Source organism: Gymnodraco acuticeps, unplaced genomic scaffold (assembly GCF_902827175.1).
Source record: "Gymnodraco acuticeps unplaced genomic scaffold, fGymAcu1.1, whole genome shotgun sequence".
NCBI lineage: Eukaryota > Metazoa > Chordata > Actinopteri > Perciformes > Bathydraconidae > Gymnodraco > Gymnodraco acuticeps.
This window is the reverse complement of record NW_022990313.1, coordinates 5386801-5458889: the sequence shown is the minus strand read 5'-3', so window position 1 is coordinate 5458889 and position 72089 is coordinate 5386801. Positions and strand designations below refer to the sequence as shown.

Below are 72089 nucleotides of genomic sequence, written 5' to 3'. Positions count from 1 at the left end.
TATTTGCACATTGTTAATCATGGGCAATGCATCCTTAAATTGTTTAACTGTGAGGTGTTATAAAATGGTACTGTACTCTGGAGACAGAGAACACTACTGCACTTGTGAAAAGGCCTGTAGGCCTATGTGAAAGGACTAAGTGTTTTGTTTTTTTAAGGACGCAGCCTCGGTGGAATTCCAAGTATGCTGGAGATTGGAACAGTCCTTCGGCGGCACTCGATGACGTAGTATCCTTGAAATATTGGCTTGGAAGCCAGTATCCTCGAGATTGAGAAACGGACAGGCTTTCCATGGGTCCTTCTCAGGTCGATTAAATGAAATCCTTGCTTCCCTCGCTTGCGTCGTTTCCCTGCGTTTAGTCCCTCCCACCAGGGAAGCATGGAGAGACGCAAGGAAACCACGAGAAGCAGGGAAATGAGTTTTAAGAGCAATGGGACGTCCTTTCCTCCGGAGCGTCACGTGAAGCGACGTCCGTTTGTGATAACGCTGCACAGCTGTTCGTCTGACAGCAGCTCTGTCCCCGTTATTTTCACAAACACCCCCACCTCTGTTAGTACACATTTACTGACACACACATTTGGTTTTTGACTCTGCAGACCGGTTACATGCATACAAACCCTCATAACACACAAGGGGATGGGTAATAACCGTAAAAGCATTACATGGGACCTTTAAGGTAAAAAAGAAACAGCATAATGGATTGTGCAGTACTAGAGAGAACCAAATATGTAAAGCACTTTTTTGTTAATTTATGATTTGCTGCACATGTATAAGGGATAAAGCAAAATCCTCTGTCGTACCATATTGAATTGTATCATTATTTTGCATTGTGTTGAATCGCATCGTACCGCCCCGAATCGCATAATGTTGATTCAAATCGTATCGAACTGTATCCCAACAGGGGTGAATCGTATTGTATCGCATCGCCTGGTTCTTCAAATGTATCGTTAATGTATCGTATCGTTGGCAATGTATCGAGATGTGCATCGAATCAGCCTCAGTGATGGAGATGCACATCACCACGTGCACGCCGCGGCGCAGCCGTTACGCGGTGCAGACGGACCCGGTGGAATAAGGGGGTCAGGGTTGCTGGACTGCAGGCTGCAGACTGGCAATCAGGATTAAAAAAATGTATATCTCACTCAAGCAATATGATCCTGAACCAGGGCTCCCTTCCACTCTCATTCAAATAAGAGAGTAGGACCAGTCATAACGATGTTCTTCAAACATAATTGCTGGTCCATCCTTGGTTGGTCCATTAGGGTTTACTTCAACTGCTTGTCCGATGTTTGCATAGCTCTGGAACGTTTTTGTTCTGTGGTGATAAACATAGAGCAGAAGGCTCGCCTACAGTCATGTGCTATAGTACAAATGTCCTATTTATAAGCAGTGTAATTATCAGTTGAAGGTACTGAGATTTAAATGTAGTCATGTAATTTTGCACAAGCCAAAGCACGGCTCACCGGCTAAATAAAGCAAATGTTGAAGACAGCAACATCATCACCATTGATAAATATGGACAATCCATTACAATAATTGCATTGAAATGATTGCAGATGATTGCATCCTTTGTGTCAGTGGTTACTTTGTTATACTGTGAATATTAGCCGGGCAACATACATGCCAAGGTTGTTGTTCCAGAGACTACACAGGCCATTAGCATGAGCTAACCCTGGCACATTTACCCTGATTACTCTGATTGGATTGCAGCAGAAACTTTTGTTAAAGACTAGACAGCGTACTTTGTGTCAGGAAACTTAAATTGAAATAACATTTTGAATTGAGAAATGTTTCCACTCAGTCAGTTTTACTTAAGCTCAGGAGGGGATGCACAATTCAAATTCACTCAACAAGCTTTGTCACACCCTTTTTTCCTGTTTTACCTAGGAAGAGCAAACAAAAAAGATGTACGAAAACAACGGATGGATGACCAAATATATAGGTACTGTGTGGCAATGTGCCAAGTTTAATTTTCTTAAATCATGAGGAACGTTTACACATTCTGTAGCCAAATTGTGCAACACTTTCAACCAAAAGAAGCAATAGTTTTATTAGATGTATTAAAGACTATAATTAACCAAAAAAAACATCATGGTGTGATAGCATAGCACTAAAGAACCTTGGAGCAAAATAGGCTTTTTGGCCCAGATTAATCCCCCTTTCTGTTACCACTCTCCGAGCAACATCTTCCATGAATACTACATGGTGCCGGATAACACTACAGGAATTGGATATATAACTAATCATCACATTTCTGTAAACATGAATTGGTAAACTCAACTTTTCTTCCCACAGAAAAAATCTTAAATAATGTATTTCAATAAATGTAATCAATAGTATTATGCAAATGCTGTTTGATAATACAATGTCTTGGTGACCTGTCCGAAGCCTTTGACATAGCTGACTAATCACTTGAGTAGATAGACCAGATTCTGCTGGCGTGGATCAGAACAGCTGCTAGTGCTTTACAAGCCATTTAGTAAATAAATAAACAATGTATTTTCTCAAACTACCCACTTCTTGTTATTAGGTTCACTAAAGGTGTACCACAGGGTTCAACCTGAGGTCCTTTACTTTTTTGACGTGTATCCATCCATACATCCATCTTCTCCCACTTATCCGTGGTCGGGTCACGGGGGTAGCAGTTCCAGCAGAGAGCCCCAAACTTTCTTTTCCCTGGCCACATCAACCAGCTCTGACTGGGGGATCCCAAGGCGCTCCCAGGCCAGCGAAGATATATAATCCCTCCACCTGGTCCTAGGTCTACCCCTTGGTCTCTTCCCAGCTGGACGTGCCTGGAACACCTCCCTAGGGAGGCGGCCAGGTGGCATCCTTACTAGGTGCCCGAACCACCTCAACTGGCTCCTTTCGACGCGAAGGAGGAGCGGCTCAACTCCGAGTCCCTCCCTGATGACCAAACTTCTCACCTTATCCCTAAGGGAGACACCAGCCACCCTGCGGAGAAAACCCATCTCGGCCACTTGTATCCGCGATCTCGTTCTTTCGCTCATGACCCATCCTTCATGAAAATGGCCCGGTAGACAGAGAGCTTTGCCTTCTGGCTCAGCTCTCTTTTCGTCACAACGGTGCGGTAAAGCGACTGCAGTACCGCTCCCGATGCTCCGATTCTCCGGCCCATCTCACGCTCCATTGTTCCCTCACTCAAGAACAAGACCCCGAGATACTTGAACTCCTTCACTTGGGGTAATGACACACCCTCTGATCCCCATTTTTGAAAAGGGGAACCACCACCCCGGTCTGCCACTCCTTCGGTACTGTTTCAGACTTCCACGCAATGTTGATAAGACGTGTCTATCATGACAGTCCCTCAACACCCAGAGCCTTCAGCATTTCTGGGCGGATCTCATCCACCCCCGGGGCTTTGCCACTGTGGAGTTGTTTGACGACCTCAGTGACCTCCCCCCGGGAGATTGGTGTTGATCCCCCGTCATACTCCAGCTCTGCCTTTAACATAGAGGGCGGAGTTGTCGGGTTCAGGAGTTCCTCATAGTGTTCCTTCCAACGCCCTAACACTCCATCAGTTGAGGTCAACAACGTCCCATCCTTACTGTACACAGCTTGGATGGTTCCCTGCTTCCCCCTCCTGAGGTGTCGGACAGTTTTCCAGAACAACTTTGGTGCCGCCCGACCAAGTCCTTCTCCATATGTCTTCTCCGAACTTCTCCCACAACCGCTGCTTTGCCTCTGCCACGGCTGAGGCTGCTGCCCTTCGGGCCTGTCGGTACCTTGCAACTGCCTCGGGAGTCCCCCGGGATAAAAAATCCCTGAAGGCCTCCTTCTTCAGTCGGACGGCTTCCCTGACCACTGGTGTCCACCAGGAGGTTCGAGGGTTACCGCCCCTTGAGACACCTAAGACCTTGAGACCACAGCTCCCCGCCGTTGCTTCGGCAATAGAGGCTTTGAACACCGACCACTCAGGTTCAATGTCCCCAACCTCCACAGGAATGCCCGAAAGGCTCCGCCGGAGGTGTGAGTTGAAGGCCTCCTTAACTTGAGCCTCCTCCAGACGTTCCCAGTTCACCCGAACTACACGTTTGGGCTTACCAGGTCTATCCAGAGGCTTTCCCCTCGACCCAACTCACCACCAGATGGTGATCAGTTGACAACTCCGCCCCTCTCTTTACCCGAGTGTCCAAAACATACGGCTTCCGGTCCGATGATACGATAACGAAATCGATCATGGACCTTCTGCCTAGGGTGCTCTGGTACCACGTACACTTATGAGCATCCTTATGTTTGAACATGGTGTTTGTTATGGCCAATCCATGACTAGCACAGAAGTCCAGTAACAAACCACCACTCCGGTTCAGATCAGGGGGGCCGTTCCTCCCAATCACGCCCCTCCAAGTGTCTCCATAATTTCCCACATGTGCGTTGAAGTCTCCCAGCAAGATTAAAGAGTCTCCTTCAGGAGCCCCATACAGGACTCTTTCCAGGGTCTCCAAGAAGGCTGTATGCTCTGAACTGCTGTTTGGTGCATAAGCACACACAACAGTCAGAGTTCCCCCCCCCCATAACACGCAGGCGTAGGGAGGCAACCCTCTCGTCCACTGGGGTAAACTCCAACAACGAAGCACCCAACCGGGGACTTGTGAGTATCCCCACACCCGCCCGGCGCCTCACACCTTGAGCAACTCCGGAGAAGAATAGAGTCCAACCCCTATCCAGAAGTAAGGTTCCAGAGCCGACGCTGTGCGTAGAGGTGAGCCCAACCAGATCCAACTGGTAACGCTCCACCTCCCGCACAAGCTCCGGCTCTTTCCCCCCCAGAGAGGTGACGTTCCACGTCCCCAAAGCCAGCTTCTGTCGCCCGGGTCTGGTCCGTCGAGACCCTCTGCTTTCACTGCCACCCTTCTGGCAGCGCACCCGACCCCATCGCTGTTTCCCGTAGGTGATGGGCCCGTGGGACGGAGAAGTGGAGGTGTTGCCCACGTTGCCTTTTCGGGCTGTGCCCGGCCGGGCTCCAGAAGGGGACCCCGGGTTTCCTCCGGGCCGGGTATCCTCACTTCCTGTGTCGTCTTTCATGAGGTCTTTTGAACAAATCTTAGTCTGGCCCCTTGCCTGAGACCAATTTGCCATGGGAGACCCTACCAGGAACACCAGGTTCCAGACAACTGTAGTGGACATTTTTATTATATTCCTTATATGTTCAAAGTAACCTGAGCTGTTTGCCTCTTGTTACTCTACTTCAAGGCCACAGCTGCTATTATGACTCACACATAGTCACAGGAGAACTTGCCTTTCCTGAGATCTACAGCTCAAGGACATGTGTCTAATAACAATGTGACCGTGTGAAGACAGATTTCTTCACCTTCCCACCCTTTCCTCAATATAAGCTTTGCTATCATATTGAACTGCGCACACTCGCGCATACTATCCTATACTCTGTGAGACCTGTGTCTATATTTTATTGTATCTGATGTTTGTTCGAATAAACATCACCAGAAAGACAACTCTGTCTGGTTCACCATTTATTTGTTTTCTGACTTGTACTCTACAGTATTGGGGTTTTTAGATTTCCAACACAACACAGCCTCTAGATTCATCAGGGCACACAAACCTCTCTACCACGGTAAGGTGTTGGTTCTTCAGAGTGTTCACACACTGAAGTTGTATAAATGTAGCCGGCCAATCAGGGCGAGCCTACCTGAATGTGCGCGCAGCTCACAGTATATAATGCGGCTACGCCTCCTGACTGTCATCCTACACCCTCTTCAGCGAGCGGCATAGGAAAGATAGGCCCCTAGCTCCGCCTGTGCTTATAGAACTAGGGTTACAATACGTAACCCACCGTTCTATCTCACACATGCTCCACCCTCTACTGGACTCTATGGGTACAGTGGGTGGAGCCCCGATGGATAAACGCCCTGTTGTCCCACAATATCGACCCACCACACTGCCCCTGATCGGCCTTTGGCTAACAGCCACCACACCCCAACTTCCGATCACCCGGTTGAGACCGTGGAGAAGTCGGGCCGCAGCTTTATTGGCTGGGTAGAGCCTAATTGGTCTGAATAAGCCCTTAGCTCCACCCTGCAGGTGCAAGTGACTACACACTGCGCACCACGTTTCCCAGGTCCCTAATGAGCATGGGACAACGTAAGTGCATTAGTCCAAGGGGGCCAGCTTACTGACCCACAGTCCTCCTCTTTCATCAGTCCTGTGTTGCCCCAGCAAGCACCAACGATAAAAAAGAAGCCAGACATATCTAAGATATACTTACCTTATGAACGGGCCTGGCGTAGACCAAAACTCCGCCATGCATAGGTGGACGACTAAAGCCATCTAGCTGTATAACCCTCAAGCTGGAAGAACTCCTTAGGTTCTTGGGAACAGAGGCAGTGGCGTTTTCTCCTGGAGGCCAAGGTGTGAAGTTAAAACTTCTTTGCAGCAATGTTGAGCCAATCATGAAATGAGTGAAACTGGATTCGCCTGTCAATACACTGATATTTATTGAGAGCCTGAGCGGCCGGAGAGTTCACAGCATATTACAGTTCCCTGCAAGATACCAGCCAACTCTCCCCAAAAGCGCCAAGCACCCATCTATACATGAAGAAGAGGAGGGCCCTAAAACACGCGGGTTTTCCTTTAATGCATGCCAGATGTCGAGACAAAGACTCGTTGCATTGTAAACCCACATGAGCCAAGCTTCTCCCCCACAAGACATCAGATGACCTCTTGACCTGTGTCTTCCTGAGAAGCTATGGATCACATTACAGGCAGGAATACACTTCAACCATATTAAACAGATTCCCGAGGACAAATCACTAAACTCTATATACTTTAACAAGACTAAAATATTCCTTTACACAAGGGAAGCCAGGCTTCCCCTGTTTTTTCGGATTTTAGTTATAATTGTAATAAATAAATAAAAACACTTTGTTTAGTTTCGGAAATTCTTTGTTGTGTGTTGCTGTTCCGTCTCTCCCCCATTCTCATTGAGTATTTTACAAAGAGTTTAACAGCGCCCCTGTAAATGTTATGGTGAAACAGTAGATTGCACTCTCTGTTGCGAGAGGAGGCCAGCCGAAATTGGCTTCCCTTGGTGAAACAAATTGAGAGATTGACCAATCAGACAAGGCTCACGTCATGCCCCTGCCAACCTGTGATTAGTCAGGGGCATGCCAAGGGAAGGCAGAGGCGGCTGGCTTCCCTTGCCTCACAATCAAATCGCATCAACTTAGTGTTGCAGTGACGCATCCTAAAACCCGGAAGTATGTTGCGCTCGGTTTCCCTCATGTTTCCCTCAACAAAAAAGCAATGGGATTTCTCCATAGGATTTTGGAAAATAGCTCGAAATAAGGTCAGTGGAAAACGAACCTGTTAGATAAATGCACGTTTTGTTCAGTCGGATAATATCCACATGTCTACCCTACTTTTATAATTTTCGAACCATAAATCTAATCGATAGAAGATAGATAGCGTCACTGCACCACTCTCACCGTCGTTAGAAAGTAGCAAGCAACTGAAGCAAGTGCAATTATGGAGGGTGGAGATTTGGAGTATTTAATCAAAAATAATTGTACTAAACTTCCGCTACAGCAGCAACAACAAATACAATCTGATGACAGGCCAATGCCCAAACTGGAGCTGTGTACAGCGAGGAACAAAGGAGCGAATCGGACGTAAAACGTTATTGGCTTCCCCTAATTTTTTCCCCACGCCACGCTACTGAACAGAGGAGGGGTTCGGTCTGAGTGTCGCCCTGCTACGGTCACCACGAACCAGAAGGCAACTCGGGTGCACCGATAGAGCGGTCAGTTTGCATACTCTCTTGGCAGAGGTCAAAGCAAGCAGCAAAGCTGTTTCCTTTTGCTTCTCTCTCTCTCAATGATAGCGCCTACAGGGAGGAGAGCTCCAGAGGCTCAACGGTTCTGTAACCAAAGCCTCAAGCACCAATGGCAGTTCCCATTGCGGGGTGGAGACATGCACCACTGGGCGCTGTCTCCTAATCCCCTGCAAAAAACGCTTCATAAGCGGTTGGCTAAAGACTGGTCTGCCGCCAAATCCCGCATGACAGGACAAGATGGCTGCTGCATACACCTTGACTGCGGCATGAGCAAGCTCCTTTTTCACCAGTAGCTATAGCCAGGATAGAATAGAGCCCAATGTACCGGAGAGAGGCTCTAGATTCCCTTCCTCGCACCACGTCTGTCTGTCCTCTGACAGAGTGGCACGTAGCCAGCCCTCCTTCTCGATGGGGCGTACACCTAGCTCTCGATGGGGGCTGCATTGAGCAAAATCCCCAGATACTCCACCTGCTGGTGAGGTATGGGACTGCTCTTCTTCCAATTGACCACAAATCCCAACTTGGTTATGTGATGGATCAATTGGGCTGTGTGGAACATTGTCTATTCCCTGGACCTGGCCATGACTATGAGGTCGTTGAGATAAAATAAAACCCTCATGCCATCGTCGCAAAGCGGCTGAAGCGCTGAGGTCACACATTTGCTGAACGTGCGTGGGGACAGGGAATAGCCGAACGGTAGTCTGTTGTACTCGTAAGCTATCCCCTGGAAGGCAAAACGCAAATTCTTTCTGTGCTTTGGAGCAATTTTGAAATGAAATAAGCGTCCCTCAGGTCGATGGTTTGTGAACCAATCACCCGGCTGCACCAGTTCCAGTAATTGTTTTATGGTTAACATATGGAACTATTTGCAGACAATGTGCTGATTCAGGATGCGAAGATCCAGAATAGTCTGAATTCTCCTGTCTTCTTGGAAACCAGGAAGTATATGGAGTAAAGGTCCCCTTTTCCCTGAGAGTGCACAACAGACAGAGCCTGTTTTTTAAAGGAAACCTATCTCCTCCTGGGATGAAAGATTTGCCTCTCTTATGCCCATGAATGGAGGAGGGACGCTGCAGAACTGGAGTGAGTAACCTAGTCTCAGTGTTCTGTCCATCCACTCTGTCAGTACACAGCTGAGCTTCCATTCTCACATGCGCGCGCCCACCGGCTGCCTCCTTTACTGGAGTTACAACCGTCTCATAATGGGTGCCCAGTTAACATAGCATGAAACGGATCTTGCCGAATTCAACGAGACATTATGGGGAAATGTTGAATTGTGGAGAGAAATTACTCTTACTCTGGGATAAATACAATTGTTTTTATTCAATGCATTCGTCACACACACATCACTTTTCATGACTTTACAGTGGGAGGAGGCGGAAGGACTCGCCCTCGCGTCTTGGGTGGTGAGGCACACAGCTCTCGCCGCCGGGACGCTTCCTCCCACACCCCGTCATTTCCGGGAGGACGGCCCATCCCATCCCGAAGCTCTCTGTCGGTGCGGAGCTGGAGTGCTCTCCTCTTTGAGGAAGAGCCAGCGGCAGCATACGGTTAAGCTGCGACTTTTCTTACTCCAAGCGACTGAAACGCTGTGTGACCGATGAGATCGATCCAAAGAGCCCTTCCGTGGAGATCATCACGGTCCTTCCTGGAGAGAACCTTGAGTCCCAGGCTGCATCTCAGGTCGATTATTTTCATTTCCTCGCTCGTCGGTCCTCTGTATCACCGGAAGTTGATTTGTCTGCGCCATCTTGAGTAGCGTCCCATGGCGCTTATTTCTGCAGGAGGACCGAGGATCGAGGAGCGATAATGGAGGAGCGATAATGGAGGAACCACCAAACCATCCTCCGATGAAATCCTCAGATACTCGCCCCACCCCCTTACTGTGTATCGCTCACCGATTGGACGTTGCAGTGCATGCACTGATCTGATGCTTCTTGACATGAGAGCAGTTTCCCAGCGGAGTGAAGAAAATACATGAAACTCACGAGTCACTCCTCAGTTTATACTGTTTTTTGTTTCAATTAATGCATAATTTAGTTACAAATACGTCGTAGTTCCTCTTCTGCCTCGCCCCTGCACTCTGTAGCTGGCGCCTGGCGAAGCCGTGAGCAGACTGCAACCATATTGCAACCATATTCAAACCCTGGGGGGTCCACAGGAGCGTCGGGGGGCAAGCCCATCATCATTTCGCCCGGCGTGCGCATCTCCCTTCCTAACATGAGGAGGGCAGGGGAGCAGGAAGTGGAATCTTGGGTCGCAGACCGGTACGCCATCAGCACGAGGGGGACATGGGCGTCCCAGTCTCTTTGGTGTTTTGCCGTCACTATGGCAAGCTGTTGAGCCAGTGTGCGGTTGAACCTTTCTACGAGGCCATTGCTCTGTGGGTGAAGGGGTGTGGTGCGGGTCTTATGGGATCCCAGTTTTTCCGCCCATAGCCTTAAACACTCGGGACTCAAAGTTCCGGCCCTGGTCTGTGTGTATGACTTCAGGCGCCCCGAACCTGCTAAACATTCCCTCCATCAAAGAGTCCACAATAGTCTCTGCCTCTTAATCTGGTAGGCTGTATGCCTCAGGCCACTTAGTGAAGTAGTCCATGGCTGTGAGGATGTAGCGGTTCCCTTTTTCTGTGCGGGGAAACGGCCCAAGAACGTCAATCCCGATCCTCTCCATTGTGCACCCTACCGGAAACTGCTGGAGCTGGGCATGAGATCTGTCGGTAGGGCCCTTACGTGCAGTGCAGCTGTCGCAGCGGCGACAGTAATCTTCCACATCTCGTCTGTGTTGGCCCCAGTAGAATCTCTGTCGCAGGCGGCGGAGAGTCTTAGAGACCCCAAAGAGACCAGATCCTGGAGTTCCATGCACCGACCGAAGTACCGTCTCCCGCAGGGTCCTCGGCACCACCATCTGCCATCATGTCTCTCCTGCAGCCGGTTCCTTCCACCCCCTCTGCAGCACTCCATCACACAGGCGCAGGGCTTCAAACATTGACCATAGCCCTTTAGTGGCACGAGAAAACTCAGAGACCTGTTCCCACCGGGGTTTGTGTTGTGCAGCCACCGAAGCGGTTACCGGCCTGATGTCGACATCCCCCTCCTGATTCTTCCTCCATTCGGCAGCATCTACAGCTAAAAGTCCATGGTCAGTTGATGCCCCGACTGGTCCCACTGCTGCACATATCACCTCAGCCTGTAGACATTCCCTCTCCTGTGTCTCTCTCTTCAAACAGTAGCGGCAGTCATCACTGTAGCAGGGGCGGCGGGAGAGTGCATCAGCGTTGCCGTGCTGCACGCCAGGTCTGTGAATTATGGTGAAGTCATATGCTTGTAACTCTTCAATCCAGCATGCCAGCTGGCCTTCTGGTTCTTTGAAGGACATGAGCCACTGTAAGGCAGAGTGATCAGTCCGGACTGTGAAGTGGAGGCCCCCTAGGTAGTACTTGAAGTGCCGGATGGCGCTGACCACAGCAAGCAGTTCCTGTCTGGTGACACAGTAGCGGCGTTCAGCTTTGTTAAATGTTCTGCTATAGTAGGCCACTACTCTCTCTCCTTCTGGTGTCACCTGGGCCAGCACGGCTCCACTGTTGCTGGCATCGGTGTTGAGAATGAAGGGAAGGGTGGGGTCAGGGGGGAAGAGGATCGGTGCCTCCACTAGGGCTTCCTGTAGTAAAGCAAATGCCTGACACTCCGCTGTCCATGAAAACACCTCTCCTTTCTGTAACAGGCGGAACAGCGGCACAGCTATGCAGGAGAACCCTTTCACAAACCTCCTGTGGTAGGAGGACAGGCCCAGGAAGCTTTTCAGGTCCTGCACAGAGCTGGGGGTGGGCCAGTCCTTCACAGCCTGCACCTTCTTTCCCATGGTGCCGACGCCGCCCTCCGTTAGCCTGTGACCGAGAAAAGCTTCACGAAAATAGCACTTCTGGGGGTGCAATTTCAGTCCTGCTCCAGCCAATCTCACCAGCACACATTTGAGGGCCCCGAGAGCTGATTCGAAGGATTTCCCATGGACGAGGATGTCGTCCAGGTAAACAACACACTCATGGCGGGGGATGTCTGCCAGCACCTGGTCCATAAGCCTCTCAAACGTGGCAGGGGCATTACAGAGGCCGAATGGGAGAACTTTAAACTGCCATAAACCCCCGTTGGTGATGAAGGCTGTTTTCTGTCTGGCCTCAGGGGCAAGGGGGACCTGCCAATATCCGCTGTACAGGTCCAGGGAGGAGCACTAGGTAGACCCTGCCACTGTATCGAGTGCCTCATCGATGCGAGGAAGGGGGTATAGGTCCTTCTTGGTCACTCTATTGAGCGGTCTGAAGTCTACGCAGAACCGAAATTCCTCCTTCTTTTTCTTGGGAACCATGACTACTGGAGCGGCCCAGGGGCTGTTGGAGGGTTCGATGAGTTCAGCCCGTTGCATCTCCCCCCGTGCTTTATCTGCTGCAGCTTGTCTGGCCAGAGGGAGGCGTTGTGGTCTCATTCTAATGGGCTGTGCATCTCCAGTGTCGATGTTGTGTTCGATGAGATCTGTCCGGCCAACATCGGCATCAGACAGTGAAAAACAATCTTTGAATTCCAGCAAGAGCTGCAGCAGCAGGTTCTGCTCATTGGGAGTTAGTCCATCAGAGTTTCTCTGTCTGTCACTGCCGAAACTCTCTCATCTGCGACAGGTTCTGCAGCAATGACTGGGTGAAGGCAAGGGTCCAGGGTCGGCAGGGTGGGGGTTTGTGCAGGCGCCGTCATCTGGGGGTCGCAACAAGCAACAGCGTCGGTCACTGTCTCGGTTGTCTGTGTTATAATGGTGTGGGTCACACGACAGCCTGTCTGGGGTGGCCGCCTACACATCTGAACGACCTGTCCATCTGGAAAAGTGAGTGTACCCCTCTTTGTATCAATGATACAGTCTAATGTCCCAAGAACATCCAGCCCCAGGATGCAATCTTCCAGGTTTGCGACCCACACTGGGCAGCGAACAGACTTCTTTCCCACCCCCATTGTCACAATTGTCTCTCCCACCATCGTTTTATTTCTCACCGTTTTAGGCTTCACCAGGTTTGCTGAAGAACCTGTGTCGATCAGCGCAAAACAGTCTGTTCCCGCAATAGTCACTGGGGCATACCAGCAGTCCTCAACCCAGGTTCGGCCCAGCCTGATGATTCGCTCAGAATGGCCGCCAGCCTCTTCTGTTGGTTGTAACACTTCTGCTTGGTTAATGCGCTGCAACGTTTCCTCATTTGAAGAGGGACGGGACACATCAGGGGTCCGCATTGTCCCGGTTATGCAGACCCGGCTCCGTTTCCCTGGTTAGCTGTGCTGCGAGGGCAATCTCAAACCAGATGGCCAGGCTGTCCACACCCCCAGCAGATCCTCTGGCGGGGTCTCGGAGACTGCTCTTCTCTCAGCGTGGTGGCGCACAAGCTGTGTACATTTTTCCACCCAGGCCGGCTCTGCTCTATTCAGCTCAATACCACATGCGGCGCTCACCTTCGGTGTGTGGTCATCCGCACTCCATGAAGCAGTACATAGCATCTCTCTCTCTGTGGCTAGCTCCAAAGCCTCCTGTAGAGACTTGGGGTGGGCGAGCAAAGTCTGTGTATGCAGGTCAGCTGGTAGTAGGCCCTGGAGGAAGTAGTCCCGGGCTAACTCACTCTGGATAACAGGAGGCATGTGAGCATATGTGCGGTGAACCAGCCCATCAATGTCATTGGCGAGCTCCCTCAGCGGCTCCCCAGGCCGACGCTTGCGGCTACACAGTTCAGAGCGGAGCAGGCTAGCTGCAGAGCATAGTCCAAAGCGCCTCTTTAAAGCTCCCACCAAAGCATCATAGTCACTCCTATCATCAGGGTTAAGTAGCAGCAGGCTGGTTAAAGCATCCCCAGTAAGGCACATTGCGAGCTGGAGGCCCTTTTCCTCAGCAGACCACCTGCCAGCCTTGGCTAGCAATTCAAATTGTGCCTGGAATGCTTCCCAGTTTGCTTTGCCATCATACCTGGGGGTTTTCATAGATGAGGGGAGGGCTTCTCTGTGCTGCTCAGTGTGTTGACTCTCTGTTTTTTGTGGCGTCTCTATCGGGGGAGTAGCCGGAGCAGTCGAAGCCAGCCTCAGCGGCCATTCTCATGGTCATTTCTCTCACCCGCTCTGGCTGTCAGTTCCCCGACCCTCAGCAGCGCCGAAGTGTTACTGCTTGTCAGCTTCCTCCTCCCGTTTAATTTTAGTCCCACAGCGACATGTTCTCACCGAGATGGAAACTGTAGGCTGTATGGCAGCAATCACTGTAGCACGCCGCTAGTTAGCTGCCGTTAATCCGAGTTGAACTTTTACTTCTGACACCAAATGTAGCGTCTCGCTACAGGAACACAGGGAGGCTTAGTTTGTCCTTTATCCGGGCGGGCCGGGCCGTAGAACCCCTGGCGGAGGCGGCTCACCGGTTTCGGCGGCAGTGGTGGGGGAGCGGTAGCCCTATACGGTCCGCCGCCATGCTCATCACCAGGGGGAAGTCCTGGAGGGAAGTCCTGGAGGAAAGACCTGGGCGGTGGACTTCCATGGACGCCGGACCCGAAAGTGCCCGACAACGAGAAGTCCTTGTCATTCTCCTCCTCGGCAAACGTAGCCATCCGCCCCGCTGGAATGGCGAACGTGAATGGCGAACGTGAATGGTACCGCCTCGGCCATATCCTGGTCCCCCATCTCCACCACATCGAGCTCAGCCTGGTCATCCGTCTCATCACCACGTGGTGAGACGTAGTGGGTCTGGAAATGATCCCACCGGTGCTGGCGTCTGAGCCGTGGGAGCATCCGGCAGGCAGTGCAGGACGGAGAAGGCTTCACTCTGTCCACGGCGTGGTCAGGCCCCAAACACTCGAAGCAGAGGTGGTGGGGATCGGCGCCCGCTATTAAGCCAGGGCACGAAGGACAGGCCCGGGTCTCTAGAAGTGGCGACTCCATAAAGGTACGATAACTTCTTTCTTCTTCTTTCAAACGTTTTACTTTTCTCTGTCAGGTGTTGTCCTGCTCGCTGAACAGAAAAGGATGACAGTCAGGAGGCGTAGCCGCCTTATATACTGTGAGCTGCGCGCGCAATCAGGTAGGCTCGCCCTGATTGGCCGGCTGCGTTTATACAACTTCAGTGTGTGAACCCTTGCGTATCATTGATGAGAGTAGTACCCATAGAGTCCAGTAGAGGGCGGAGCCTGTGTGAGATAGAACATAATCAAATCTCTAGATTTTTTGTGGAAATTGAAATCAATAATTGCCCTTTGGATGGTTCGCAAGTAAAAGTGTGTCCCCCAATAAGAACCTCAAAGTTGGCTAAAAAGTATAGAATTCAAGTGATTATTTATTAGCATATAACAATAGAAAGCTGTTAGCACAGTTACATTTCCTGTCAGTTCTTGACAGCTGAATCATTATCCTCACAGTAAACATGCTAATGCTAAGCAGGTAAAGTGTGTATTATGTTTGTCGAATTAGTTTAACATGTTAGCATGCTAACAATATAGCTGATCACCAGAGGTGATTACACTTCAGTCTGTGCAGAACATTAATGTCTGTGCTTAATGTTTTTTGACTTGTATATGTAAACCTCCAGAGCAGAGCCAGATGTGGTCACAAAGAGATTCAAGGTGCCACTGCAAAGCTTTATTGTGATGTTACAGTGCTTCTTATTTGTTGTGTTGTCACAGCGCTGCTCACCATATGTCCCTCCCTGGAGAGAGGAGGCTCTCCACTGATTAGCAGAGCAGCTTGTTGCCAAACAGGCCATGAGGTTGAATGACCTCTGGGTGGGAAAGAGTGTGTGTGTGTGTGTGTGTGTGTGTGTGTGTGTGTGTGTGTGCGTGCGTGCGTGTGTGTGTGTGTGTGCGCGTGCGTGCGTGTGTGTGTGTCATAATTAAAAGGGACTCACTGATTACAATTTGTGATTTGTAAGTGGAGCTGAAAAAGCTGTTGTTACATGAACAAAGGCATTCTGGCCCTCAACGTCTCTGTGCCCCCCTGTATATAGAGCTGGCTTATGCTTATGATTATGATGCAAAAAAAAGACAGATAGTTTGTATGATATTCTAATTACATTATCTTGTTTTTCATGTTGTTAGTGAGACTAAGCTTGCAGATGCTCATCCATAAAACTGTTCGCCATCGCCGCTTCTTCCATCACCAATTATTGAAATAGCATGTGAGCAAATTAAATCTCACACGACGGATGCACTGTGTTTATTAGAGACAGGGTTGTACTTGTATGTATGCATGTGTACTTGCACTTTGTGTTACTGCTATTTATGGTTGGTCAGCCATAAAAGTGTCTCCTCCAGCTCCTCTCGTCTCCATGTAAGCAATCATCCAGTCCAGCAGTGCACCTAACGGCCCTCAGCACCGCTCTGCACCAAACCACTCACCACCCCCCCCCCCCCCCCCCCCAGCACTGACATGACTGGAAAGCATTAGGCACAAAAAAAGACACCTGCATGGATTCAAATTTGCTCAAACTTGGAAATGGAGTCAAAACATACACACAAGACTGTTGCTCCAAAATGGATTCTCCATATGTTTGCTGTTGAGCAGGAACTTTAAACAATTGAAACCTACTTCATCGCAGTTGGTATAGTATCCTTCATAAAGTCAAATACTTGCATCTGTCTCGGCCAATCGGCTAGCTACTCCCTAACAACGATTTGGACCTCTCAACAAAAACAGCTGTCTGCTATCATGGCTCCAAAACAGTGAAACATTGACATCAGAAAGTCTATCCGTCGCAGACTGAGATTTCTGAGATGACTTCCCACAGACTGAGATATATGTGTTTACTCCATATAACTCTGTAATAGAAAAATATTATACTCACTTACTTACTTTAATAATATCATTGTGTGATTCTTATTTGCTAATGTTTATCTATATTTACTACGTCTCACATTTCTTAGCTAAGCTTGGGAAAGAAGATTTGTTGCAATGTTGTTAGTTACACCAACAGTATGACCTTCAACTCAGTTGAATTGAGAACATCCTGATATGGCCTCCCTAAACTTCCAGAATGCTCCTTTCATTATCACCAAGCTCAACCCCTCCCTTTCTCCTCTCTCTGTGTTTAAATACAACTCAAACACTTTCTGTTGGGATCTTCTTGCGTTTTCTGCTCATGTGTTGTCACATTGGGAACATGCTTGTTCAGTTACTGTACTTGTTACTGGCTCCTCACACCTTTAAAGCTGACTTATTAACATACTATCATGTCATTTCATAAAAGTGTTGTGAAAGTAACAATTAAAAACACTTTTATAAATAGCAGCCGGTGCAGTTTCCTCTAATATTGTCATTGCAGGGAAGTTACCATCGTATCTGTACAGAGAATAAACCAGGATGAAAAAAGAGTTTAGCCAAATCAATGCTATTCCATTTGAATAAGTATACAATGGAACAAACAGTTTATCCAGAGTGCACTGTTGCTGATAAAGATGTGGGAGATTTCAGTTGAGATACAGGAACAGGTACAGAAACACAAAACATCCAATCACAATGCCTCGTGTCGTTCCTCAGTCGTCTGGAGTTGAAAGTGTAGAAAGTTCACAAGAGATGATTCATGTGGAGATCATTTCACACTGCAGGCAGTGCGTGTCGTTCTTTGGTTATTCTGTTGTGGTCTTATGCCGATGAAATGAAAGTGATGCTACAGCGGTTTAAAGGACCCTCTAAATGTCCACATTATGTTGTCTCTTTAGAGAGACAACATAACTCTTAAGGCAACATGACAATGCAATGTCCATTTCATTTGTAGTTTTATCGCATTCTTGTCAGTGTCTGCACGGCATGTTGTTGTGTTCAATCGTTCAATCATAAAATGCTCAGTCAGATAAATAATATCACATTTAGTTGCAATGCTTGTGGGAATACTTTTGGTTTTGAGTAGAATCCTTTTTGAAGTCCAAAACATGCCATTCCAATGAACGGCTGGAATTTAATTCAAAATGTAACATCTTTACAATGATCGAGAAACAGCAACAGAATGTGTAAAATGCAAAACATGTTTCTTTTCTTTTTAAATAAAAGGGAATATGTTCTGTTGCAAATTTGAAAAGTACGGAAGAGGATTAGGTCCACATGTAAAAACATGTATTCAGATCTGACCAAAAGCACATTTGTTTAATCTTTTAATTCATGAAAGCCAGAATTCAGACTTTAATCTCAGAACAAAACAAAAAGTCACTTTTGCTCTGATCTCAATACATTTGTCCCATGTGTCCCTCTTCAGTCAAAAAGCCACTTGGATGCACCCAATGAAAACATATCAAGGAAAGTTAAATAAAAACATTAAAAATCTACTTTAAATCTAGTATTTATTCACTTATAGCGAGCTCAGTATGTGTCCGTATTGCCTTGGGATGATGGCGATGATGATGATGATGATGATGATGATGATGATGATGATGATGATGATGATGATGATGATCTAAGGAGGAGGAGAAGGAGCAGGAGGAGGAGGAGGAGGAGGAGGAGGAGGAGGAGGAGGAGGAGGAGGAGGAGGAGGAGGAGGAGGAGGAGGAGGAGGAGGAGGAGGAGGAGGAGGGATATCTCCAGTTAATAACCCCAACCGCTCTGCTGTCAGCATCATGCTCTCAGAATGTACCGGGACCCCCTCAGCGGAGCTGCGTCGTGATGAGTGTCCGCGGGCAGAGCAGCAGCCCGGTGCCGCGTCACATCCCCTTCATCTGACCGAGTCCTGCACGCGGCGCTGCGCGGTGTGATCCGGAGCTTTGGCACACACACACCAAGCCTCTCTCTGGAGCTTTCTTTGCTCCGACACATCCCTCCGAGGCTTCTCCTTCCGTCCTCCTGGGGATTTGAAACTTGAGCGACTTTTCCGCCGCAGGCAGAGAACAAAAGGCGGACGCACGGAGAAGTGTCGGAGCGGTCAATGTAGCGGCGGGCTGCGGTCAGTCTGCGGGGCGCACAGCGGTGCCGCGGAGAAGAGACGCACCAAGTCCCGTCCAAACACACCCCCCCCCCCCCCCCCCCCCCACCCCCCCCCCCGGAGTCCCGGACACCGCGAACATGCTTCTCCTCGGGATTGCAATCTTCCTCTCAGGTAGGTTCAGTGATTATATCATGATAATATAAGGGGGGACTCTTTGGGGTCTTTGTCTGATGATGAAGTTGCGCAGACAGGATGGAGAGGGGTCACACTCCACTGGCTCTCTCACTATTATCTCGGAAGTAGAGAGCCTCTTTTTGTTATCTTCACTCCTCTGAGGTGCATTTTGTGGCTCGTTTGGTCAATTTCACGCTCCTGGAGCCACGGGGATGGAGAGAACTGGTTTTCCTCCCAATTTGGGTGAAAATAAAATATATTGGCTGGTACTGACTTTTTAAATCCTTGAGTATAATGCTGCCTCAATAGTTCAGTGTTAATCTGAGTTTAGTTTAAAGATAATCTGATCTGTTCTCCCAGAGCGCCAGCAGGCTACGCCCTTCCATCAAACTCTCTTGACATGTGGTTTGTTGGATTTCACTTTATTTTCTCATGTACGATGTTTAGAGGAGAGCTTGATTTGACTCAGTTTCGAGGATAGATGTGTTGGACTACTTTTTTATTGCATGAATTCAAACAGCTGGTCCTCCAGGAAACTAAGTACAAATCGGGCACGAAATGCATTTGTTTCAGTGGTCCATTGTTTGTTTGAATGAATGAAGGCATTTTCCTTTATTTTTGGATATTTTTTATATCTGTAGTGGACCATCAAAGATGGATAGATTTATTTTCACTCTGATCGTAACTATTTCATGATGTTTGGAGGAAATTCTTCCGTATACTATATATCCCTATATAATATTTGTTGTGGTTTATGCCAAAAAAGATTTCAATAAATGGAAAGCACCTTTGCTGCATCCCTACATGAAGTGGTTTCTTATGCAGAGATAATTAAAACAATTTGAATTAAAAACCGAACATAAATTGAGCTTTATGTTATTGAATAATGGTTCTTGACATTCACGGCTCATCCAGTGACGCACAGACAGGTGGGGCAGTCCGATGATGACCTCGTTACGTCTCTTTGTCTCTCAGTGTGTGTGTTGGGTCAGTGTGTTCGGGCGCCTGTGTGTGAGTGAGTGGTAAAGGCTTGTAAAATACAAATAAAAAGGTTTTTACAGCTCCACAAACCTTCTCTTTTAGACAACTTCTCCATTGTTGAAGGCACAACAGGGGGCTGTGGGGAAGACCACCATGATGTGTTGAGGGTCACGGGCAAGTGTGAGCCACAGAGCTAAAGGGGGTGTGTTTCAGTTTATCTGACATACATTACAGTCTGGTAAATGGGTCCCTCAAAGCAGGCTCAACAGTTACAATCTCTCATTCCTGCTGATGTTGATGCAGCCCATCAAACAAATGAAATGTGTTTAAAGGTTGGCCATGGAGTTTGTGCAATAGGGCGTCAGTGTCAGTATGTTGTCTGTGTATACGTGTATGTGCACACTGTGTACATGTACATAAGTCATGTGTGAGTATGCTATTGTCTTTTATTGTGTCTCTGTAGTATTTATGATTTCTGATCAGTTGTGGAACTGCTGGACAGAGTCAAAAGCAGATTTCCTCACGAGGACAATAATATGTATCATATCGTCTTAAGGGTAAGGGTAAGGGTCAGTGTACAGAGTGCTAAACACAGAAACAAATATAGATGTGTGGTCTAAGGCGAAGAGTGGTCACAACCAAACACAAATGGCAAATATGGTAAACCCCTCAAAGTCAGCATTCACACATTTAAACAGAGACAGAAGCTGCCATACAGGTGCACATGCTCAAAAACACTAACATTCACACACACACACACGCACACACACACACACACACACACACACACACACACACACACACACACACACACACACACACACACACACACACACACACACACACACACACACACAGACAATTTATTGGGAGCAATTTAGGGTTTAGTATCTCTTACGACCCTCTACCTCCTGAGCCAAGGTCGCCCCCAAATACTTTTGACTGAAAATCATAATCATAGCTATAAATGATCATAATCATGTGGAGGACAGATTCGGTTAGAAATACTTTATTGATCCCAATTTGGGATTTGTTTTTGGATAACATTTGATTGGACACATTGTGGGTAGATGAAGGTTTGTTTCACTCAAGGATAAAGCTGATTTAATCATTAATCAATGTTCAAAAGTAGGATTAAACAGGAAGAGGTTAATAAGCATAACACATCTCAATGTGGTGCTCTGTTTTATCCTGTTGATGGGTCTCCAGCAGGGCTCCTCGTATCCGGCTGCTGGTCAACATGTTTCTTTTTCTTAAAAGTGTTCCTTAGTTGCAGTAATTTCAATTTATTTAGCAATTATTCTAACTGTCGATGGCAGCTATTGGACGGTTGAAGACTGACAGGCAGGCTGATAGTGTGTAAGTGTGAGAATACAAATCTTATAGTTTACACACACCCATTTCAGATGTGTGTGTTTATCATGTTTAGGATATGTTTTATCAAATCCTTTTTCTACTTAATTTTCCATACAGCTGGTGCCAGTTCGTCCCCCCCCCACACACTTTGTTTGATATCAGTGCAGTAGCAGGGCTAATGGAATTCCCCCACAGTGCATTGTGTGAGTGTGTACTGCAGCAGGCTGTGTTCATTAGCCGTGTTAATGATGGTCCAGCTTGTAGTGACACTGTAATGTTGAGTGACAGGTCCCCATACCCCCCCCCCCCCCCCCCCCCCATGTCACTGTCTCAGGTTTACCTGTCACCCCCCCCCCCCCCCTTAAAGCTTTCAGACTTGTGCTGATTTTCTTTTTTTTAAATCTCAATCTAAATTCCCCCTCGGATTCTGTGGCGCGTCAGAATAAATTGTTCAATTCGTTCAATGAGGAAGTGCAGTCAACCGACGCCGGTGTGCAAACACATTTGGCGCGGCGGTTGTTGACGTCTTATCGGAGCGCAGGCAAGTGTGCATGTTTGTGTGTGTTTTTACTGGGGGGGGGGGGGGGAGCTTTGAGACAGGGCTAATTTTGTCTACAAACCCCCAGTGGATTTATAAAGGCCTAAACTAATACTGATCCTTTGGAGCGGCCCACTCTTTGGATCAGGATCCCTCCTCAGAAAAGTGTTGGCAGGGAGACGGGGTTCAGGGGGAGTGGCTGTACCCGTAGGATAGAAAAGGGGGAAGTGACGTCTGACTCAGAGGTCGCGCGGCTGTGGAGAAGAACGTGTTGCCCACATTCTGTTACTGAGTTTAGGCTAGTTAGCTAGCAGGTTTATTGTTTTGGGTGCAGTCACTTTTGCCTCCACTTGCTGTTCAAATAAATGTTGAAAGAAAAAGTCAATCTGTTTACAGTTCTGTTTCATATGGGTGTTGAGAGATGTATCCATAGATTTAGTCCCTAATTTTGCTCTCAAAGTGCACCAGATGGATGCATTTAACTTCAACATTTTAAAACAAATCTTCCCGGGGGAGCTTGCCCCCGGACCCCCCTAGAGGAGGTGAGGTCCACCCCTTGCCCACACCCCCTGTCAAATTGTCCCACCCACATTGAGGATGCTTCCTACGCCCATGTTTTATTCCATGCGTCAAGTCAGGCAAATTGGGTCCAAATGTTATTGCGTTAACATTAAAATCACTAAATATATGCTGTAACTATTTTGCTCTAGGCAACTCAAGGGCTCAGGTAATGTGATTACTATATGAATAATGGTCCAAAATAACATAAAATGCATAGGGTTTTTTGTTAAGTAACATACTTTCGTCGCCGGCCGGCCGATACATGCCGCGCATTAAGTGGGCCTGTCTGTCAATTAATCCCCGGGCCACTTTTTCCCCCCAGTCCGCCCCTGCTCAGAGGCTCAGCTTCTCACTCACAGTGACAGGTCATATTGGCAACATAGTGTCCTAAATCCTAATGAGTTCTGACATTCATAACATGTTTATCTTCAGTTTTCCAGAACCACAAATCTGAAACAAATGTGTTAGTAGGACGAATATTATGTACCATAGTTTAATTGAATTATCTCAGTACAACAATGAAATCCGCTTAAGGGAGATTCAGGCCAGAATAATTGCAGACCAGGATGTCTTCAGTAACATTCCATCTATAAGTGTTGCAACCATTGACCAGGTGTTAAAGAGGCACCACCTCAGAATGAAACAGACCTATAAGGTTCCTTTTGAACGCAACTCTGACCGTGTGAAGGAGTTAAGGCACCGGTATGTACAGGTCAGGACCTCAATCACAGTGATGGCTTGCCTATATTTTTAGTATGTCGGACTGCTTACAGTAATGTAAAACGGTCCTCTGTTTGTTTCATTTTCTTTAGCGAATGATGGAGCTGGAAGGCAATGCATTACCACATGTTTTTGTATATGTGGATGAAGCAGGCTTGAACCTCTCCAAAGTGAGGAGACGTGGGAGGAACCTTATTGGGCAAAGAGCAACAGTCTTTGTTCCAGGCCAAAGGGGAGGAAACATAACATTGTGTGCGGCTATCTCGACACAAGGCGATCAGTAAAGCTATATAGATCTCATTCTCTGCTTTACTGCTGATTCACATCATTTACCCATGTTGTTTTTTTCCAGTGTATTGCTATTCATCTTTTGTTTCTGTTACGGTGCTCTTCTGAAAATGAGACATAGAACAATGACATAGTTACAGTAACATACTCTTTTTCCTATATGTAAGTTTGTTTCTCCCAACTTGTCAGTTTTCCGTTCAGTTTCCAATATCGATAGCTTGAGGTTTGTGTATTGATGATTGTAGTCAGTATTTAGTGTGCCACTTAGTAATGACTGTTCAAATAGTCTTCTAATGAGCTGACGAATGTTTGTTTTTGGAGAAGGTATCTGGTTTTGGAAGGGGTATTTTTAGTTTTGAGTGCCTTAGAGCACTTTGCAAGAAATGTATATTGTTATGGTAGAATGTGTTATTATGGTGACCGGAGTTTCAGTTATGAAAACACATTTGTCTCATTAGAGGACAATTTGTTCTGTTTCGATCGACTTATTCTTTTTTGTGACCAGTATTTTCAGTTTTGTTCATGTAAGTGCATTTTGCAAAAGATATTCAGAGTTATGGCAAGTGTGTTTCTGTTTAGATGGCTATGTTCTTGTTTTGAAGAAATGAATTTTGATTCTAAATAGTGGGTTTAGCAATTGAGAAAAACTGTGATTTACAAATAATGAATTCATTAATAATGGGTTGGTTGTTGGTTCAAATCCCAGTCCCTGCAGTCAACATGTATTTCTTATGAATTTAGTGTGATACACAAAGACGCGATAAAACAAATGATACACAGGAAATTGAGATTAGCAAAAACCATAATAGTAATTTACAAATGCTGATATACGAGTTGTAAATTAGAGACACAGACATCGGTTTTTTTGTGTTAATCCTTATGAGTCTTCTCCAGCCATAAGCTTCACCAAGGTCAATGCAAAACATGTGTGGACCCATATATATGCAAGCTTACCCTCTGACAATAGCAAATACTTTGGAATTACTTAAAACATTACAAAATGTCCCACTTTGAAATGTTGGAGAGCAGAAGGAGCTCCTTCCGAGCCACAGAAGACGTTTGTCAAAAATGAATGAAATTAGTGACTGGTATATAATACATTTTTATATAATATTTAGAAATGACCTCATCTGAACACACACACACACACACACACACACACACACACACACACACACACACACACACACACACACACACACACACACACACACACACACACACACACACACACACACACACACACACACACACACACACACACACACACACACACACACACACACACACACACACACACACACACACACACACACACAGGTGTCAGGCTCTAGGCCATCTCCCGGTGCTAACATACCTATTACTGATCGCACTGGAGAGAGAGAGAGAGAGAGAGAGAGAGAGAGAGAGAGAGAGAGAGAGAGAGAGAGAGAGAGAGAGAGAGAGAGAGAGAGAGAGAGAGAGAGATGTCTTATCTGTATTGATCTCCAGTGACAGACGACGACGTCTATGAAGAGCAATGAGGCCGGACAAATGAGCATCATAAACCTGCTCTAATGATAAGTGTGAGGCTGCTCAGAGTACGAGAGGCTGTATCCTGGTCAGAGGAGGGAGAGAGAGAGAGAGAGAGGGAGAGAGAGAAGAGAGAGAGAGAGAGAGAGAGAGAGAGAGAGAGACAGACAGACAGACAGACAGACAGACAGACAGACAGACAGACAGACAGACAGACAGACGACAGACACAGACACACAGACAGACAGACAGACAGACAGACAGAAGACAGGACAGACAGACAGACAGACAGACAGACAGAGAGGACAGACAGGACAGACAGACAGACAGACAGACAGACAGACAGACAGACAGACAGACAGACAGACAGACAGACAGACAGACAAGACAGACAGACAGACAGACAGACAGACAGACAGACAGACAGAGAGACAGACAGACAGACAGACAGACAGACAGACAGACAGACAGACAGAAGACAGACAGACAGACAGACAGACAGACAGACAGACAGACAGACAGACAGACAGACAGACAGACAGACAGACAGACAGACAGACAGACAGACAGACAGACAGACAGACAGACAGACAGACAGACAGACAGACAGCACAGACAGACAGACAGACAGACAGACAGACAGACAGACAGACAGACAGACAGACAGACAGACAGACGACAGACAGACAGACGACAGACAGACAGACAGACAACAGACAGACAGACAGACAGACAGACAGACAGACAGACAGACAGACAGACAGACAGACAGACAGACAGACAGACAGACAGACAGACAGACAGACAGACACACAGACAGACAGACAGACAGACAGACAGACAGACAGACAGACAGACAGACAGACAGACAGACAGAGAGACAGACAGACGAGAATTAGAAGTATTTGAGCTAAATTAAATCCATCTTCGTTCTCCTGTCACATTTAATGAAAAACGAGAAACTTACCTGGCCTCCATACCTGGTTACATCTGAACTGTGTGTGTAGGTGTGTGTGGTGCATATGTGAGTGTGTGTGTGTTTGAAAGTGCTGTCCTCAAAGGGAATGCTGTATCTAAGGGGATAGTCTGGAGGTCTTCTGTGTGTTTTGTTGATAACTGGGATTTGGAACCCAAACACAGGGGCGGCAGATGGTGTGTTGGCTTCTGCTTCCGTGCCTGTGTGTGTGTGTAAAGTGTGTGAAGGCATTATATTGAGTGCTGTGTGAGTGTGTGTTGGTGTGTCCAACTCTAACTCAGAACAGGACATTGGTCCCTGAAGGTAGCGCTGCTCTCTGTGGTCAGAACCAGGGCTGATCCCAGTTCAGCTGCGGCAGGACCTCAGGCCCATCTGCCATCACGATGACAGATGTGTCGGAGACTGGCTTCAGATCTGTGGCTGCACCCACAATCCCCAGTTAGTCTCCCACTGACTGCCAGACATTTAGTTGGGTTCTTCAAATCCTTAATATGTTTGGAAACACATTCAATCCAATGTGTTTTCCCTCACAGTAACAGTATGTAGCAGTAAACGAGGCACCAAACCACATGTTGTACACAGCTGTCTGAGGCATTGTCAGCACTGCAAAAACTCAAACCATGACTTTAATTAAATGTATTATGTGATTTTTCACATAGCTGTGTTAACTGTCATTATTATGTGCATCAAATCCCCCATTGATTTGTAGTTTATGCGTTCCGTTGTTGACTTGGTTTTTGGAGCCAGAAGTGACATTAAAGGATGTAGCTATAGATGGAAGCAGCACTACGTCACTGCCAGGCCAAATGGCAGCCCCGCCCACTAATCAGTGAAAACAAAGAATTGGCGCCGTGCAGAATTTGTTTTGTGTATTATTATTGTAGTGTTAGTAAACACTTCCTCAAAGCAAATGATGGTAATAAGGTAAAAGTCTATCGTCAAAAAAACCACTTAAAGTTAAAGTCCAAGTAGTGACAGTAGATGCTGCATTCAAATAATAAAGTAAATGCCAGTTGAAGTGTTGCCTGCCACTCATCCACCGTCAGACTGCCAAGACATCAATCCTCTATTGCTTCTAATTTCACTTTATGTCGATGCCTTTCATCTATCTCCAACATTGTTTAATTGTTTGCCTGACTGACTATTGTCATTGGGTTCCATGTATATAAAAGATGTGATCAAAAACTCAAAATCTGTATTCACCACCAGCCAAATGACAGCGAGTGTTTTCACCCAAAAGGGGCGGAGACATGACGTAGAGGGAGGTACCCGGATGGGTTGCTCTCATCTATACTACTCAATGCTGAAAGAGACAGTTTAAAGGTGGGGTAGGTCATTTTGGAGAAACCAGCTCGAGTGCGCTAGAGTTTGAAAATACACAGCCGGAAAAAATCTGCCACTTCCTTACAGAGCCCCTCCTCCAACACACACGAACGCGCACATGACCAATGAGGGCACGAGATAAGTGTGTGCACAGATGGAAGGCTGACAGGCAGGTAGGCCATCCAGTTACTTTAGCCGGGCCGGCTCAGATGATTGGTCGTGCTTTTTACAGTACCACAGCTTCCACAGATGACATTTCTTTATGGATTTGTTGTCAAAGCACTTCAGATATTCATTGCTATCGGGATGTTAAGAGCATTCCATGGAATATAACAAAAAGTGTATCTCGAGCCGGTATCTCAAACTTACCTACCCCACCTTTAAGGCAAACAAACAGACTCATACAGACTTGTTTCTGCAACCAGGGAAGCTGCCTCCACAGAAAGCACGGTCCAGGTTCTGGTCTGATAGTCAACTAAGGAGCAGGATTTCTTCTTCCTCCTACATGTCCAAATCGATTGACCCGTTCTCAACACATGTTGCATTGCTTTTGCCTTTTTAAGCTTTGAGCAGTGGTGGGCTTTGCTTTTTAGTGCCATGACAGTCAGCACCCTGCTGTGTTGTGAACAAAGCAAGGTCTGTCTTAAAGCCTGACTCTTTTCTAGTCTTTGTCTTATAAAAACAATAAGCAGTCCCACTCTGCCCAGACACTGGGACTGGATGCATGAGCTCCTTTAGTAGACAAGGACACGGAAGAATGTAAAATGACATTCATGTGTGTGAGACCTCTGCAACCATTCAGACAGTATCCATTATGTTGCTCTTTGATCACAATTACACTCTTTGTGGCTCCTCTATTACCTCCGCTTTTCATAAACAAGGAAGTGAGGGAAAGAGAACTGGAGGCTTCGTGATTCAGAGCCTCTGAGAGTGTGTGTGAAATTCAATTAGAATTGTGCAGGTGACACTGACTGTACCAAGGGCTCTGGTTCATCTGGGGGGGGCAAAGCTCATGTTGTTGGTGTTCTGCAAACTGCTTCACTTCATTTATTATGCTGCAAAACACATTTGACCAATATGATGATGTGTTTTAATCTAGGAAACAGTCACTCAGACTCCAATTACTGGTTTTTAACTCAAGTGTTTGCTAAGGAAGAGCAGAATAGGGAGTCTAAGTCCTCTCAGCGACCCTTAGATGACCTCTAATAACAGACTGCTACACACAGTCCCACCAGCCATGACTGGGCATGGATGAACTCATTCTGCAAGGCTTTTGTGTTGCATTCAAGTGGAAATAGACTTTTAACCACCCTTCCCAAGATTTTCCAAGTGATGCAATTGCTGGTGAACCGAAGCTAAGATTGCTTTCTGTTTCCCTCACAGAATACTACTATTGACAAGTTTAGCGACCTATACAGACCATAAGGCAACAAAACAAGAAATATTTTGAATTTCATGATTTTCTGACACAACCCTTCTGACCAAAGTTCAGGCTGTGTCCATGTTTTGTTGTTGTTGCACCTTGTGCAAGGAGCCCGACACAACCACTAAGATTTATGCAAATATAAACATCAACAATATGCATGGCGTCATCTGGTGACTTTTAGAAACCTTTGGTGCTTTTGCTGCTTCTTTTATTGGACATAGAGTTGGCAACACTGCACAGGACAAACCGCGGCTTTATGCCTTAAAGGGAGCCTCAATTTTCTACGAGGTGGTACCCACTGGAAGTCAGAATTACACGGGGAATACTCACAGGGAACCCAGCTAAACACAGGTAGTGTCATTATTCAACCCTGTCTTCTAAAAATGATATTCCCACAGAACTAAACTGCATTCTGAATTACGTTTAGCTAGAAACGTATTTACTCCCACGTTACGTTTGTTATAAACGTATCTTAAATACGTTTATTTTCTACATATCTTTGCCATTTATTGTCTTGCTTATAATAATGATAATAGTCATTTATAAATATCATTTTAGAGCACACCTTTGAAATCGAGAATCGGGCTCGATATATGGTTACATTAAAATCAGTAGGCGAGGCTGTAATTTCGGCAGCTGTTACTCTCATGAGCGAGGCAGAAAATAATAGTTTTAACATGCCAAAAAGCTGCTGTGTCGTTTATTGCACCTCAAACATTAAAACAAATCCAGAGTTACTTGTTTCTGTACTTCCTCTAAGAAGAAAGGACAGTAAAAGAAGAGCTCTGTGGCTTCAGGCTTGATCGCCGTTCAAATGACAGCGTTGGTTTCCCCAAAAGTGGGCGGGGCTGTAAAGTGACGCAGATTTTACTATCATCTATTATTCAAAACCATTCTATTTATTCTAACGTAAATTACATGCCAGTGTTTTATGTTTTTATTTATTTGTTTTTATTTTAAATCGTATAATGTCGGACTTTTTTTGTCGTCTGTGAGGAAAATAAATGGGGTTTAGAGCCTCAAAATACTGAAATCTGTATTTTTTAAAATCTTTTCCTTCTAATTTGTTATTCTTTTCTAAATAACACACTGTTATTTACTCAACCATAACACACAATTATCCTTGTTTTTATTTATTTGTTTAATTCTATAATCTTGGGCTTTTTAGCCGTAAATAAAGTCACCGGAAACAGACGGGACATTTCGAGATTTAGGATGGCCGAAGACACTACACTACCCATAATCCCCAGCTATCGTTTGGGACTACAGTCCCGTTGACAAACCCCGTGATGTTGGAGTGGCAGTGCGCCAAGGTTACGCCGAGCGTCAAGCTCTTTGAAATGGAACGAAACCACGGCAGACTATTCAAAACTGGACTCGAACGCCCCCCGAGAAATACACATGCTGGCTATTGTGTTTCGCAACATGTTCTCTATGGCACGTCTCTACTGGGAATTGTAGTTTTAAAAGACGTTTTTCCAAAAATTAGAAGTTGCCAGTATTAAACTGTGTACAGCCCTGGAGGTTTAGGCGATAGGAAACACATTGGTGTGTACACATTTAAAACATGTAATTACTAAATGGGTGAAAATTGCTTGTATCCATAATGGGCAGCATTAATATATACCCACATGACAGCTCATTGTTACGTTGTAATTCTCCACTACAAATCAGAGGTTAACCTGGTATTTTTACTTCACTACATTTAGTTTAGTTACTTTGCAGATTCTGATTAATGATGTGAAATATAAACAACCCTTAAATCAGACTTTAGTTACACCTGAGTAAAATTCAGGAAGGTGATTGTCAAGTGCCAACAATCAGGAGAGATATTTGATAGGTGGTGCTTGAGAAGACTAAACATGTATCTGCAGATCTCTATAAAGTATATTCATTACTCGTTATTCTCTACTAATAGTTAATTAAAAACTGTATAATGGCTATTTTGCACATCCCTTTCAAGATTTCAAGATGTTCTGGTTTCTTGATCATATACACAACTTGGGTCACAGGTTCCTCAACAGCGCATTACAAGACATCTATCAATATGTGTGTACCTCCACCATTAAACTGTCATATTCTGCACATTTCTTATTCTATCTACATACATAAGAGTATAATTAATGTGTATAATATCAGTTAAAATAAGTGCTTCAACATAGTTAACATTGCAGGAAAGCAATATATTAGACGTTAAGTACTTTGTCAGGCTTAATATTTATCTGTAGATCGATACCCCCAAAGCTTTTTTCTTGTTTAAAAGAAGACCTTAACCTAAAGTATTCTTTAATGTGTTAATAAAGGTTAATTCGTTTTTTCTGTTTTGCACATCCTCCTATTAATATCTTTGTACATCTGGCACTAAACTGTTTTATTGTAGAGATCACTTATAGTATCTTCTTGACTTTTTATATTCTATATTTCTATCACAGACCTTCTACTTTCCCCCTATGAAAGTATGTACTCTTAATATTTGTTTCATCAAATAACATTATTCAACAAAAATAATTCAATATGCTTTAACCACTAGGCGGTGCACACAAGGTACACACATCATACTAATAATAACTTTGAATTATTAGTGTAGGACACTTATGTATGTATAACATCTGAAGATGTGTAGTTTTATTCATGTTTTTACATAATTTTACAGGATATTGCTATATTATTTCACATGTTTTACTTCTAACATTAATATCTGATTTGTAAAACATCACAGACAGAAAGGTATATCTGTCATTTAATGGTAAGCTATTGAAATTGTGATTCCATAGATGTGTCTCCCATCACCCAAATCCCCTGACTATTCTCTCAACTCAGTATTTACATTCTTATATTCAAAGAAAATCAGTAATATCTTTAAAAACTACAAGTCCTTTTCTATCAGCTGTGCACCGTTATGGTGTAAATATAACCTATTATCTACCAATTGGATCAAATATAAAGGTCAGCCGAATTACTATTGATACTGCAAGGAGACGTATTTTGTGAAAAGAAATTGAAGATGTTGTTTAATTGTTGATATATTTATGATCCACGTCAAGTATTCAGTTTTGGCGGCAGTTCCTCATGTTTGTCTAGAAGTCTTCTCATCAGGGCTCCATAAATAAAGAACTACGGCAGATGTGTAATATTTAATGCAGCCGAACCGTGTATTACAATGCCGTTATGTGATGACTTCCAAAGAGAAAAGCAAGAACACTCTGAATTAGGTATTATTTTATTTTTCGTTTTCGGATATCATATCTTATTAACACCATATTGCATTGCGGCTAAAACATCCAATCAACGAGCTTCAAGCTGAGGATCTTGCGTAATCAGTTCGGTGGGTTTGTGGTGTGTATCCCATGTGTGTATCGCTCAAAATGTCCCGTCTGTTTCCGGTGACTTTATTTAGGCTAAAAAGCCCAAGATTATAGAATTAAACGAATAAATAAAAACAAGGATAATTGTGTGTTATTGTTGAGTAAATAACAGTGTGTTATTTAGAAAAGAATAACAAATTAGAAGGAAAAGATTTAAAAAAATACAGATTTCAGTATTTTGAGGCTCTAAGCCCCATTTATTTTCCTCACAGATGGGGAAAAAAAGTCCGACATTATACGATTTAAAATTAAAAAAAAGATAAAACACTGGCATGTAATTTATGTTAGAATAAATAGAATGGTTTTGAATAATAGATGATAGTAAAATCTGCGTCACTTTACAGCCCCGCCCACTTTTGGGGAAACCAACCTATCATTTGAACGGCGATCAAGCCTGAAGCCACAGAGCTCTTCTGTTACTGTCCTTTCTTCTTAGAGGAAGTACAGAAACACTGAACTCTGGATTTGTTTTAATGTTTAAGGTGCAATAAACGACACAGCAGCTTTTTGTCATGTTAAAACTATTATTTTCTGCCTCGCTCATGAGAGTAACAGCTGGAGAAATTACAGCCTCGCCTACTGATTTTAATGTAACCATATATCGAGCCCGATTCTCGATTTCAAAGGTGTGCTCTAAAACGATATTTATAAATGACTATTATCATTATTATAAGCAAGACAATAAATGGCAAAGATATGTAGAAAATAAACGTATTTAAGATACGTTCATAACGAACGTAACGTGGGAGAAAATACGTTTCTAGAAGATATGTAGAAAATAAACGTATTTGAGATACGTTCATAACGAACGTAACGTGGGAGAAAATACGTTTCTAGCTAAACGTAATTGAGAATGCAGTTTAGTTCTGTGGGAACGTAACTTTTAGGAGACAGGGTTGCATTATTCTACAGACATTACATTTAGCAGACAATCCACAGATAAAACCAATCACCCCTTTAGCATATACTGTAGTTTGCTTGTTTTCTCCAGTTAGTCTGAACATCAAGTTATTCATTACTTTAGGAAAACAGTCCCTTAAGGCATGGCGCCTTTTGAGTGGTGCAGGAATGAGTCTCTAAACCCAGGAAATACTAACAAGTGACATTTAATGTAAAAATGTTGTAAGTCACTTCCGGTTCCCTTGTCTTAAAGTCAACGTTTAAAAATGTTTATAGTTAGATGCCTGAAAAATATGTGTGTACAAGCTAAAAGATTTTAACATTTATTCAATACGTCAGTAAAAACACTCAATGATGTCGGAAGTACCTAAAGGTCACATAAACAGCAGATGCTAACAATGAATACATTTTTTATTTATTTATGTAATGCAGACAGTATTGACATGATATGATTGACCTCTGGGAAAATAATGGACTGTTGAGTGAAGACTTTATAATTTTAGGTTGATTAGACCTTTCCACACATATACGTAATGAATACTAAAACAATATTTCTGTCCTAAGTCAAAGGCAACTGAACTTTGCATGTTAATTAAAGTGGAGCTATCATGCTATATTTGAATCACATATTGTGGGGCCATGCCTATATAAAACATGTCTGTGAAGTTTTTTTTTTTCAAAATACCAAACCATTTTGGTATTTTAGCCATGCCTCATTTCGCTCTATTTGCTCTATTCCAGCCCTGTTTTTGCAAGGGCTGATTCTGTGACAAATTAGCTGCAGCTGACCACGCCCCCCTGCAAAGGAGGGGGGCGTGGCACGAGCGTCATGTTACCATGCTGTTACCATGCTGTTACCATGCTGTTACCATGCCACGGCAACCTCTCATTCCCCTGATAGGTGGAGAGTTGCCCATATAGGCGTAGCTCCCCGTTTCTGACGTCAGAACAATTTTCAAATCTGTATCAGTCTGTATCAGATCCGTTGCAGCCCCGTTTTTAGAGATTTGGGTATGGAGGAAAAGAGAGAGGGTTGAGTTTTCTGACACTTGGTGAGTTCCCTGACACACCGGGGACACATGTTCATGTATAATAGACGTACACAAGTGCATTTTGCATGATAGGTCCCCTTTAAAGTAGTTCAACCTCTACTTCAGCTTCACACTTCACAGTATAGTGCCAATGAATTATTAAACTAGCTTTCTGTTAATATATACGGATGACTTCAGTCTGCAAAACCTTGACCCCATCCATCTGAAACTGACATGGCATGTATCTGTTTATCTCATTGATGCACTCTTTTATCTCCATAGAGCTCTGTTTTCTAGCGAACTGCTTTCACCTCCGTTTTTTTCCAATTTAGGTTTGGGTTATTAAAGATGGCTGCCTTTCTTTGTCTGTTCATTCAGCTGTGGTGGCCATCACTTCACATTCCTCCAGAGCAGTATACCTTCTCTTTGTTCAAAACAAACTCCACATCGCATCTCTTCCACTTCATCACAGGGGTGGGAATACTCTCATAGAGATAAACACTTTTCTCCCCCATTCCTTCACTCTGAGTACTTCTGTGGCAAATATAAGAGGCAGATAGGTGTACCGGGAGACGGATAAGAGTATATTGTGACCAGGTAAGTCAGTGAGACGGCGCAGTTGTAATAATAGAAGTGGAGGAGCACTGTGGATTAGCTGCAGCAGCGCTTTGTGCCGTAAACTAATCCAGCAGGTTTCACATTAAATGCTACCCTGTGGCTACACTGTGATAGCACTGCTGTGTGTTTATGCTGATGTTATTACCTCCTCAGAATTGATTAGAAGGTGAAGTAGCCTCAGGTGATGTTGAGTTGACCTCTGTTGCCATAGGGTGTCTAGTGATTGATTTGTTTACATGATTATTAGTCTTGTCTTTCACAACACTATATGAGAGTGTTGAGAGGATCATGGAGGAATTCTAATGATTTCTTATTTCCATGATCAAATGTACACAAAGACGGTGCTACAATTACAGAAAAAAAATATGGCATATTACTATTATCAGGTCTGAGTTCTAAAGAGGACTTATTATGCTTTGTGTGGTGTTCCCTTCCCTGTAGTGTGGTCTATAGTGCTGCATGTAAATGGAGGTACAAGGCTCAAGTCCCTGTGTTCCCTCCAAAGGGAGTTCCTCTCCAAGGTGTCTTCAGTCTCAACACTACTTTTGTTGGTGATATTTAGTTTTGCTACACCTATGTCCAAGCTGTACAGACGCTGGCTGTCAGGATTTCAGTCCAGATGAAGCGTCACGTTTTCACAAAACCTGGAACACTCCCTGTGGTTTCTGGATGGGGAGAATGCTAAACAAACATGCACAGTCTGAATGCTGGTCCTCCTCGGGCCGCTCTCCAGACTCTTCACAGTGCGGGTGTGCAGCAGATGGCGTACTGTATGCTCATTGTGTTCAATGGGAAAACAAAGATAAACTCTCCAGCAGTGCCTGCAGACACAGAGTGGAAACAAAAGTGTTATCTTCCCTTCTGCCGCCTGCTGATGACTAACAGGTTTTGGACAATCTACCAAACTGAAGGCACCTACATGTATTCATGTACTCCCTGATCCTTTTCAATGGAGATAAATCACCGAAGAGTTTTTCTCTGACTGAACATTTTGGAGTCTGGGAAGAAAAGGGCCTTCAGCCAAAGTTCAGTTAGCTAAAGAAATGTCACTTCCTTGCCTGGCCCTCAGGCTTGGCAGAACACATACTGTGGCCTGGACTTCCTGTGGGAACGCCTCTTCAGAACTGCTAAAGAGGCCATTATTACAATTACTAGGCAACAAAACACTGGGAACCTTTTTCATTTCAGTGGGACTCACTGTGGTTCATTGGTGGGGGGGGGGGGGGGGGGGGTACCGTCTTAGAGCAATCTGTCCCAAAAGGAAAAATAACATTAGTTGGCAACTGTAGCATTCATTAGCTTTTTACTCCACCAGCATCGAAATAAGAGAATACAAATAAGTAAGGGATAACGCACCACGAGGGGCTCATTTTTGAAAAAAGAACACAACAACAGAATGATGATGGGCCACATACTAAATAAAATCTCAATATTAATAGACAATTATTTTATTGCTTTTACTAAGAAACAAAATATTCCGTTCGTCTGTGTACCAACAGCTGCGGCAACACCATTTAAGAAGAACGGCAGCACTGATGGAGGTTTTCTGTAATTGTCTAAAGTCACATTTCCTTTTGCATGAACCTTGATCGTCCTTGGCAACGGTCATTATTTTGCCTAGCAGCGGTGTGTTATCGAGTATTAACAACCTCTGAAATGTCAGAATTGACCAATTAGAATAGAGTATTCTACTAAGGCGTGTAATAATTTGATGTAAAACCTCCTTCCTCAGTGGGTTATTTGGGGTTCACTGCAATTGTCTCGCTAAGAATGCAGAGTTTAAAAATCATTTATAGTTTAAAGTGGATGTTCTGTTGATGGTGTGCTCTGTATATTCCGACAGTGTGAGCAGAGGCCGGCAGACGGCAGGTCTTTGATGAGGTTGTATTCTGTCTGACACACAGCCACAGCGCTCTGCCTTCTCTGGAATCACTCGCCTGTGTAGTGAAAAAATAAAGCTGTTTTGATAAGTGTCACAATATGCAAATAAAGATGTCAAAGTATTACATGTCATGCTGAGGAAACATATCCATAAATGAATGACACAAAAACATTTCTAGGTTAGATTTACATAACCTAGATTCATATTTGATCAATTTCATCTTTGTGAAATTAATACTTTTTTAATTTCCCCTTACTGTGGAGCAGTAAGTATGAAATATTTCTGAACACAATACATATTTATAGTATTTACATCCTGTTCACTACCAATTAATCATATTGAACATATGGGGTACATATTTTGTATTGTATTGTCTCGATCGTTTAACTACAATGTCACTCTCTCCCATCCCATTTTTTTGATTTGTTACATATAATACTTTTGTTGGACATGTGACAAGATCTTGTCCTCATTTCCCCCACTTTTTGCAGTTTCTATGCTAAGCTAAGCTAACCAGCTGTTGGCTGTAGCTTCATATTTACTGCAGTGGCGGAGCTGGGGGGTGGCTGGGGGAGGCCACCCTATTGGCCACCCCAAACACCCTCACCACGGGGGCCCAAACAATTTTAGAACATTAAGAAAAAAATGTTTAAGTAACCTTTCATCATTCATCAATAATTAACATTAATATAACGTTATATTGATAATGTACTCACTACATTTACAATTCATTTAACTTATTTTCTTCCAAAAGTTAATTATCCAAAGCCTCTGTACACACCCTTCTATTTACATGTAATGGTTTGGTCCCGCCTCCAAATGGCACTTTCTAGCAGAGAGTGAGAGCATGTTGGGAGCAGGGATGCTAGTACTTACATGTGTACGATGTCTCAACGACTCACAAAGTCAGGCTTTCAAAAAGAAAAGCAAGGAGAGAAAGAAAAGAGAGAGGGACGGCGACAGTATGTCACCCAGTTTTTCAAAAGAAAAGGTGGGTGAGTGGTGGAAATTAGTCTGTTAGCTAAGCGTAGTCCATTGTAAATAATAATTGCATGTTTTTTTTTTACTAAGCTGTTAATATCTATAAAGAAAATGCAGAGGTTTTTAATTGCACTGCCCTTTTAGCTGACATTTAACAAATGCAGGTACATTTTTAGCAGCTATTCATACTAAATCAGTTGTCCCTGCCCCTGGTGCCAGGTCCAACAGATCCATCTTTAGGCTCAGCAACCCTGTCCCCCCATAATGCTGAACCTGAACAAGCTTTTCTCCCAACTGAAGGAGGTGAGCAGCATTGTGTTGAATTACTTAACATATCTGAAGGGAGACTGGAATACAAAATATATATATTAATGCTGTAAAAATTATCGCGTTAACGGCGGTAATTAATTTTTTGAATTAAATGCGTTAAAATATTTAACGCATTTAACGCATGTGCAGAATGGCCCGCCCCATACATCCCACCAGTGGCAGCGCCAGGGTATGGCTGGGGTAGGCTACACCCATACCAAGAAATGGCTTGAAAAATGATGTTAAAGTAAGCAAAATAAAGTCCGCCAACTCGCGCCGAGAATTGCACAGACAGCTGTTAGTAAGATTGATTTCAGCAGCCACTTGTCTGGAAATACCGAAGACCAGAAACGGTTTTGAAAACGTTTGTCACATAGTGATCGTCTTCTCAATAGAACATCTGTGATAATGTCTTCTGGCCAATCGGAATCAAGATAACGGTGTGGTGTTTGAAAAAACACACTCCTCAATGTCAGTTTCGGTAGTTTAATGACAAGGATGACGACACCCTGAAACAGAGCAATGCAGCAAGATAAGCTGACAAAGTACTACCTCCATGCATGTCATGACCAATACAAATATATTAAATGACACAGAGTATAGACACACCAAACAATAGTGGAAACAATCTTACATGAATGAGTGGATGAACGTCTCAACTCAAAGCGGAGTGATAGTCCACGTCCTTATCACACTCGCATACCGCATTATATGCGCATGTGTCTTCTTTACCCCGCACTCTGGCAGCGAATGCTCGGAATGTCTCATCGCGTTCCAGGCGTAACTGAAGTAGCTCGGTGCGCAGGACGCATGTAGCGACTGGGATGACAGCTAGGGAACGCATGACGGTGATTAGGTCTGGCAAGGGTCCGGAAGCGGCGTCGGGGACGGCTTTCAACAGGCTGTCTCCAAGTACAGGCCCAGCGCACTGAAACAGCTGGAAGGGGGCCTGGGCATCTCCTATGCCTGAGCCGGCGCGGAATACGTTGCAACGGCGGATGAACACGTTCCATTCCTCTATCGACACGCTCACATCAACTTTGGGCCGATCGAGTCTCGGGCCGTGAGGGGCTGGGGCCTGGGCTGGCGCGGCCATGACAAGCGCTGCGTGCTGGTGGCTAAATCCATGAATCGTCAATATAGCAATGACGTGTGCTTCAGACAAGTCTTCGGATTCGAACTCGCAGCCGGGGACAGGGCATCCAACAACGACCATGGTGTCGTCATGAAGAAACACACTCCTCAATGTCAGTTTCGGTAGTTTAATGACAAGGATGACGACACCCTGAAACAGAGCAATGCAGCAAGATAAGCTGACAAAGTACTACATCCATGCATGTCATGACCAATACAAATATATACAACGACACAGAGTATAGACACACCAAACAATAGTGGAAACAATCTTACATGAATGAGTGGATGAACGTCTCAACTCGAGGCGGAGTGAATGAACAATGTTTGAACTAAAATGGCCGCTCGGCACTACCGGGTCAGAGCACGGCATATCCAGACAGCGACTGCTGTCGCTGTCTGGATATGCCGTGCTCTGACCCGGTAGTGCCCTCTAGTGGCCGGCGATAAACTCTTCAGTGTTGTTGCAGGAAGTCCCGACGGAGAATACTTTTGCTGTAGTACAGGGGTGCACATAACTGGTACGGGTTATGTGCGTAATCTGAAATGCGTACCGTCACTTGTGTCACAAAGCGCATTTGCGTACTGACGTACTTGTGAAGCTTTTCCAGAAGGCGGTTAGATCACCGGACGACAGAGTCGGTCTCCATGTGCACAGACAGGGCTGCTGTTAACGTCGGTCTGTACAACGGAATTGTGCCAAAACTACGCCAACCGGCTGCGGAGGGAGACTCCCCCCCCCTTCACTGGAGAACTGCGCTAAAACAGCTGATCACAACGTTCACACTCTGTGGTCACGAAGTACTCCACTAGCGCGCCCCCCCCCCCCCCCCCCCCCGTCGACTTTCCTGAAGTACTCCCCCGTTGATAGAGATCAACACGTAATGAATTAAGACCCCACGGTTTGATGATTGATAGGTGTGTGGGTTGTCTTTCATTTTGACACACAGAAAAATGTTATAATAAACATACATACTGTATGTTAAATGGATATATCCGCCTTCTTTCATTTATCTTTCCATTCCCACAACAATACATAAATAAATGGCATATTTTGGACATAGTTCGAATGGTGATTAATCATGATTAATTAATTTTTAAGCTGTGATTAATCTGATTAAACATTTTAATCGTTTGACAGCCCTAATATATATATATACCTGTATATATAAAAACAAAAAGCTAACATCTCATTTCAATTATACATTTCAAACACAGTATTTTCCCACATATTTAAGTTATATTTATTTGGATTTATGCATTCATGTTGAGAATGTTCCATTCAAAAATTGTATTATTAAAAAGGCATTTGAGATCTTTTGTCAGTAATGTTAGTCTTATATGTATGGCCAGAGGGCAGGACCTATAACACATTTACTACCCAATAGCATTGTGAGGCTGAACAAAGGGTCCTTCCTTTTGACTATGTAAATGTAGTCTTTTAAAAAAACAAAACATTTACTGACTTTTTTAGGATAGCTTAAAGTGATGTTGTAAAATTACAACCGGGGGCCTTACAGGGTTAAGGGCTATTGTTTATTGTTATTTACTTTAAGATGTTTATTCTTAACCAATAATTGAATTTAAAAACTCTTATTTAAATGATGTGTGTGTGCCTCTATATTCCTGATGATACACTGAGAGAATGAGCTCATAGGGCTGCTGATCACCATAAGCTAAACAGTCTGTATATTGCACTACATTTGTATAATGTAAGCTTTGTTGTTACTTCCTGCGGGAATACGAAAAAAAAAGTTAGATATACTGAATATTATTTGATCTATTCCACCACTTAATCCCAAATAATGTAGAGGTGTGTTGTAGGTTCCTTAAATAACCCCTTATTTTATAGTGAGATGTATTTTTATGTTCATATAATAGTGATTTCAATGCCACCCCAAAATGATCACTGGTTCCATCCTGGCCACCCCACTGAAAATGTCCTGGCTCCGCCACTGATTTACTGCACATATATTTAGTATAATGGAACTGCTACCCCCGCGACCCGACCACGGATAAGCGGGAGAAGATGGATGGATGGATATTTAGTATACGACTCTTCCCATTTAACAATCAGCCATTATGCAAATAAGCATATTTACCAACATGTTGAACTATTCCTTAAACATCAGAAGGAAACTGCACAAAGGTTGAAGACATCGTCTCCGTTTACGTATGGCACGCGTTAAAATTCACACTCAGTACAACAATAATTCCTTATAATTAAAAATGTAATTGTTAAGGGCTTTAATGGTCAGAAAGTAGTATGAAGACCTTAGATTTATTGTGTTAAATTGTTTGAGATAACTGGGAATACATTTGTAGTTATTTTCAATGACATTAATTAATTTGACAAACAGTTAGTTGGCCTTTAGGGAGGGCCTTAACATAAGCCTCTGAGCTCTGACCCGAGAACTGTTTCTCTGCAAGCTTTATATATGTTTTTGCGGATGTCCATGTCATTTGTTTTTTTCATCTTTTTCTCTGTAAACAAAAGTACTCAAATCTTAGATATTTCACTCACACTTTTTTTAACACACGTTGTCAATGGCTTCTTTAATACGTACTAAGGGAGAGCTATATCCATTCTATCTATGTCTGTCTCCAGGTGTTGGTGGGGGGGGGGTTGTATTGATAAGTGTAAAATCTCTTAGCGAGTTCTGTGAATTACATTATTATAATTCCCAGCTTATATTCTGAATGCCAGATGCATATTTCTGAAGACTAAGTCCAAAATGCCCCTGAACAGTGCATTACATTTACAAATCCATTTACACAGTTAATGAATCTGTTGCCTCAGCTTAGCAACTGATCTAAATGCCAATATTTATTCTACCGTATCAGTTGGGCTCCATTGGAGCTTTTCCAACCCCTGAATTTACATTTTTGCAGTGTATGGTTTTTTACAGACATCGTACTCCCTGCACCCTTATTCAACTGTTAGACTTCATGTGTGTGACCTGAGCCGGCCATAGAGCATTAAAGGGAACATGCAATGTGTCCTCCTGTGTATCACAGATAATTGTAAAGTTTGATGATGTGTCGTTGGCATGAGACAGGAAGGCCTCTGGTCAGAGAGCGCTCGGTGTGATGTGTGGACAAAGTGAGTTGTGGCTGGGCTGCGGCGCTCCACAAAGGCTGTTTGTTCAACCAACAATGTTTTATGTATGTGGTTAGTCTTTCATCAGCACACTCAGTATTCAATTTACATACTGTCTACTGATCCGGCACTGAATGTTAAGCTGTTTATGCTCTCTCAGCCACTTTATTCTGACACCCAGATGTGTGTGTGGAAGTCTTTGTGTATGTGTGTTTCTTAGACAGATTGCTTTGCCCCCTCCGCCCCCCCCCCCCTGTGGTTGTGCAGTATTGTGTTCTGGTAGTAATGATGGGTTCTGTGCCTCCCAGTCTTCCTCCCAGCAGGACACACACATAAAAGGGTCTCTCTCAGGGCAGCCATTCCCGTGTGTGTGTATGTGTTGTTTTTCGTGATTCCGTGTGTGTGTGTGAGCATATGTGCGCATCTTTGTGTGATTCTAAGAGTCATTCTCGGCGGTGCATGCCGATTGTGCCTCATACTGTGCGCGTGTCCAACCCATCTAGGTTCAGGCTCTCTCTCTGCCTCTATCTCTCTCGCCCCGCTCCCTCACTCCCACCTCGTCCTTTTTCCATCCATCTCTCCGTTCCCCCATTTCTCCTCCCGGTATGACATTTCTGCTGTCCTCACACAACTTCTCTGCAATTTCCCTATGCATATCAGCTATTGGATTTGACCAGGGAAGCCTTTCCTTTTTGCTATTGCAAATCGAAGCAGTCACACTTCAGGAAACAGCAGTGTAGCTCTTGGAGAAACTTTGGCTTCCACACAATCACTCTGCTGTCTGCAATAAATAAACTAGCAGAGAACGTCATCACACCTGGGTGGGTCATTGAAGTATCTGGGCTGCTGAGAGTCTACTGAAGTATTCTACAAAAGAAAAAGGAAAGAGAAAGGCAAAGGCAAAGGGATGAAAAATAAATGAAATTGGGATGTTTCCTTTTGAAAAGTGGATGAGTGGAAGCAACCTGCAGGCCTCGTCCCTGTTGGCATGACGTCCGGACCATAGTGTTCTCCGACCTCTGTGGGGCTTTAACAGCTTGGAGCGGTTCAAACACATTCTGGTGCTGTTGCCTGATTGGCTCCTCTGATGTGGACTCTGTGAAAGCAAACATACTTAGGAAACAATATTCCAAGATTGTATTCTCAAAGCATTAATATCTAAACTATTAAAAAGAACGTTTGTAAGTTTAACGGAAATGAACACAACTAAGTTACAGCTGCCCTTCTTATTTTTCATGGCAGCTGTATTCTTTTCTGTGCTGACAAAGTTGTCTAACCTTGTTCGAATTTCAAAAGATTCAGTTTCTCACATTGAGTGCTATAGTGGAGCCAGTGTGTCTCAGTAAACACGCATCAGTCTTTCATTAAAGACTAATGAATACAATGCCAAATGCTAGCAGATGTGATATCATGACTTCAGCTCTGTATTAATGACATATTATTTCTTACTGACTTTCGAGACATCAGCAAAATGATAAATCAGTCATGAGAATTCCCCTTCTTCTTGAGGGTCCATGTAAAGCTGATGATGCAAGATGTTACCAAATATCATTCCATTGAATACTTGTTTATTCCTCTTTGTTTATTTTCAATAAATCAGCATGACCATAAAGGGTTTTATAGACCATAAGATCTTTTGTAGATATTTATAAGGACATCCACAGATTCCCGCCTTGACATGAACATATGGAGCAATAAACCGTAACATGCTGATCCGACGAAATGCATCACAATACACAAAGAACAGTCATTGAGAGAAGAAACGCCTGTATTACTGAACTAAAATGGACACAGAACCGATCTGTTACTAGTAGGTTTACAATAACAAGTCTAAGTCAAGAGGTGGATGTGTGAAGCTATGACGGATGTACTGACTGGGATGTTTTCAGGACTGCTACAAACAACGTCCTACATCAGGTTCAGTGAGACAGCTGTATTCCATCACACACCAGGGTGACGTATAACAATAACAAACTCTGGTTGACAGCCGAGCTCAGGCAGCTTAGGTTGGACAAGAAATAAGCTTTTAGGAGTGGGGACAAGGCTAGGAACAAAGAGTCAAAGTACAGGTTGAGCAAGACTGTACTTTGTATTTTTACTGTCACTTTGAAGCTCAATGGGACAGTCCAGATGCCTCGTGGCACCCTCCACCAGCTCCAGTCTCACAGCTCCCCTTCCCCCATCTCATCAAGGATCTGTTTGGCTTTACTACTATTCGGCACCTTGTACTGTTACACATTAAAAACCTGACCGACCCGCCTGTACACAATGCAGTCGACACTTTACAACAGTCCACCACCTGGAATATACAGGAACCTGCGGCAGGATCCTGTTGGTGGACTTCAGCTCTACTTTTCACACCATCATCACGGCTCTGCTACTAGACAAGCTCTCCCAGCTGCAGTGGACTCATCTGCTTCCTGCTTCCTGGTACCTGCTTCCATAAGCTCACAAAACCTCAAGTGGGAAATTGAGGAAACCTGCCAAAGTCTAAGATGGTGAACTTTTACACCTCCATCATGGAGTCCATCTCCATGTGGTACCCTGCAGCTGCACGTTTCATTCACTCTGCGGAGAGGGTCCTGCTGTCTCTCCAGGACCTGTACTCATCCAGGACCTGTACTCCTCCAGGACCTGTACTCATCCAGGACCTGTACTCCTCCAGGACCTGTACTCATCCAGGACCTGTACTCCTCCAGGACCTGTACTCATCCAGGACCTGTACTCCTCCAGGACCTGTACTCATCCAGGACCTGTACTCCTCCAGGACCTGTACTCATCCAGGACCTGTACTCCTCCAAGACCTGTACTCATCCAGGACCTGTACTCCTCCAGGACCTGTACTCATCCAGGACTTTTACTCCTCCAGGACCTGTACTCCTCCAGGACTGTTACTCCTCCAGGACCTGTACTCCTCCAGTACCTGTACTCCTCCAGGACCTGTACTCCTCCAGTACCTGTACTCCTCCAGGACTTTTACTCCTCCAGGACCTGTACTCCTCCAGGACCTGTACTCCTCCAGGACTTTTACTCCTCCAGGACCTGTACTCCTCCAGGACCTGTACTCCTCCAGGACCCTGAGGCGGGCAGGAAAGATTGTGGCTGGCCCCTCCCACCCTGGACACAAACTGTTTGACTTGCTCCCCTTTTATAGAAGGCTGCGGTCCATCAGGACCAACATCTCTTGCCACTTAAACAGCTTCTTCCTGTCGACTACTGGTTTTACCAAAAAGCCCAGGACCTTCACTGACACGGATTCTTTAACTCAACCCACAGACAATAGATTAACACGCCCCATGTGAGCCATTCCTTTTATTCCATATCGTAACCTTGCACGTTCCTCTGTATATTTTGCGCATTTCTGTTCAGTGCTACCGCCTTTAAAATCTTCCAGGTTAAATTCTGATATACAAGTCATATTAGTAATTTGTCTTATCATTTGTATAATGATATTTGCTCCATTTTTCTCAACGTAATTCCTCTTAATGTGGTTATGCGTGCACCATTACACACCAAAGCAAATGAATTGTATATAAACCTACTTGGCAATGGCAATACATCTGAATCTAATTCTGATGTTTTCTGATTCTCATGATGAATGTGCTGTCAAAATACAGCTTAGCACTCATTCCAGCATTTGCCCCTATCCTGTCGTGCTCAGAGTGAAGATATGCAGATCTTGAAAATAAAGCATCACCCAGATCTTTCACAGTAACAAACTAATATAGTAGCATTTGATGTAGCACCTTTTTGACAAAAGGCCCGTTCACATCAGCACTTAAACTGGGAACATTTATCTAAGAAATACAAATTCAACACAACAGACATGATTATTATCCAGTTAGTAACCAAGCAAAACGAATAACCTAATGAGTTTGTTTACTGACCGTCTTTTAACTTTTTATTCAACAGAATTATGTTTATTAGTGACGAAAAATTGCAAACTAAACAGAAGAAAGAAAACATGACATATTATGACTGCCTTGTGTTAGCCTAGCCGATTTAGAAAGCTAGAACTTCACTCACCAGCTACAGTGGTTCATCAAATATCCCTGTGAAGATAGACACTTTTCTACCAACGTTTTTAAACCACATATTTCAGAAAGACGTATCGATTTTTCTCTCAATAGTGTTGTAAAGTTGGCTGATTATGACTGTAGAACTTGGAGTGACCTGCCCTTGACTCTCGGTTAGACATGTTGTCTACCCTCTTACCCTTTTAACACGTATCTCTTTTCTTCTTCTTTTAGGTGTGTTGCCATCCTCAGCAACCATCTTCCCCTTCCCTCCCTCCCCGACTGACTGCGTTGAGGCTCACAAAGTGTGCTCAGCTGAGCCCCAGTGTGAGGCGTTGTACCGGGGCTTGGAGCTGTGTGCAGCCGAGGCCGCGGTGTCCCCTCTGGGAGAGCAGGTGGCTGCAGAGTGTCTGGAGGGACAGGACGCTCTGCTGGCCAAACACCCAGCTCTCCTGGCCTGCAAGTGCCAGCGCGGATTCCGCAAGGAGGAGCAGTGTCTGCACATCTACTGGAGGGTCCGTCTGATGCCAGGTCAGTAGGGCTTCTGCTGCGGTGGGCTGTGAGGGACACTCTTTAGGGGCATATGTAAAGCTGGGTCTCCCTTTATGGATACATACACTACCTACCAGATTATCAAGTAAAAATGTATGGGGGGCAAAAGCCCAATCAACAATGGATTTGGTGAGAGGTGAGGTACACTCTGGAAAGGTCAACCAGAGGGTTTCAAGCTGGTGTGAATATTTCTATAATAAAAGGTGCAAAGTTCCATCGGGGCTTTAATCAGAATCAGAATTCAGTCACACAGCGCTGAAATACACAGCGTTACAGCTAGAGTGACATGACAGGGCAAGCAATAATAAAGTGAACGTTGGAAGGTTTGAGATATTATTAAAACAATGTTTTGCAAATAAAAAAAATTCAAAAAAATGTATGATATTATTACAGACATTGCTTCTCCTTTTTAGTCAGGTAGTCATGTAGTAGTTTAGTTATGACAAACCAGTTTAACATTGTGAAAACACAAGCTCATTTTTACCAATATTATAGCATTCCACCAGACAAACACATAATACACATAGAAAAGGTTGCCCTCAGGCACACAAACAAAAACAATATGACTGTATGCATATTTGTTTAATATAGTGTATTTGAAGTTAGTCTCCCATCCATGCAAGAGTCAGCCACACCAAACGCTTGATGCACATTACAGAAATCAATTTGCACATGTTTAGGTGAAACATCAGAGATATGCCTGGTTTGTAGCAATTCACACAAATAGAGAGACACCCAGAGAAACATCAGGATTAGACTGGAAAACCAATCCGTTGGCTTTAGCCGCACAGAATTGGCAGTATAGTGTGATGCCTTAAAAACACATTGACATGTATGTAAGATTTTCTAGATGTTGATGATGTGTATTACATAACCTTTATCTGAACACCTCTAAGCAAAACTGGTTCACTTCTACTTTTACGATAGACTGTGTCTTAATCCAAAAAAAAGTGAGGCACAGTAAAAAGGACCTCACCTACACACACACACGCACGCACACACACACACACGCACACACACACACGCACACACACACACACACACACACACACACACACACACACACACACACACACACACACACACACACACACACACACACACACACACACACACACACACACACACACACACACACACACACACACACACACGCATCCGGAGTGTTGTAATGTGCATCAGTAAGAGAGCTAACACTAGCCAGCGGACTCCTCCCCTGTGGCCTGTTAGTCAGCGGAGCATTAGTGTAATTACACACTCTTCAGTTCCTAACGCTGCTAGGCTGCTCTAGCGTGTCATTACCATAAATATATAGCCTAGAATAGGATTTACATACATAAACACTTTACATGCTATTACATTCTTGATTGAGTTTGAACTTTTGAGTGTGTTGGAATTACTGGCAGCATACATCCTGTCCACTAGTCAATCAAGGCTCTGCTAAAGGGTTTCACATCTGTCTAAAAGCTGTCTGCAGTAACATAAGCTAAGGGTGACTTTAAAGGTCGTGTTTCATGGCCAAAATGTAAGATTTCAAATATGTGTTATTATTATGCTAGCTCACTAGCCCCGGCTCATCCTGTCTTGTAACACCACTTCTAGAGGCGATAGTGAGTCACTGTGGTGTCTGACCTCAGTCCAACAAGAGGGGACAACATTTTGGGTATAAGTAAAAGTTGTTTTTATTAAAACACTCAAATGTTTATGTCAACTTCCTGCTGCCAGAAGCTACTTTGCTGCAAGCTGTGCCTCCAGTTCAAAGTCAGCTCAAAATTCAGCCAGCACAAACACAGCATTGGGGATCAGCAAACAGTCACTAACTGAAGGCGCCAATTGCAGAGCGATATCTTTTACAGCGGCGTGGTCCCCTGGTGGCAGGGAGGACAAGTAGAAGATGCGCAATCGTTGTATTGTGTCTGCCATTTTAGATTTAGCCCAGTGGACAATCTAACTCATTGAATACATGCCTACAGTGCCTGGTTTGTGGCACAGTGAAATCATGGCTAGCTGATGTAGGCCGACACTGTGATGGAAACTTCTGGAGCAATGGAGACAGGACAAAGAGAGACACAGAGAGAGCAGGAACTATGATGGCAAACACTAACGGTTTATTTGGAGCTTCAGCCGGAGAATTCAAAAGACATGTGCTGAGCCACGAGTTGACACAGTGGATACCAAACCAATTCTGAAGATCTCTACCCCAGACCCATGTACAGGGGCGGACTGGGACTACAAATCAGCCCGGGCATCTCGACCGGCCCACTTCGGTACCACTAGTAAATTGTCAACGGGGGGGGCAGGGGGTGCTAGTGACTTATCCGACCGGCCCACATCGTCCGACCGGCCCACTTCGGTACCGGCCCATCGGGATTCGTCCCGAACGTCCCGATGACCAGTCCGCCACTTCCCATGTATTTAGCTGGTTCTGAGAGAATAATCAACATTGTGCATAACAAGATAAAACAGGAGAAGCACTATATCACCTCTATCAGCTGACGCCAACAGGCAGGAATAGGGAGACAACACACTGAGAGCACAGCACCAAAGGTTGCAGGCCATTGCTCAGTGAGGGCAGTACAAACTGATAAACTGGGTCAAAGTTATGGGCCCAGGAAAATATTTCTCCAACAGACACCATAGTTCATATCTATATGTATTCCTAATAGTATACGATGACAGCAGTGGCGGCGCCAGAGATTTTCTTTTGGGGCTGCTGTGGGGTAGCTTGACGTTTCATAGAGGGTGCTCAAACATTAAGGGTTTCCCATTAAGGTACCGGCGCTACAGTGGAATGTTCTACTGCAACAATCCCCACGCAAATACACAGTGTACCCGCGACTGTTACAATGAAGGCTTGATAATCAGCTCACGGCATATAGGTGTACGCAGGTAAAGTGCTATTTTTTATAAATGGGGGGCGGACCTAACCTCCTGTAGGGGGGTCCGGGGGCATGGTCCCCCGGGAAGATATGTTTTAAAATATTGAAGTTAAAAGCATCAATCTGGTGCACTTTGAGAGCAAAATGAAGAGATCTATGGAAACATCTCCAGATGAAACAGAACTGTAAGCAGATTTACTTTTTCTTTATGGATATTTTACAAATCACTCCCCTTTGAAACTGTATTCTTGTTTTACTGTCATATAGTATTTCATACCTGTTTTTCATTTATTCTCTTATTATTTTTATAACAATAATGATCATATGAAGGTGTGCCTCGGAAATAATCTTAGACATAAGATACATCTGAGAGGAGAGGACTCTCCTCCAGCTTGTTGTGGAACAAACAGCTCCTTATGTCCGTTAGTGCAGCTAGCTAACCAGATGCTAACAACACGGTCCCTGCTGGCACCGGTCTCTCTCACACACACACACACACACACACACACACACACACACACACACACACACACACACACACACACACACACACACACACACCACACACACACACACACACACACACACACACACACACACACACACACACACACACACACACACACACACACACGCACGCACGCACACACACACACACACACACACACACACACACACACACACACACACACACACACACACACACACACACACACACACACACACACACACACACACACACACACACACACACACACACAGAGCTTGAATGAAACACAGAGACCCAGAAGTACTTGTACTGTAGCATATTATTCTCAAATCAATCTTCTTTCAAATTATGAATTTCACTCGTAAAAAAAAGACATATTTCTTGGGGGTGCTTAGGGGGTTCTATGGCTATCCTAGGGGGAGCTGCAGCACCCCCTAGCGCCCCCCTAGCACCGCCTATGGATGACAGTGTTATTTTGACCAGTTTGGTTCAATTCTGCTTATTCTTGCCTGTCGTATCGATAGATAGTGAAAAACTGCCCCCTTATTCTTTATAGCAGGTGGCAGGTTTTTATGAAGATGTTTTGCTTGGATATAAAGTTAATCTTATTTTACTTTAAATGAAGATTATATTGAGTGAGATGAACCGATTGATATAACTCTCACTGATATCTTGTCATGTCATTCTCTGAAAGAGAGGGAGTAAGTGCTTTTACATTTTTTTAACAACTTATTAAAGAGAAAATAGACAAACTGAACTTTGTAGCTTGTGTTACTAGGCAAGGTTTAAATAATGAGCATCCACACAGACACCAAACACAGCACCATCTCTGGTGACTTTTAAAGTGGGCTGTTTTTAGCTACTATGTAGTTTAGTGCAGATATTCTTGGGCCCCAGAGGATGAATACTAATGTATTTGTTGGTCCCCTCATCCTTCATCCTAACACATTTTGGATTAATTTTCACGACATACGGACAGGATGAATCACAATCACTAGAGACTCATAGAGGAAAGTAAGGAAGCTAACATTTTAGCGTTTGTAAAGGGGTAGTGTTACTTCAGGGACCCCTCTGCACTGCAGGAGAGCCTTTTGTTCTTCTAATTAGATTTTGTGAAGTAAATGTCAATGTAATGCAGTGAACTGTCAGAAAATACACTGACAACTTAATTTAGACATGGAACAGAAGACACCACAGAATCTCTCACACAGAGCTGCATGATGCTGACGTCAGTTCAGCTGGGTTTCATGTTATCTCTCATTATAATGTTAGGGGATTTCAACATTCTGTACAGGTTGGTATTGCAGATGACTCATGTTTACACGCATGAACTGAGGATATGAGGATTTTACACCACTCTCGTAACTCTTCCTGTGTTACCATATACGGCGCCTCTTCTGTGGGTCATTGCTTACTCAAACTTACTATTACTATTATTACTCTTTGTGTCATCACATAACCAGCCAGACTCACCTTGTTAGAAATCCTACAAGATACCTTACATTAGATCTGATACATCGCATAAGACATCAGGCTTTTGTAATATGCCTAATGCTGATTTATAATTAGCCTGATGCTGATGTCCTGCTAAATGTTTCAATAGAAAATAGACGTTTCTGTTGTTGAATCATCTTAGCCGTCCTTATCTTTTGGTTTGATCCCTCTATTAAAATCATTTCATGGCCTGATTCCAGATTGATGACCTCCTTCCACTACAGTTGATGTTGTATTAAGTTGTATTGGTGTTTCTCTTTGTATCTTTGTATCGGTCACACAATTTATCTTTCAAAAGCTACTATTATTCAATGTCATTGTTAGTGACCAATGTTGCAATGTTTTTGTGCTCCTTTTCTCCAGGTGAGGATGAGTTGGAAATATCTCCCTATGACGACACAATGATGGATTCTCACATGGCCTCCTTAGTGGCAGGTAAAACACACACATTCTTTTGAATATGTAAGATAAGATAAGATATACTTTATTGATCCCAAATTGGAAATGTTTTTAATTTGATTAATTTGATTTCAATCTGCTTCGAGGTTTGTGAGTTAATTTCCTCCAAACTTGTTTAAAATTTAAACCAAATCCACAGTCACACCATTTTGATTTCACAGGCCTCCATTCTCTAAAAATCAAACCAATACAGTTTTAAAACTCTGAGCCTTTACTATGTGAGAGTGCATAGTCAGACGACACTCTGCTAGTAAAACTGTTGCAGCACACAACTAATCAATATCCTTTTTGAACGATTATTTTATGAGGCTATGCACTTCCATTCGCTCTTTACAACTGCTCACACAGGTATTTTGAGCGTGGCTTATTTCCCCCCCCCCCCCCCCCCCCTCAGCCTCTTCCTACATGCAGCTGGACGGTGAGAACCAGTGCCTGAAGGCAGCACAGGACTGCGGCCTGTATGAGAAGTGTGGCGCCCTGCGGTCAGAGTACGTCCTGGCCTGCACCAAGCGGGTCTCCATGACCAGCCGCTGCAACCAGCACAAGTGCCACCGGGCCCTGAGGCGCTTTCTGGAGCGGGTCCCTGAGGAGTACAGCCTGGGGGTCCTGTTCTGCCCCTGCACCAACACCCTGTGTGGGGAGAGGAGGAGGAAGACCATTGTGCCCTCCTGCTCCTACCAGGACCCTGAGGGGGTGCAGCCCAACTGCCTGCACCAGCAGAGCTTCTGCCGCCGGGACGACCTCTGCAGGTCAGACACCGCTCAGATTGATGTATATAGATGATGCTGGTCGTAATTACAATATGATAAAGGCTTTTAAATTACAAGTTTGATTAAATATTATTCATGTTGATACCAAGGGTATGTACGGAAGAGGATTAGGGCCACATAAGAAAAATGTTTTCGGATGTAACCAAAAGTAAATAAAAAAGGGGAGTTCTGGCTTTATTCTCAGAATTCTTATATTATGAGAAAAAAGTCTGAATTCTGAAACAAAGTCAGAATATGTACACTGTATTACCTTCTGGTTTTTATTTTGGAAAATCCAAGAATTCTGACTTTTTTCGCAAAATTCTGACTTTTTTCTCAGAATTCTGAGAGATTAAAGTATTTATTTAAACTTTTGGTCACATCCCTAATTTAGCTAATTTTGCCATAATGTGTTTCCGTTGGTATGTGATGTTGATGCATACAGTACAGTATGTGTCTGCATGTGTTTTTTATGGGCAAGTATATGTCGCACAATTATTTTGCTCACCACAAATCCAGGGAATGTATACTACGTCTATAGCGACAGCAGGAAACAAACAAGTCGCTGAGAGGCTGAGGCCGGGCCTGTTTGATATTGTATGACACGCTAAAAAAGAGTACTTGCTGAGATCAAAACTCTGTTGAATTGTAATGTAGTTTAATGAAAAAATACGCGGTGATCAGACATAGACATTGTAATAATAATGATCAAAGCAATCTTTAATCTTGCGGTCAACAAAAAGTACAACGGCCCTGTGTCACCCTCTCTTCCACACACACACCTCACGCAGGTGAACAGGATTATAATGAGTGCCGCCCATATCCATGTGACCCAAGCCTATTAAAACAAAACGCATTTCTATACATGTTTCATGGCTCCCACAACGTCTCTTAACCTATATATATAACCTATTAGATCTTGTTAACATGATCCAGACTCTGAATGTCATTCCAAACAGTTGCATGTAAATAGGGTTTTGGATCAATGTCATTCATTCCTATTCACAGAAAGTATCACAGCAAATTCCTCAGCATATCAGATAACGGCGTGCTGGAAACTTGTTGATTTAGTCGCTAGTTGCCGGACCAATAGCAAGCTCCATCAGGTGGCAAGATAACGTGTAACCAAATACACAACAATGGTTAGTTTAAAAAAGGATGCTCATAATCCTCCAAGCTAACTATTAGCCAACTAGCATGTTGGTCTAAAGTGTTTTATAATAAATGCTCTCATCTTATTTGGGAGCAATGAATACTTTAACAGAGCTCCGCACCATAAAGATGGTTTGCTGTTGGACCACGAGCCACTTCATGTGCCAACATTCATACAAGTTAACATTTGTGCAAACCTTTTCATAGTTTGCCTTTGTACTGTGAATGTTATCTTGATGATGATGATGATGAATACATGCTGTTGGCCCATACATCCTGTAATGTGTCATGTACGGGGAAAGCATATTTCCCCGTACATGACACATTTAAAACCAGTACATCAGCAGGCTGGTATTTGCCTTAAAGCGCATATGAATCCTTAAATCCTGTGTAAACGTGAACGATTCAAAGAACACTGGGTACAGAGCAAACTGAAGAAAAGACAGAGAAAAGTCCAGATGTACGCGTAGTAAAATGCATACAAGAATAATGGTATTGGATTTGAAACCCGACATCTGTTCAACCCAAATGTACATGCACGCCCTAACATACACTTCCAAACATCCTGCCTCTGCTTGTGTTTGATGCTGAGTTGTTGTTTGTGTTGTTGCCAGGTCCAGACTGGCTGATTTCCTCAATAACTGCCAGCCGTCTCCTCTGACGGCCAGCGGCTGTCTCAAAGACTCAGCGGGACTGTGCCTCCGAGCCTACGCCGGACTCATCGGTACGGAGGCAGCACGTTTGTGGATGAAATGTTTTGCTAAAATAATCTAATTATACTAATTCCAAATTCTGCTTTAATGTTTTCAAATTGAGGGCCACATTTTTACATTATCATATTAAAGGTTTGGCACAAGTAGGTCACAGCGTAAATCTACCAAGTAGATAAAGTAGAACAAGTCCAGTCATCAGACGATGTAAACGGGATTTGATGCTTAGAAGAACAAGAGAGGACAGAATTGTGATCACAAATAATTTTTATTCATTCTGTCATCAAGGCCTGATTAAGTTAGGATTCTTTAAAGGCAGTCCCCGAGGCAAATTCATAACTCAACTATTGCCCTCTCCGGCATGTACGGAGCCACGCTTCATTTGCATAAGATAATGCATAAACAACTACATTCATGACTAGAGTTTAATTTTCAAGACACAATAGTCATTATAAGCCCATAGTGAAGCATGCGATTCAGAAATTGAGTCACCAGCACACTGTCGGCCAATTTCCATCTTTCTCACACATAAAGCCTCACATTATGGTTGCTCACACACACAAGCACACACCCTAGAAACAACAGCAGTGCTGGCAAATGGACTGCATTTATAGAGCGCTTTTCTAGTTTTCTAGCGGCTGCTCAAAGTGCTTTAATTTAACAACACAAGTCAGCATTTACACACACACACACACACACACACACACACACACACACACACACACACACACACACACACACACACACACACACACACACACACACACACACACACACACACACACACACACACACACACACACACACACACACACACACACACACATTACACACACATTCATATAGAGACAGAGGCTTCAATAAAACGTGCAACATACCTATCAGGATAACCATTAACACACACTCACATTCCGTCAGTGTCTCGGTCATGGACACTTCAACACACACCCTCAGCCACAGCCACCTCTGTTATGAGGGGAAAGCACCACATGCACCTGGAGTTATACTGTATTAAGACTAATTTGCTAATTTAAGCTATTTTTATTTCAATTTTATTCCAACTATTTTTGTCATTAATAAACTCCCATAAATGGAATCTGACACTATAAGCCTATTACATCAGCACATGGGCATACTGTCTAACATGAAGAGCTGAAACTCTGACAGAGCTAACAAAGCTAACAGGTTGTCCTTGTTTTGAGTGCTAAGCTAGGCTAATTGACCAAACTCAAACGTTGCTAGGAAAATGCAAAGACATGAGGGTGGAGATATTTTCCCATCTTGTCCTCGGAAAGCGAGCCATTTAATGTATTTGTCAAAATGTTGACCAGTTTGACCCTAAAGTGGGCTGTTTCTGATGTTGTGTGTGTAGCAATCAGCTGCGGTGTACACTACCTTACCTTCATCCAGACTTCAACATATTGTCAAAACTTGGGTTTTCTGACTCTAAACTAAAACAGGGGTGCCCAATACGTCGATCGAAAGGTGGTGTGGGATTGCATGGCATTGGAAAAAAAAGAAGAAAAGAAAAAAAAGATTTATTTTATTTTTTGAAGTTAGCCTATCATCCATCCTTACTATGGCATTTGCCACTTGATTGACGTACAGGTAAGCCAGTCTGAGTTGGGTTCATACAGTTATGAGGGGGCCTCACCTCCTCACCTGAAGCGCAAATGCGGCGCACTATTTTGCGCTTATGCGACGCAATTAGTGTAATTAGCCACAGTTTATCCGCCGTTAAGGCCACTAGCACCCCCCCCCCCCCCCAGCCCGCGCGCGCAACACAGCCCTGTAGGAAGATCATTTGGGCGTGGTCATTTTAAAAGTAGCTCCCAAGCTGAAGAAGTGTGGGCACCCCTGCTCTAAACGTTACAAAGATATAATTGAGCTTCTCAGGGTCAAGAAAAGCCTATTCATATTAAATACCCTAACTCCAGGCTTCAAAATGCCCCTTTTGCTCCCGTACAAGTCACAGAGTCTACATTATGTTTCACAACAGATTTAGTTTGAACTAAAATAACAGGGTTCTTTTTCTGTGTCTCGCCATGAAGCAAATGTGCTGATTTCCTTCCTTCCATCAAAATGCAGTGTCAAAGGCTTGGAGGCTTCCAGCTTTTGGCCATGGCATCAATTGTATCTGTAAACTGTGTTTACGTCTGTATTTGCAGCGATAATGATAAATATATGAAATATGAAATATATCTGTATAACATTTGCTGTGTTCCGCCCCTCTGACCTGTAGGCACCATCATGACTCCCAACTACCTCAGCAACAGCTCTGCAGACGTGTCTCTGTGGTGTAACTGTGAGGGCAGCGGCAACCAGTGGCAGGACTGTCTGAGGCTGCAGCGCATGTTCACACACAACCCCTGCCTGCGTGAGTCTACACACACACACACACACACACACACACACACTCACACACACATACTGTACACACACATACTGTACACACACATGTTGCTTCCTCATATGTGTTGGGTCTGTGCTGTGACACAGTGACAGATCTGATCACTTTGATTTGTTAGAGTATTGTTTACTGGCACCTTCAAACTGAATTTATTTGCTCAGAATTTGTTTTTGTTTTTCCGTAAACGGAGTATTTTCAGTTGATTTCTTGATTGTTTTATATCGCTCAGGTTTAACAAATCCGGATTCCATTTCCACCAGAACATTATGTTTTTCTATATGATAAAGAGATAATGTGCGTCACATAAGGCTAACTTCCTGTTGCTAGTAATCCACCTTTAATGTGGACCAATAAAAGTCCTCAGACCTGAATCGTTAGCATATATATTTTAGAGAGGGGGGAACTAGACCATGTAACAAGGGCTGTGTTACCAGCTGCCCAGGGTTACCATGATATTTGCACATTTTTGAGAGTATTTACTATTCTAGCACAATATCACATATCTTCATTTTAAATTAAAATACATACTTTAAGTACTTGGGCCAGGTCATGTTTCCGGAGAGGAAACCTGGTTGTTGATATTTTGCTGTTTAAGGTGCATGATAGAAATATGTATGTTTTTGAGTTTGGTTAGCACAGAGCTTGAGTCAAAAATGGTTAGCCCAAAAAAAAACTGTAAACAAGGACTCTCTACGAACCTTGAAGTGAATATGGAGCAATACATTACTTTATTTTATTTTCAAGGAGGTCCTTTGTAATGATCCCCATTGTCTACATTTGCTAACTGCAACATCTGTACTGTTTTGTATTGATTTCTACTGTTCTTACTTCTTGTCATTTGCTGGATTATGACTTGTTTGCAATAAATGGTTAGCCTAGAGTAGCATAAACACTGAAAAGGATCTGTGCCCAGATAAAAAATACTTCTCATTTAAATACTCTCACATTGTCTATCTTGTTTAGTTAATCTGTACATAAACAGACATGCTAATATACACATTTGTAATTTTAAAGGGACATATGTGCTGGAACTATTTGGTGCCAAACAGTTGGGCACCCTGAGATGGAGCAGCTTGTTATCACAGTGAGGTTGCCATGTTGTGTACTAGCGTGTCTGTACAGAGACCAAAACCTTCAAATGATTTCAGACAGAGCCAGGTAGCTGTTTCCCCCCAGTTTGAGGCTTTGTGCTAAACTAAACTATCAACATCCTGAGGAGCAATCTCATATTTCAATCTTGGATAAAAGAGATTATGAATAATTTCTAAAACCTCAAACAATACTCTTTTTTTGCTGTTTATAATATTTGTGCATATATATATATCTTTGTTATTTAAAGAAATGTCCATTTCCTAAAAATATTAGATTTTTTATTTCCTATGGTTTCATGGCATCTGTCCCATGATGAACAGTGTGAGGTTTCAGCTGTTTCCCCCCAAAGCACAGACCGTTTGAGGCTTAGTCATAGTCACATTTTAAATATTGACCAACAATAGGCCTATTGCTATCCATAATATATCTGAGAACTATGAAAACAGAATTAATGTGTCACCATCAAAGACACTCTGAGGAACAACTCAAAGGGAATACAGGAAAAAAGCATTTGACACAATGTCTGCTGAATCTGTCTTGGTAGCTGGTTCCTGCGGTGGTGTTCACAGCATGAACTCACGCTACCTTCATATGACCGCTACATGCTACAGCCTTAGCATTCATGAGATTGTGTCAGTGCGTGTCAGTGCGCAGCTTTTGGCTCAGGAGGTGTGAGGAGAGGAGCCGGAGGCGAGAGCTGTCAGTCAATCACAGCAGCCGTCAATAAGCCTGTCGATACACAGCACGCCTGTATGTCCAAACACTAAAGTCAAGATCGATGCGTCGATGCACTTCCCATAAAGCTGAGTGATTTATCAAGCTGCCGACAGCTCAAACAATAAAACTGACAAATAGACACACACACACACACACACACACACACACACACACACACACACACACACACACACACACACACACACACACACACACACACACAACACACACACACACCACACACACAACACACACACACACACAGTAATGGGCTGTGTTTCCATGCAGGTAACTCTATCAGTTGGATGGGGAGCCCGGGCTCCCTGCCGGCAGACTTCACCCCCCTTCCCGCTCCCCGGCCCTCCCCACTGGTTCAGGAGGATGAGCTGCTGAGCAACAACCACCTGCCCGAACACAACAACATCGTGAGTACACTTCATTTTTAAATTACCTTTCAGACTTTTGTCTCGAGGCATTTTCTATTATCTTTGGTCTGAGCTCATCTTGTCACTGTCACACAGTAGGTTATATATTTATCTATTTGTTTTATCTCCATGGCTGGGGCCTGTTTATTCGTTTTATCATTTTACGGTTTCGGTTTGTGAGAGAATCAGAATTGCTTTATCCGTCCCACAGAGAGATATTAACATTGTTACAGCAAAAGTGAAGAGCCAAACATAGCAAATCATTCATTAAAGGGGACCTATCACGTAAAATACACTTGTTGATGTCTTTTATACATAAATACTGTATGTGTAATTTCTTTTCACATTTCTTTTTTTTAAAGGTTTATACCCCGAATCAGCACTTTAGTAACAGGGCTGAAATGGAAGGATATGAGGCATGGCTAGAATGGGTGATCTGTTTGGTATTTTGACATGATTTTTATATATTTGTATATATCTCATACCTATGCTATTGCCTGAAAATAGCATGATAGGTGACCTTTAAGAGGCTTGCATAAAATATTTAAGATAAATATAGAAGTGACACATTACAATTTACAAAATGACATGTGCAGGTGGACAACTTCTTTAAAATGAAGTGTAGCATGTAAGAAGTAGTATGACATATATAACAGCCAGGTTACAGTAGTAAAAGGGGAGGTATATATTGCACAGTTATTTATAGATTTATTACAGTCGTTGAATTGTCTAACTAAAAGATAGACAACACAAGATGGTGTTTGCAGATATTCTTTTATAATTTGCCACATCTTTCAAATGTACTGTGTAATAAATTAGTGTATCATACATGTTATAATACTTTGCCACTTTGCAATCTGTGCAAAAAAATGAAAAGAAAGAACATGCTGATATTTGGCAGAAAAGTGTGTCTTCTTATCACAGCATTAGTGGCTGCAATGAGCCTGTGTTGCACTGCACATTTCTTCAAAACGGGGTTGCAGGCTCAGTGGCGGCGCCAGAGATTTATTTTGGGGCTGCTGTGAGGTAGCTTGACGTTTCATAGAGGGTGCTCAATCATTTAGGGTTTCCCATTAATGTACCGGGCGCTACAGTTGAATTCTCTACTGCAACACTCCCCACACGCACAGTGTACCTGTGACTGTTACAATGAAGGCTTGATCAGCTCACGGCATATAGGTGTAAGCAGGAGTAAAGTGCTATTTTTACAAGTGGGGAGTGGACCTAACCTCCTCTAGGGGGGGCCTGGGGCATGCTCCCCCGGGAAGATTTTTAAATATTGAAGTTAAAAGCATCAATCTGGTGCACTTTGAGAGCAACATTAAGAGATCTATGGATACATCTCTCAACATCCATATGAAACAGAACTGTAAACAGATTTACTATTTCTTTATGGATATTTTACCAATCACCCCCCACTTTGAGAAACACTGCTTTAAACCAACTGCGACAGAGTGTGTCTGTGTCATCATAGCAAAATGTGCTCCTGAAGAATCATTCTGTAACTTTAGGTCCCTGATCCTGTTTGGAGTTACGAAACTTTGAGAGTCTGTAAGCTAAGATCACATTCGGGGGAGCTCTGAGTAAGGGCAGCACAATAAAGGGAGCCAGGATATGGAGAAGCCCCTTGCCCGATTTGGTCGTAGTGACCATCCTCAGATTTTAATGTATGACCAATACCTACAGATAACTATCACGTTAATTTTGTTGATTTCCATTCCCAAATTGCCTTTGTGCCTTTGTGCTCCCCATTTTGAAAATGTATAAATGATATGCAAATCTGTTTTTCTAAATATTACTATATACTCTAAGATTAAATGAACAGACTGAGATATAACTTATTGTTCTAGCAAAGGGATTTGAGCACACAGACTTATGGAGCATTGTTTTATTATCACTGTTCTAGCAAAGTGATTTTTTTGAAAGGAATGCTCACGTTTATATTGATGTATTTTAATAAATGTTAACTTGGCCCATTACGTGACTATTTGTTTTGGTGGGGCCCGACTTTTTTTTTTCTCCAAAGGGGGGGGCCTGACAGAAAAAGTTTGAGAACCACTAGTTTAAAGCAATCATGGTCGGCTCTAGAACAAATCGAATGGGGGGGCAATTATTTACCAAGGAGGGGGCACATACTGCCGTCAACAACCAACACACAAACACCAACACAACTTCAGCTGTAAAGTCTATTGTTTTTCACACACATTGCAGGTGTATAGCGCTATTTTATAGCACACCTATGACTTGTGCAGACATGCACGGTTGTGGCACGACCACCAAAAACAGAAACATATGGACATAGGCCACCATACAAAAAGTGTGCAAATATATTTAGTATCCTATCCATGTGAACATGTTTTAGGTGAGGGTAGACCTAACCTCTAGGGTCTGGGGGCATGCTCCCCCTGGAAGATTTTTAAAAAAATTGAAGTTAAATGCATCAATCTGGTGCACTTTGAGAGCAACATGAAGAGATCTATGGATAGCCTATCTCTCAGCATCCATATGAAACAGAACTGTACACAGATTTACTTTTTCTTTTTGGATATTTTACTAATCACTTCCCTTTTAAACTGTATTCTTGTGTTACTGTCCTATAGTATTTCATACCTGTTTTTCATTTTTCTCTTATTTTTTAATAACTATAATGATCATATAAAGGTGTTCCTCGCAAATACTTGTTTACATAAATGGTGACCAAACCGTTTGAGACCCACTGAGATAACTTACACTAAAGTTAACTATCTAAACACTGAGAGAGTCCTTACCTCACTGAGCTGAGGTTATACGATCCTCTCAGTCTGACAGGAGAGGACTCTCCTCCACCTTGGTGTAGAAACAGCCCTTTATATCCGTTAGCATAGCTAGCTAACCAGATGCTAACAACATTCCACGTTACCGCTCGCGCACTCACAAAATGCGCTGTGCCACACATACACAGAGCCGAGCTTGAATGAAACACAGAGACCCAGAAGTAGGCTACTTGTACTGTATATCATATTATTTTCGATGGCTTTACTGTATAATCAGTTTAACAGATCGCCACCGGGCTTTCATCTAAACACACAGCCAAGTAATGATAACAAAACAAAGGTCGAGGGTCATTGGTCAAGCAACACACCAATCAGAGAGCAGCAGTGAGCACACCTCAGGCTGTGTTTTATATTTGTATTCTTTATTTCTGATGTATTTCACACAAAAAACCTTTAGTGGAAACGTTTTCACTTATGATTAAAAAAAAAAACGGCAAAGTGGCTTGCCCACCCTGCGTTGGGGGGGCACAGTGACTCATTTGGGGGGGGCATGGCTCGCGAATGACCCCCCATGACGCCGACCCTGAAAGCAATACCATACAGCCTATGGAAATAGAAACAATAGGAACATTATGAGGGCAGTTAGAGAGTGTGAATGTCTTTATTTCAGTGATGCATTCAGTAATAGTTTGGATTGATCAAATGTCATTGATGGTTGTCCTCATGAGAAGATCACACCTCTCATCAGTGTTCGTACAACAGTGAGTCAGCATTCCATTGGAGGCTGAAAGGAGCAGTTCTGGGCAGGAGTTATCCGAACACTTTGGCAAGCTGTCAAAAGATTCTGTAGAGCGTGTGATCCAACGGGAGCAGATGATGGTATAACAGTTAAAGTTAATCAGAACTCAATACAGATGTGAGATAGAGATGTAAGAAATATAAAGTGATTCTCCATCCTGCTTCGCAATCTCATATCTAACATTAGATGATTAAATATGAGAGTTTTTTGTATTGTTGGTTAAATAAAGTAAACAATGATTTAGGATGAACAAAGATAAACAACTTTATTCAACCTGTCCATGCTCGTCACAACTTTTGAAGCAACTGGGAATAAACGGTTCACTGTGCATGTGGATCTTTGACCTCAGACAGACTGACTGAAGGGGATGACAGTGGACGAAGACACCTGTTTCACCATCATTTTAATCACTGGAGCACCCCAGGGCTCAAGTTTGCTGATGAAACAGCTTTTGCTGGCGTCATCACAAATAAACCATTTAAAGGACTACCTAAAGAAGAGGGTCTGACCTCCTCTTGTCAGGACTACAATCTAAGCCTGAATGTCAGCAAGACTAAGGAGGACCAGTGGCGAACGGTGTCTATCACAACTGGACCTTCTGTAGACACACACACCCCCCGCCGCCGCAAACCCTCCCCCCCCGGCATTATAATGTCCGTCTTTTCACTGAATTGTCCTCTTGAAAAGGGTACTCACAACAATTCCGCAATAACTTCATCTTCACCTGTTGCACTTGCCATTTCAACGTTAAAAACAATAAAACGGCATGAATTGCTTCGTCGCATTCATCTAGATCCTCTGTCTCGAGCCAGTTAACTAGCGGGCCTTCTAGAATACCCTGGAACCGAGGGAAACTCTGAAAGAACACGCCCATTGGCTACAAATCAATATATGATTGGTTGATCAAACTGTCAGTCCAAACGTACGCTCTCATTCAGTGCAACGGCCAGGGCATTCGATCAAGGATGTAGAATACCTTGGTTGAAGGATGTTCTACCCAGAGACCCAGAACAAGATCTGATTGGTTGCTTTTTTTTCTAACACAAAACCACTGAAATGCGTAGTGCATGGTCCGAGAAGGACAAACAAATCAACGAAACACTGTAATATTACAGATCAACAACAAAGATACGATTCTCATTTTATTACATTTTATTTATATAATTAAATCGATTTTTTGTTTGTTTTATCTGAGTGTTCCAGGGTATTCTCTGAATACCTTGAAGGCCCTGCAGGTTCACCACTGAGGAGGTCTAAGTAGGCTTTGGCAAGAAGCAGAGAAGGAACAACGCACTCCGTAATATCATTGTTCCCTTAATGGAGAGTTGACCACTTGAAATACATCGGTGTCCACATCCCAGAGAGTGAGAAAGGCAGACACCTCAGACACTTGAAGAAACAAATCTACAGACCTGTTGGCGAGTATCAGGAGGTCCATGAGTGGTGGTTTTGAGGTGGGATAGGACAAGCGCTCAATACTTGATAACTACAGAGGTCAGTAGGACGGGTTTGAAGTCCTTAAATCCTGTGATCCTTGATAATTTGGGGATTGGGATGATGGTGGAGGTTTGAAGCAGGCTGGTACATGACACATCTCCAGTGAGGTGTTAAAGACTTCTGTAAAAACCGGAGACAGCTGATCTGCAAAGTGCTTCAAAGTGGTGGGTGAGACTGAGATAAAAGCTTTGTGTCTCTGGTCAGGGTGAGGGGTATGCCTTGGAGGGTGAGGTGCTTTGAGTTTGTTGTTTCCTGGGAATTGAATAAGCCAAGTTTGATGTGGTCTTTTTATTACCAACATGTTGGACCAGGTTTATTTGTTGTGGTGCATGTTTGCAGCTTTTTTGCATCCAGTGTAACTGGTTTGGAGTGAGTTGAGGTGGAGTGGAAGAAGTAGAAGATCTAAAGGAGAACAGAGAGTGGACCGAGCTCTGCACCTTGAGGAAAAATGGTTATAAAAAAAAAAATATGAAAAAAAAAATAAATCATAATTTGACAAATTATTGATTCGAAAATAATATGATACAGTACTATTACGTCTGGCTCTCTGTGTTTCATTAAAGCTCGGCTCTGTGTGTGTGTGTGAAACGAGCCATTTTGTGTGCGTGCGCGAGCGAGAGAGAGCGCACCGGTACCGGAGATCGTTGTTGTTAGCTTCTGGTGCTAGTGAGCTAAAGGACTCTCTGAGTGTTTAGATAGTTAACTTTAGTCTAAGTTATCTCAGTGGGTCTCAAACGTTTTGGTCACCATTAATGTAAACAATTATTTCCGAGGCACATGTTTATATGATCATTATAGTTATAAAAAATAAGAGAATAAATGAAAAACAGGTATGAAATACTATATGACAGTAAAAAAAGAATAAAGTTTAAAAGGGTGATTTGTAAAATATCCATAAAGAAAAAGTAAATCTGTTTACAGTTCTGTTTCATATGGGTGTTGAGAGAGGTATTCATAGATCTCTTCATTTTGCTCTCAAAGTGCACCAGATTGATGCTTTTAACTTCAATATTTAAAAATAAATCTCCCCCCTATGTAAGCCACCTATAAAAATAGCACTTTACCCCTGCTTACACCTATATGCCGTGAGCTGATTATCGAGCCTTCATTGTAACAGTTGCGGGTACACTGTGTGTATTTGCGTGGGGATTGTTGCAGTAGAAAATTCCACTGTAACGCCCGGTACATTAATGGGAAACCCTAAATGTTTGAGCACCCTCTATGAAAGGTCAAGCGACCCCACAGCACCCCCAAAAGAAAATCTCTGGCGCCGCCATTGAGCCTGACTATTTGTGTTGGGGGGGCCCGACTTTTTTTTTTCTCCAAAGGGGGGTCCTGACAGAAAAAGTTTGGGAACCACTGGTGTAAAGGGATGTGGAAACCTTGATTTTTCTTCTATGGTTGGGAAAGAAGCTTGATATGGTTGATAGAGAGTTGTCTTTTGAGTTGTATTTGTCTTGTAGTATGTAGAGTAACCCGCCACATGTTTTCAAAAGAAGCCAACTTGCCCAAGAGTCCTTCTTTGTGTGAAGCATGAAGCACAGAGTGACGGTGCATTCAAACAGTTTAAGGATGTTTCAGAGGAGGCAGATGGGTCTATAGCAGGGGTACTTTTTTATTAAAGGTCCATTGGGAATTGTATACAAGGTCACTGGTCCGGATCAATGCCAGTAAAGTCCCCCCCCGGTCCCCCCCCCCCCCCCCCTTTGAGGGGGTTTCCCGACGTGTCGTTGCAGTAAATTAAAGGGTGTTTCATGTTGTCGTTGCTGTAGACCTTCTTAATCTACCTTCTTTGGGGGCCCCCTTCTGGTCCAAGCACTTGCCTGCCTTGCCTGTCGGCGCAAGGCACAAGGCAGGCAGGCAGTCTGTATACACACACACATTCAATACATACATACAGTATGGTGGCTTGAACTAGAGGGAGAAATGACACTGTTTGTAGCCAATGCCTTGAACCTCGGCAAACAAGGCATTAGAAGCATTAGAAAGTACAAAGATAAACTTGCAGTTAACTTGCGGTCTGCAATGCGTGTCACGCTCGCGCACACAAGTAAATATATATGCACGTTCATTCTCACAACGTGTCAGACACAAGAAAATATACATTAATTTACATCATTTACGACAGGTGTTCTTACTTTTATGTAGTTGATGGAGCATGTATGTTTACTTTACACGACACTGTTCAACACTTCATTCTGCTTCACTCTTTAACTAAACAACCGCGGATGTCTTGAAAGACTCTTTCGCTAAAGATTTTGAAGATATCCGCGTTCTTGTGACACGTAAATACTACGCTTCCTATGTTTTGGTGCGGACTGCGTTCACACCAGCAATGCTCCAGAGTTCGCAAGCAAGCGGTCCGAGACCACCTATGTTAGCGGGCCAGAGTCCGGTTGTTTAGTTCACTTAAGAGGTATCGGATTGTGTTCACACCGACCCAAATGAACCGCACTAAGCGGCTAAACGCACCAGGGTTCGATTCAACCGGACTATACAAGGCAGGTGTGAACGCACCCTAAGAGTCAATATGTTGATGGATGTACCACCAGTCTTTTTAAACTGCATAATGCAAACATCCTCAAAAAAGGAGTACCTTTCAAAATGGAAGTGAGAGCATTTAATGAACATTATAGTAGATGGAACTCAGAGTGTTGAATGTTAATTAACCCTAACCCGAGTACAGTGGAGGCGAATTAATTTGAACGCTTGCATCAATGTCTAAAAACTTTAGGATGCTGTTTTTCTACACATAAATGGCCTTTTTAGATTGAGCCAGTTTAGTTGTGAAATGATCCAGTATCAAACAAGTGATCCTTCAAGTTATAAATGTTCCTGGTATTTTGTGCTTAGCTGGTCAGGGCATCAGTGTCAAACCAAACAAATGTTCAAACTGTCATTCAGACTATCCTGTCCCAACCAATCAGGCGTCACAGGCTTTTTTATTTGATTCCTGTCAGGACTCACAGCAGAACAGCCGTGCAGGAATATTCTGACCACATATGTTCTGAGAGCTCCCCGGCTCCTGGCTGCCCTTGTCCAACACTGACCGTTAAATGTGGTCCAATCCAATTGCGGTCCTGGGCACTGTACCCTTGGCCAGACCACAATCTGCCGTGGCTGTGGCTCCCTGGCTCCCAGCATGCCTCACTGCCAGAGATAATCTGGGCCGCCAGACAAGAGGGGATTCCAGCTCTCTCCCTCCCTGAGATGCCCTCCTCCGCTCGCTCCCTCTCTCCCTCTCTCCCTCTCTCCCTCTCTCCCTCTCTCCCTCTCTCCCTCTCTGTCTCTCTCCCTGAGAGCGGATTAGATGAGGTGTTAGTTGGAAGCAGAGCATCAGTCAGGCTTCATTAGTATGAATTTATTCAAGCCCATATGTCTCCCCCTCTTTCTTTTCCTTCCCCAAATCCCCCACTTACCTTCTTCTGTCCTTTCCTCCATCCGTCCTAATTATTATTTTAATCATACATTCTTTTCTTTCTGTTCACCCTAAAGCCTTCACTTCTGCCCCCCCACCACCACAACCATCCATACCTGCACTACATCTCCTCATCCGTGCATCACTCTGCTGCTTGCCTTGGCTTCGGCTTGTTCCTCTAAAGTGAATTTAAATGGTTTCCGTATCCTCTCAGGCAGCGAAGAAAAACATCACATTTAGAATCACAAATGAATTATCTTTGTTTTAAATGCTACATTGGAGTGAGGTGGGACTTTTATATGATTTTAAAAACCAGCAGCCTGGCAATTTTCCCATTTGAAGAGAAATGTGCGGTGGCCCTGAAGTGCACACACTGTTGTGTTTCCTGAAATGCTGTGGTGTCTTGAACTTCAGGGCCACCGTAGATATGTGTTTAACTGTAACAACCATGTATTTGTACACATAAATGGTCCCTGGATAGGAGCTGGTCCTGAAAATAACCCAAGTCTGTCTCCTTGACTCCAATCAACAGAATATGTAAGCCTTTTGCTGCCCTCCATAACCTGTGTCACAAAAAAGCAAAAGATTAGAGGAAAGGTTACGAGACTCTTAGTATTTAAAATAACTGCACAGACTGGAGAAAGTTTAAAAAGAAGTTGCTCTTCCTTTACATTATGACATCCATTTTAAACGTTTGTCAAGCACAAAAAGATAGTTCACATCACTCTTCAAATGTGAGGAGGCCATAATCTGTGTCTGGGCCCCGAGGCACAGCAACACAACTGACTGGTTTATAGCTTCTGCAACTGTTTGACGAGATGATGGAACGTTTCAAATGTGTCAAAGAAAGTCAGTAAATAAACTGGAACACCAGGAAACGAGCAGGTATCAGAATCATATTTCATTGAGATGATAGAATCCCGTATTATTATCAGCATAAGAACAATCTGCGCTCAACAACGTAACGTGGGCCTTGGGCTCCTCCAGATGTTGGTGCATATCATTCAGGCTGAACAGCTGGGCTTCCTCAACACTCAGCAGCCATAACACTGCAGTGAATCATATTCAGCAACAGCTTAAACGTTTTAAATAAAGACTCAGATTGATCAAAGTGCTCTCACATGGCCTGATGTGATGTCAGATCTTTGATCAAACATCAACACAAACCTCATTCTATGTTTGTAGCTTCTCAAAGCTAGATGACTTCTTTGTGATTCGGTTAAGTTGAACAATTGTGATAATTACATTTCTAAAATGACTTATTTCTATATATATATACACATGGCCCTCTGAAATAAATATAAACTAAATCCTCAAATAAAATGAGAAAGTGTTTAAACGCCCTTTGAAAAGACAAATAGTTTTATGATCCTAAACCATATCATCAAAAGGACCTAATTTGTCTCGTTTAAAATAATAAAATATAAATCTGATTTTACAAAGCTGTGATTGTTTGCACAAATCAATTTAGTAAGGATTATACAGAAAGATGATGGTTCATTTTGAAAACTTATGATGAATTGGTTAAATCTGTGCTTGCACGTCTCAGGAAGATGAGTCACCTTTACGCCACGGACATTTTATAACTTTTGTCCCTTACTTTTTACTTGAATAAAAATCCATTTCAATTGCCCTTTTTAACTACTTTCCCAAATAAGTGCACATCCGAATCAACATTTAATTTTCATATCAAAGTTCACATTTTAAACTTGATATTCTGTTCAAAATAATGTAATACGAGTTATCTTGTTTATTTTTGTTTTATTGATTTATCCCGAATAATGTGAATAATCAACAGTGGGATATCTAGATGTCTGGATGAAGTGGTGTCTGAAATCAGGGAATCTAAAAACAATAGGGTTAAAATCCAGATTCAGGGAATCTAAAAAAGAAAGGGAAGTTTCTGGGAAACTTAATAAGGTCTCTGTGAGTCTTTAATAGACATATGTTATATCTGTGTTATTCATGTTTTATGTTTATTTTATTATCTTTGCTTTTTTTAAATTTCATTTTATAACGTGTTTCCGCTGCACTATTTATGAATGCTCTTAACGTCTTTTATTTTTGTAAAGCACTACGAATTGCCTTGTGTTGAAAGGTGCTATATAAATAAAATTGCCTTGCCTTGAGACGAGGCTCATGAAACATTAAGAAGTCAGAGCAACCCTAACTTCTTCAGCCTCCTCCACCCAACCACCCAAACTTATGAACTACCAACAGTGATTTTAGTGCAATATCTGCCTGAAGAACTCAGATGATCTTCGATCTGAGAGTTTAGTGGAATATTTCCTACCGTAGTAAGATGCTTGTATGTGCTGTTCTTATCTAAATGAGGAAATGCTCCATAGGTCTTCACTAACACGGGCCATCTCACGCTCCATTGTTCTTTCCTTCAGGTGGTGGACAGTGAGGATGGCCTGACACAGACAGAAGAGGAGGGCAATGAAGGTGGCCAGTTTGATGTGATCCCGCAGTACTCAGAGAGGGCCACTGTCTCCAACCTGGGCTCCGGGGGGACGGGCGGGGCGGCCCCCCTCATCGCCCCCCCCAACGCCGTGCTACTGCTCCTCCTGCTCCTCTCTACCTCCCTCAGCTGGGGGTAGGACCGGGATACAGAGAACACACACACACACACACACACACACACACACACACACACACACACACACACACACACACACACACACACACACACACACACACACACACACTTACATACATGCACACGCTCACATATGATGGACCTTCCAACAATCCTGGACTGATGGCTGTAAAATGATAGGAGACATAGTGAAGACATGGACTTCTCATTGTGTCAGTAGCATCCTCTTGATTCCTCACTTCTGTTATCTTTTGTTCTTTTGAAACTTGCACTTTGTTCAACGTGGTGTGACTGCAGCTGCCGTGGTGTATTGAAGTCCTGTGAGCACAAGAGACCTATCTGTGGTTGGTGTGCACATGCTGCCATCAACCAATAAGCATAATGTAAAAAAATATGTTCATTTGAGTGGCTTGCTCGGTTGTTAGCACAAAAACCTTAGCAGGCCAAGGTGTGTTAGCAAAAGAAAATATTGAGGGCAGCTGAATAGAAAACGTCAGCCTCCTAACTTTAGTCATCAGTAGTGAAAATACATTTCTGACAACATAGATGTCTATTTGCAGAAAAAAACAAGTGTCCACAAACTCTTTCCAAAAATGACTGCAACGGTTGCATACAACATAACCCAATCCAACATGTCAAATACAGAATATTTAAATTAAGCCTGCACAGTTAACGTCAGCTTAACCTTTTCAAGAGGCTACACATATTTACCAAGAACATAGCTATGCTACCTTTCCATTTATCTGTTGGCCAACAATGTTAGCAGAGGAGCAACGTTAGCCATATGAGAAGAAGGTGTGAACAGTCAATACAACGGCTTCTCCGGTTCTTTCTATTCTGCACTTCACTGTAATACTGTACCATGCTAATGAATTGCATTAGGCTGCAAGCATGTTGCGAACCACTGTTAGCATTTTGGGCTGTTAGCGTCACACAAACACTGCTTCTATGATGTTTCTTACTGTTTGAGTCTTTCATTTGATTTCACTGTTGATTTATTGATTTCATTCATAAATTCAATGTAACTGCTTATTTGTACCTGACTCAGTTCAGATAATGACGATCCCAAGCTAACTAGCTACAACTTTATCAACTTTGCCGGCAACATTATTAAACTGCTGGATGTATAGAAACAAACTCCAAACCCTTATAATTGGCTTACTAAAATGTTGTAACAAATAAAGAAAATATCAAAAGCTTGGTACATTTTATAATGGCATCTTAAAAAATACATGTTTTAGCATGCTAATGAGCTACGCTAGCTAAATTGATCAAGTTAAACTATGGACTAATATGTTATGACATCGACTTTTCCTGATTTACAGCTCAAATATCCACCTATACATTTCTTGGTACCACTTTACAATAAGACTACCCTTATAAAGGATTCATAAAGGGTTTATAACTAGTTTATGAATTAGGTTGTAAACACTTTATTAATCATTAAGAACCATTTATAAACCAGTTCTAACATAGACATCAACACAGGCTCACTATTTGGCAAGATGACTAAGCCTTATATTGGCACTAGCTTACTTCGTCATCTTCATCAGCCAGTATCCTTGGTATCTGTTGTTCACCGAGTTGATTCCCCCCCATCCATCTTGATGTTTCTTGGCATCTCTTTATGACCATTTATTTACGAGTTACTAACATTCATAACTGCCAAAAGGGAGCCTTATTGTAAAGTGTAAAACACATTCCCATTTATTAATGAGATACTACCATTTCTAATAAGGCTTAGCAGTACGGATAAATGTGGGCTCACTATTTGGCAAGCAACCAGTCACAGTTGCCCTGTTTATCTCCATCCATCCATCCATCTTCTCCCGCTTATCCGTGGTCGGGTCGCGGGGGTAGCAGTTCCAGCAGAGAGCCCCAAACTTTCTTTTCCCTGGCGACATCAACCAGCTCTGACTGGGGGATCCCAAGGCGCTCCCAGGCCAGCGAAGAGATATAATCCCTCCACCTGGTCCTAGGTCTAC

At 43.5% G+C, this 72089-nt stretch overlaps 1 protein-coding gene across 1 annotated transcript; it reads left to right on the top strand.

Moving 5' to 3' along the window:
• The first annotated feature begins 18388 nt into the window (after nt 1-18388).
• Nucleotides 18389-71300, top strand: LOC117550410 (GDNF family receptor alpha-4-like). Its single transcript, XM_034222834.1, has 8 exons — nt 18389-18886; nt 46141-46437; nt 51685-51756; nt 52175-52529; nt 54296-54405; nt 56634-56768; nt 58899-59035; nt 69899-71300. Exons 1-8 carry the CDS (start codon nt 18853-18855, stop codon nt 70103-70105), a joined length of 1347 nt encoding a protein of 448 aa, XP_034078725.1. The 5' UTR covers nt 18389-18852; the 3' UTR covers nt 70106-71300.
• Nucleotides 71301-72089: the final 789 nt, after the last annotated feature.

Coding starts and splice junctions, on each gene's coding strand:
- LOC117550410 (XM_034222834.1), top strand. CDS start 18,853: ATGCTTCTCCTCGGGATTGCAATCTTCCTCTCAG. Junction 46,438..51,684: donor GAGGGTCCGTCTGATGCCAG/GTCAGTAGGGCT, acceptor CCTTTTCTCCAG/GTGAGGATGAGTTGGAAATA. Junction 51,757..52,174: donor CATGGCCTCCTTAGTGGCAG/GTAAAACACACA, acceptor CCCCCCCCTCAG/CCTCTTCCTACATGCAGCTG.